The following is a 72,089-nucleotide window of genomic DNA, read 5'->3' on the forward strand; positions in this document are numbered from 1 at the left end:
AATGAGCTTCCAGCAATTACTTCTGTTTGCAGTAAGTAAGTCATAATTAGGCTACATTATGACTGAAATAAAATGAGGGATAATTTCATTTCTTTTGCAATATAACTGTAACTGTTTCAGTGACTTGTATAGTTATAAAATGATTAATTTCACTGTTTTAGTGTGGTGTGTTTGCTATAGGACTGTGGCTTGGAGCATTCGGATTTTAAGTAGCTAAAACGTAATTAGTTATTTTTGAGAAATGGGAAGTTCACATTTTTTTTCAAAAAATATTGCAATTGTTAACTATTGTTTGGGCCTTGGCCTATTTTTTTTTTAAATCCACATTTCCAAGGTTTGGAAATAATTGTGTCTAGGACATAAGGATGATAAATCTTTGGTTATCTCAACCTCGCATGAAAAGACAAATAATTGTTGCACTACTGCCATCACCATCACCGCACACACACTGCAGAAGAAAATAAATGCTTTTGTACAATATTGCTCCATATTCATGTGTCCTGAAGTGGGAGATTTTTCCATACAGGAAAAAACATTTGGGCTCGTACATTTTAAAAAAACAAACACTGTCTTACTGCACAGAAAAGACATTTTCCCTATGGGAAATGGTTTTGGGATGTGTTTCACTGCACAGAAAAATCACTCAGACTACTTCAGGATCCTCAAATGCAGGGAGAAAACTGCTCAAAAGTCTTGCAGCAATATTTTTCTTCCCCTTGGGTTTTCCCACTGTTGAGAAACAAATAATTCAACTGAGAAACAAATAAAAGAGAATATCCATACCTCATAGGAAGGAAGATATAAATGTTCAAGGGGATGAAAGAGTATACAACTTCAGGATCTGAGCCCTAAATATTCTTAAAGGGTCAGATTTGAAGATCTTTTTGCAAGAAAACAAGTGCCATGTTTTCAATTTAAGCCAACCTGCAGAAATACTTCTGTAACTGTTGTGTTGCAATAGTTGTCTCACTGCTAGTGGTAATACACAGAGGGAGAACACAACCTGGCTTTCTGAAAACCACTGCAAGAGCTCAAAATTGACTAAAGATGTTCATCTGACTAAAGCTCTCTCACACACATTTTATGCTCTCTCACATCAACCCTTCAAAATGCACATAAACAAACACTACAGTAAAACAGAGAAAAACTCACAGCTACTAACGTTTCTATTTCTAATGTCCCCCCCCCCCCACCTTCCAATATCGCTAGTGCTACAGGATTAATTGCTAGCTTCTGTTTGAAAAGGGAGAAAACAGGTAGCTGGATGCCAAAATTTCCCCTAAACCAGAACACTTCTCTCTCATTTTTTTGTCCACTCTCAATGGGCCATAAGCAAGACAAGAGTAGCTTTTACTGTGCCAAGAAAGGTAAACAAAAATAGCAATGCACACAGAATTGTGAGACAGATTAACTATGGCAGGTAGGGTTTGGCAGTCTGGTTCTGATTTTCAAACAAGGGATCAGAGCCAAAACCAAAGCATTGCCACAGTAAATTAGCCATATTCCAACAGTTACGTGGCTCATTTCTTTTCACTTCTACTTTCATTTTACATTAGCAACGTTTGGCACTTCTGATTTAAAAGGCAGTGTTATTTCTATTTCAAAGGCAACTCAGAGCCAGATTTTTATTCTATATACTACAGCCGTCTTGGCTTCACTTTCTGGGGACAGAACCAGTAATGGACATGAGGTATCATATTAGCTATGCAGGACATGCAGATTTTCTACTCACTTGGTATTCTTCATCATGCAAACAAGAGCATACATAAAAGGACAGACCATGGCCTAATTCCCTCTGCCAGTAGCAGTCCAGAAAGGAACTTTTTCAAGCTCTGCAAAGGGATTATAGGCTTCCATATATCAGGCCAACAAAAGTAGCCCCCATCCCCAGTTGAGCTTGCTTGCATGGGATATTTAAAGCAAATGGCTAGATTCATTCAATTTCTCCAGGTGTGTATTTTTCAATGGGGTGAGAAGCAATGTCCGCAGAGAAATAACTCCTTTTGGCACATGTAGGAGTCCACTGCAAGGGTCTTCCATATAGATATCAAAATCTTGGTATGTTTCCAGCACAAAGACAAAAGATGGGATTAAGGCCTGAACAGACAGGCCAAAATAAAGCAGGTCACTTTGGAAATGTGCTGTTTAAATGACGCATGCAACTTAAGAGGGCAGAAGCTGTGCCAAAGCCATGCTCCAGTCCTAAGGACTGGAACACAGCTTTGGCACAGCTTCTGGCCTCTTAAGATGCATGTGTCATTTAAACAGCATACCTAAATGGACTGAAATGCATTCTAGCACTGCATCGACACTGCAGAATTAATGGAGTTTGACACTGCTTTAACTGCCCTGGCAGAATGCTATGGAATTCTGGGGTTTGTAGTTTTGTGAGATATTTAGTCTTCCTTGTTAGAGAGCTCTGGTGCCCCAACAAACTGCAAATCCCAGGATTCCACAGAATGGAGCTACGACAGCTAAAGCAATGTAAAACTGCATTAATTCTGCAGTGTGGCAGTAGCCTTCAACTCCCAGAACATCCCAGAGAACATGGACAGTAGCTGGGCTGGCTAACCAGGTAGGGATGGGACGTTTGCAGCCGGTGGCACAAAAAGCCAAATATAGCCACACGTACGATCCTCAGTGTTCACAAATGTCCTGAGCTACCCACCCTATCAGGAGAGATAAATGTCCAAAATGAAGTCAAACCCCTGAAGCATCTAGAGAGTCCAAATCTCCACTTTAAGCTATAACTCGAGACCTGAAATAGCCTTTTTTTTTTCAAAAGCAGAAATGGCCAAGTGGTCGTTTCCAGTTTCATTAAAACGTGTGTGTTACACAGGGGTCCAAGAGTCTGAAGTGGAATGGGTGTGATCCCAGAGTCTACATGGTTGCCTATTCCTGTGTTAGAGGAATATTAGCCTACAAGCATAATAAATAAACATTGCTTCAAGAAACACTGTTTCTTTGGTAGGATTGCTGGACAAAGATTACTTGAAGAAGAAGTATACTGTGCTCAGTCCTGACTTTCCCTGCATTAGCAAGCCAAGCCAGCTGAAATTAGAAACTCCTTTTCTAGGCCTGAATTTACAGCAGTAATTAACACATTGCATACAAATTTATGTCCCGTATAATATGGTTAAAACAGGTTCCAAAAATGAAATCATTTATATTGAAAGGCTATGGTTTTATGGAAGTTTGAATCCCAGTTATTAACAGCCATTGATCAAGAAACTAATAATGATAATGATAATACCGGATGTATTTTAAGCTGGAATAAATCAGCAGAGCAATGTGGATGCCATTATATGCTTAAAAATAAAGCCCACCTATTCCAGTCATAGCTTCAACTATAAAATATAAAGATCTGAAAGAGTTAGCAAGCTTCAATAGCTCTTTTAGATGAGGTTATTTTTGTGGCAACAGTGAATTCTCTTCACCTGTAATTTGGTTTTTTAAAAAAAGAAAAGAAAAGAAAAGAATTAATGGCCTAAATTTAAGTTCTGTCTGGAGTCTGGAAAGTTTATTTTGTGAGGGCAGCATAACTGTGCCATTTAAAGGTAAAGGGGGGGGGGGGGGCATTTCCTGAAGACCATTTTGACTGAGCATTGCTGAATTTGTATCCTTGAAATAAGCCTTTAGGGAGCTGAATGAAGGTTTTAAATCTCCATAAAGGAATTTGGTCTTATCCATATGATCTGTCAAATAATACTCAAAGAGCATTTTAGGCTTCAGTCTTATGCGCACTTCCCTAAGCCATATTGAGCTCAGTGGACCACACTTCTGAGAAGACATGTGAAGGGCTGAACTGTCAGCACCAATTATGCTCTAAGACATGCCTATATATTATGAAAGGGTTTATCCATACCTGTTTGTTTATATCTTTTCATATAATCAGACAAATGAAGAAATCCAAAATACTAGACACCAGGAGCCTTGGTGGCGCAGTGGTTAAATGCCTGTACTGCAGCCATTCACTCAAAACCACAAGGTTGCAAGTTCAAGACCAGCAAAAGGGCCCAAGCTCGACTCAGGCTTGCATCCTTCCGAGGTCGCTAAAATGAGTACCCAGACTGTTGGGGGCAAATTAGCTGACTTGCTAATTAGCTTACTTGCTGTTCACCGCTATGATCTTTGGAATAGCGGTATATAAATAAAAAAACAAACAATTATTAAATTGCATAAATATAAAATTTGAAAAACAAGTCAACAATTTTAAAAGTTAAAACAATTATGCATTATGATTTAAAATGTATACAAACCTTAAAATCTGAATTGCACAGCATTTAAAGCCCAATCCTTTTCAGTTTGAAAAGGCCTGATGGCACAAGAATGTTTTTATCTGTCACCGAAAGGAGAGCAGGGATGAGGTCAAACTGGCCTCTCTAGGGAGGGAGATCCAGAGCCTGGGACCAGCCATAAAGAAGAACCTCTGTCTTGTTCTCATCAAACAAGCCTGAGAGGGTAGTGGGACAGAGACAAGGGCCTCTCTGGATGATCTCCACACTCTATTGGGCTTAGAAAGGGAGATATGGGCGGGATACAGACGGGCAAAAAGGGGTGTATTCATGACGTCATGAAGGTAGAGCCTTCAGATGGGCCTTACCTGAATGCCGCCATGAACACGCCCCTCGCACGCCCCAAGCGGGAAGAAGCGGCATTAAAAAGGTGCTGCTTTTCTCCGCTTCTTTTCCGTTTGATGCGCAGCTGCGCAGCTCCGTCTGTAAGCTGCTGCACCGGTACGCCAGAATTACTACGCCGCTAATTTAAGTTGCCCATTTAAAAGCTCCGAGTCTGCTGCATTGCATAATGAGTCGGGGTCCTGGAACATGCGTAGTTTGCAGTCAGGCTTTAATTGCAGCGTCAGCTGCCATGCAGGTGTGGAAGCTGCAGCACAGCTGCAGCGCATTTTAAGACTCGTAACCCTAACCCTAACCCTAGAGCAACATGTACGCATGCGCTGCTTGGAAAGTTTGGACTTTAAAGTGAACCCCTACACACATTCCTGTGCCATTTTCACCTAACAATAAAAAACGCTAAAACTGTAAATATTTACATATATACAAGGGAGGTGATGGGGGATGGCAGGGGGACAGCGGTGGCAGCGGCGACAGCTGTGGCTGTGCATTGCAGATTCACCAAGAGCGCGGGGACCAAAGGAGAGGAGGCATCTATGATGCTGGTGACACTGGCAAAGTGCAAGCGGACAAGGATGCCAACACCAGCTGATCACCAGCTGGCAGGAGACCACCATTGTTCTTGGGCAGAGCGGGGGAAAAAGTTTTACAGGGGCTTGGGCACTTTAAATGTGCCCATAGGCTTTCTGCCGCCGCTGCTTAGCGCTGCAGCTGCGCATCCGCCAGCCGGCAAAGGAAAAAAAAAAGCCCAGTTTTTGGCCGCCCATGAGGAAGCTGCCTCTCTCTTTGCAGCGTCCTCCGAGGCGGCGGTTTGGAAACTGCGGGTCCGAAACGGACCCAGGTGAGGCGTCTTCACTGCCCCCCGTGTGGAAGCCCCATCTCCTGAGCCACGCCCCCGGGCGGGCGGTCTGGAGGCTCCGTATTCAGCAGAATACACCTCCAAGACGTCTTCCCCTGCCCATCTGTATCCCGCCATGGTTTCTCAAATAGCCTGGACCCTAGCTGTATATTGATGAGCCCACTTAAGGCAGCTGTGATGAAAATAATTTGGAATGTACAACAATTAACCATGTAACATGAAATTGTAAAAGCAGGAGGAGTTCAAAATTAAAATGTAGACCAAGGCTGGGGATCATGTGACTCACAGGTTACATGAAGCATGAAGGTCTTTTTTGCAGCCTCTGGGCCTCTCCTAAACTACTGGAAAAAGGTCAGCAAAAAAGTAGAATAACTATTCCTTGGATCCTCCCAGAACAGCATTTTTTTTTCCCTTTAGAATCTTTAGAATAGGACATAAATGTCCTATGCCTTGTTTTACCTCAATCTACCAAAATTATTTTTCAGCTCCAATAGTGGATGTTGGTAGAATGCAGCCAAAAAAGCACACAGGCAACACTTTGATGGAACAGAAATTTGGCTACAATGGCTGTAAAATGCTTGGGATGGGATGGAGTAATTGGATCCAGGCACTGGATGGCCCAGCCGATCTAACCCAATTCCCCAAACCTGAATACTGGTATGAAATGATATTGGATCCCACCCGGGCATAAACTACTTTGTGGTTCCCTTGTCATCTAGGAGAGAAACAGGGCTGACTGTTTCTGAGTTCCATAAGTCTTCATTCCCAAGGCCTCCTTAAGGTGGGCCCTGAAAGGGATGATTTGTGTGCAGGCATACCTCTTCAAAACTGGATCCAGCCCCATGGCAAATAGCCACAAGAGATGGGGGAACTGCCCACCTCTCACCAGAGCTAATGGAGCTTGATTGTGGTGGTATGTCTTCAAGTCATTTCCAACTTATGGTGATCCTAACGCAAACCTATCAAAACTTTTTCTTGGCAAATTTTTTCAGAGGGGGTTTGCTACTGCTATCCTCTGAGTCTGAGAGAATGTGATTTGCCAAGGTCATCCAGTGGAGCTCCATGACTGAGCAGGGATTCAAAACCTATCCTCCAGAATCATAATCCAACACTCAAGTGACTACACCACACTGGTGCTGAATGTAGCTATTATTATTATTATTATTATTATTATTATTATTATTATTATTATTATTTCTTACCCACCTCTTTCCATGAATCAAGGCGGGGAACAACAACAGACCAGCAAATATGTGCCAAATAAAACACAGCTTTCATTAAAACATACAGTTAAAAAGAACAAACAAGCATTTTAAAACAATCTACACTTAAAATTCATTGTTTAAAATTGACATTTTTAAAAATCAAGGCCAAAGCTTGTGCCTAAGATCATATAGTCCCTGGTCCAAGAGATGAACCTTATTAGGCCAAATAAATGACTACTTAAGAAAGGAACTAATTAGATGCTTGACCAGCTGCCCTCCTCCAATTACAGTATTATGGTAGCCTGGACCTAGCTTGGGAGATTGGCCCAGGCACCTGGAAGCTGATGCCTACCCTTTCCCTCACTTGTCAGTTTTGTGCTGATGGATAAAAATATGCACTTTTGTAAAGATTGAGGGAGATATTCTTGATCCCTAAATCCGATTCTGAGTTGTCTATGCATGAGCCAGTGACCAATTTGACCACTTGTAATTTGCCAAAGAAGTGCAGCAAAGAAGCTTGGCTTCAAGGCCTTAGAAGCAGATCTTATGCTGCTGGTAAATAAGCTTGCTCAAGGTTCAGAAACAAATGTTTGTATGACTATCCTACACTACCCTCTGAGTGTCTCACAGGCTGCAAAGTGATAGGTTTTACTGGAAAAGATGTAGCCAAGAAGTGAATGACCACATGCTGTTCTGGGTTGTCGAAGGGCAAATCTACATGGTATTGGAGGACAGGGATTTCAGAGACTGGCAAATGCCAGTTCCCCGGATGGGGCAAATGAGTTGAGTACTCCCTGTTTGCATAATGGATCATTTCATGTACGGTGTGCCCCAGCAGAATTCAGATCTACTCCCCACCCCACCTCTGAATCCATTTCAGGGTGCACTCATTGGGCCCCCAAAACCACACACCCGTTGGAACCATAACACTGTGAAAATTCATCCACAAACCAGCAGATAAGCACTCTGAATCTTTTCCATGCATTGATGATGCATTAATGAACATCCAAAACATCTGTGTAGGGTTCATGTTACCTGTTGTCTTCTCAAATGGAGTACTTTTCATGAAGTGTTAGTTAATATCTTTGCAATCAAGGAATGACAAATCACAAATGCATGTGCATGTGCATATCCATCTTAAATTTAAATGAAATAATATTCACAGTGATCATTTTTGAGAACCCCTACACTAGATCTGACATCATTTTGTCTAAAATCATCAGCTGTGATGCACAATGTTCCACAGATGTGCAGAGACATATCTAGCCATACTCACATCTACCTTCTCCTGCAATCTCTCTCTTACAAAACAAAGGGATAGGTTAATGCTACTGCAGGCTTTGGTAAGGTGAAAGGTCCTTGTTCCCCTAGAGGATTGACACATTATAACAGCTTCATCTGATTAAAAGGGGATGTGGATCATTAGCTGACCCACGTTTTTTTTTCCTCCTCCCCCCTTCCCTCTCCTACTTTTGGCAATCATTCAAAGTGTTCCCAGATGCCCATGAGCCTGTTGGTTACCTAAAAATAAAACATATCTTTATAACAGGACATTAATGTTAATGAGTAATATCAAAATGTGCCATGTGCCATTCCCAGACCTTTTTTTTTTTCTTTTTTGAAGGGTGGGGTGGAGAGATTGGTTGGCATTTTGATGGATTGAATGATGGAAGGGAAACATATGCTTTCCAGATTGAACCCAAAGCATTTGTTAATTCAGAGTCCAGGTTCCTTCAAGCTGCAGCCAAACAAGAATGAATTGCATAGTATTTGTTACCCACTTGGGATTAATTATTGTGGTTTGGAGGTAAGTAGCTGTACCATTGAAGGTTCCCAGTTTTTTTCTCTCTTTAATGCACAGTTAAGAGCTCTTAGGGAGGGGTGAGGGTGGCCAAGAACAAATAACACAAATATTTCTGTTAGAGGAAGACTGGACAACAGTAAATGAGGTCAAATGTTCATCTGTGAAAATAATATACAAGTTGGCTCATTTACAGTACAGCATCTCAGGAATTAGATATACTCTCTTTAGATTACATTTAAAGGGCAATAGTTGATGTATTGTTGTTCTGTTAGGGCCACATTTGACCTGTAGCTGGTAGTGCTTTGGAAACAAATTGTATTGTTCCCTAAAGTACTCCTGTCAATCTTGTGCTTTAGAGAACTAAAAAAAGGACTTTTCCATCTGTCATAAAGGACAGAGTTATGAAAATCTCTATGTTATTTTGATTATGTAATGATGGTTTAAAGACACCAGCTCAAGACTGAGGTTTAACCCAAAAAAAGAAAGGTATTGAATCTGAATTTGAAAATTTGATCATATCGTATTTATTTCTCTAAGTTCCGTGAAAGTTTAGATGTGGAAAAAATGTTAACTAAATTCAGCATGGATACAGTCTATACATGTGTACACAGACTGTTGATCTATATACAGGTAGAGTTTTTCACAGTTAACCTTCAGCATATGTCCATTGTTGGACAGGTGTATAGAGTACACTGTACACTGGTACATCGATTCACATCTGATGAAATGTACCTATGTTCATTCATGGGTTTCTAGCTATAGAAGTAAGGAACGTTGGGATTGTATGTAAAGTGATTTTAAAAAAACATTATTCATACAAATACTGCTCTTATCCTACACAGTAATATATCTTAGGATGTTAGGTTGGATCAGTATAATATTGCACCATTTGTAACTTTGCCTAAATAATTATAATCAGTTGAAATGCATAGAGTTAATTTTTAAAAAATTATCCTCCCCCCCCCAAAAAAAAACTTATGAAAATTTGAACATGAAATAAGACAATTAACACAAGTGTTTTGGTTTTTTTAAATGTCAATTCCTGAAGAGGAAAAAGAGAAGAAAAGAATAGGAACAATGCAGAGAATAATTTCTTTCCCATGTGCGTTCTATATGGTAAATATGGTCTACATATAATAAAGAGTTTTAGCCCATGAGAGGCCTCTTTATGATCACGAAGTAATAAAAATTCAACTTCCATTTAATTTTCTGGTGGGGGGAGGCCCTTCTGTGCCTAGAATAGTCTGAGGAGCCCCAAAACACAATGAAATTACATGGGGCACAAGAGATATTTTTAGGGGGGAAATTAATGTTTTTAATGTATACTAGTTATATGTGGTATAATTCAAAGATACAGCCATGTTAATCTGCAGAATCAGTTCATAGAGAGATCTTGTAGCACCTTTGAGACTAACTGAAAGAAAGAAATTGGCAGCATGAGCTTTCGTAGGCTTCAGTCTACTTCCTCATTTGAGTTATATGTGTATCTGTTGTATACTTTAGAAATGTGTCACTTGATGTCACACAGTACTTGGCAAGAATTCCAATCACACAGAAATATGCCTGTGTAACTTTTATAATCTGGAATTAAATGGTCAGAATCTCTGCCTTAAGGCTTAGCGATATGATCCTTGACAGTCCAATCGGCTTCTGTAAATGGACAAGGGAAGTGGCACCATTTGGTTTTTCATTTGAAACAGCAAAATATCATAGGCTGACACTGTTCTCTCCTGACTGACAGAAAACCTAAGAGATCTTAATGCTGGATGAGCTTCTTATATCTGATCCATGGATGATTTGTTACAGATTGGTGCAATACCAGCAGCTGCTTGTACCTCAATGGTTGCCCTCTATCGAGGTGATTTGGCAATCAAGCCAAGATCCTGCATTGGGAAATGGACCATAAAGTTCCACCAAGGCAGAATGGTGGCATGTCTCCTCTCCTGCAGGACTCATCTTCCTCCTGCCCCCCAAGCATTCAGTAGCCAGTGAAGAGCAGTGGTCATCAGAGAAACATCTGCTTATGTCACTGTAGCCAGACACACACCTACAATGTCATCCTACAGGACCTCTGCTAAAGCCCTGGGAGCTCCTTGAAGATACTTTTAATTTTCAGCATCTGGCCTTGGCATATAGCCAGACACATCAACAAAACACACACACACACCATGTTCTCCACTGGCCACTAAAAGGCCACAGGGAGGGGAGATCCACAGGACAAAGATGAGTCTTGAAGAGGTTGGAGTCATTGGCCTGTTACAGACTGCCAAAATAAAGCTGCTTCGGGTCTCTTTGGAGGTATGCTGTTTAAATGATGCATGCATCCTAAGAATCTGGAAGCTGCACCAAAGCTGCACTCCGCTTAGGACTGGAGTGTGGCTTTGGCATGACCTCCGGACTCTTAGGACCCATGCATCATTTAAATAGCATACCTCCAAAGAGACCCGAAGCAGCTTTATTTTGGCAGTCTGTAACAGGCCATTGTGTGAAGGAGGTAGTGCAATCTTCTCTCCACTATAACCATAAAATGACAACTTAAGTAATAAATTAAATTTATGTCACTAACAAGATTCAGTATCCTGTGTCTAATTCAGTCAAGACACTCAGCATCTCTACTAAAAGGATATAAAAGTCTCTGCGAAATTCTAGTTTATTATTATGGCCTAGAGCACACTTTATAAGAAATCTACAAGGTTATATTCACGAAAGGAGGAAATATACCTTAATATATTGATGTAAGTTCAGGGATAATTTGAAAGAAAGCCATGTTTTATTCATTTTCTCATATACTTTTTCAAGATGGTCAAAGAATCCAACAACAATCCTGTTCCAGACCTTGAGGTTTGTTTCATTTTTTTTTTAAATTGCTTTGACATTCAGGCTAACCATTAGGTTCGTGACTTTGAAAAGTAGGCAGAATGATCTTACCAGTCAATGTTTGCTTCTGTTCAGTTATATTGCTCTTTTTTAAAAAAACAACAACAAGTTTTTATTAAAAGGAGGAAATAATCTAATTTAGGTATATTCGGAACTCATCTATATTCAAATGTCAACATGCACAAAGACAGTTTAAAACATAATAAAATAGAAATATAATTCATGTTATCCAAATGCATTATTCATGTAAGTGAACCACTAAGACCTTATGTATAAGTAGCCAGAATCTTTTGCAAATTCTATAAATCTACATATGTATTAATCTTTACCTGCTCTAACCCAACAACAGAATGCTTTTGAGCAACACACATAAGAAACCTAGGGAAGTTCTATGTCAATGGTTATAATCCTACTCCTGTGGCAACTCAGAAGAGGAAACAAAACGATAGAGACTGAAGGCATCCTGAAGCTTAACTCCTGTAGACAACTCTTTAGTAGAGTATAACAAGTAATGTGCAAACTTGCTCCCAATACCAAATGTCAACAAGGAACCTCCTGTGTCTGCAAGACAAAGTTGAATGAGAGGGAGGGAGTGTGCAAAAAGAGCAGGATTCAGTTTAGCACTAGGGAGTAATAATAATCATGCTCATGAAATGTTAAGCAAACATGCATAACCAAGTGATCTATGACTGACCTTGTGGAATGATTGCAAATTGTGGAGACTGTGCAGGTTCATAGTCTCTAAGAGATTACAGTTGCCTGACTCAGAAGCAAATATGAATCCTTCATTTTCTCCACCAAAGAATATTGTGACAGGACCATGGGAATCCACAATTTCAGCAACCACAGTTTGTTTCCTACCATAGGAGATTATTGCACCAGTTTTTATTTCCATGCTAGGCACTGGATGTAAATGCACAGGAACAAATTCTGTCACATAGCCCCATCCCCAGGCAGTACTCATCCTCTACCCAATCCAGGCTTCTCCCAGACCTTTTAAAGAATGAAATGAGTACTGCCTGGGGATGGAGTTGTATGATAAAACCCAACAACAATCCTGTTCCAGATATTAGGAGGTTTGTTTCATTAAAAAAAAATCGCTTTGACATTCAGGCTAACCATTAGGTTCATGACTTTGAAAAGTATGCAGGACGATCTTACCAGTCAATATTTGCTTCTGTTCAGTTATATTGCTCTTTTTATCTTTCCCTGTGCATTTACATTCCCAGCCTAGTATGGGAATAAAAACCATTGTGATAATCTCCTAAATCTTGTATGTTCCTGGCCACTGCAGAAGCCTAGGGACCCTATTCAAGTGTTAGCCCCTAAATATACCTAATCTGCTTACCTGAGTATTCAGGGGGAATTTATGCAGCTTGCCACAAATTTTAATGCCTTAAATGTATCCATATTTCTCCACTTGTGTATAAGCATTGTGCCACAGATATCAGTTTCTGCCTCCCCTTTCTCTACATTACCAAGACGCATGTGTAGGAGGATAAAAAGCAGCACTACACAACCATTCACACACACACATGAATGAAAATGTATCCGTATTCTCCGCTGCAATGCATTTTACCAGTACACATGAGTGCATGTGTGAATCTGTAAAACACCATAGAAATGCAACCCTTATGTAATCATGCAGAACATTACATCAAGTCTGATATATATACCTTCTGCAGCATTTCCTTTATTTGCTATTTGTTTTATCATGTTAACACAGAGTAACATGACCTGAAAGTGCTGAATGCTCTGCCAAAGTGTGGATGCTACTGTTCAGTAACTGTCTTTAGACATCCTCTTAGAGATGTGCTGAACACTACATTCAGCATGCAACCTGAAAGTACTTGTGCACTCTCCCTTCAACATCAACTGTTGAAAACAACATCAAGTTGGTTAGGTAGACTTATGGTAGGAGTTGGGGGAAATTATTCATAGAATCATATAATTGGAAGAGACTGCAAGGGCCATCCAGTTCAACCCTCTGCCATGCAGGAACTCACAATCAAAGCATCCCCGACATTCATACTGAAACAAGTTTTATAAGGTTATTTGGGTGGACAGAGGTTACATACACTAACTGCTTTACTCTGACCTAGCTCACCACTGACAGAAAATTCAACAAACATTGAGCTACCAAACTGAGCTTGGCACCACCCTGGGCAAATACTCTGCTTGCCCACCCCTAAGGCTAGCTCTGCATTAATTTTGGATTACAAAAGTTACTTTGTGGAATGCCAGCTGGATGATTCTGGTATGCAACCTATACATCACCTATACTAACTATACAACAGTTTACAATATCCCCTAGCCAAGTCAGGGTGCATAAAGCCAAAAGGTAGCCATAATATTTTTGCCCACTGCTCAACCTACATTTTACTCCACCAGAATGTAAAACTATAATCATGAATTAAACATCTAATCATTGGCTGCCTTTTCATGACTTGCAAAATCTGTTGCCTGAGGCAGTTGCCTCACTCTGTCTAATGGTAAGGTCCATGATAGCTGTGCTCCTTGTCCAATCAGCTTGTCCTACCAACAACAGGCATGGTGAACTTTTGTTCCCTCTTTTCTGTCTGGCATCCTCTTCAGTATTTAAACTCTGTCTGCTTTCCCAGTGATGCTGGCAAGAGGGTATTAGTTTCCATTATGTAGCCCAGAACTGAATCCCTGCCTCATGAAAGTATTGGCTATTTGTTTGGCTGTAAATGATCATTTAATGATGAAATATGGTGTTTCACATTTAACTAACTATAAACAGCAGCCTGCCAGTAACCTAAGACTTTCAAAAGGACGAAACTGGGAAAGGGTGGGGTGGGATGGGGGAACAGTCCTTGCAAAGTATTTCCTGTGTACCTTCAGAGAGTCTTATCAGACCTGCATCTTTCACTTGTATTTACTTTTTGTCTTCTTTAAGAACACTTGTGGTACTGACAAAGTCATCAATAAGGGCACACATGAAAGGAGGGATGAAAAATAAGCTGTCCAAAGAGCACTACCCGGCAGGAAACTTATTAGCATTTATTGCATGGTTTCAGGTTACAAGTGGCTACTTTGAAAGAACAGGATTTATTTGAGTGGTATATATCAGAGTGCTGCAGAAGGTATGTTCAAGCAGTTGAGGCATATCACATTGGGAATATTCAGTGCAAGTGTTTTCCAGATAGATAGCAAAGCCATTCAATTAGGTTGTTCATTTTTTAAAAAAAGAGTTGGGTTGGATCACAAAAAGTAGTTTTCTTTAATGCTTAGGTGCAGGGAAACACCATGAAGTTAGTGCAGTTTGCAAGGAGAGAAAATCACAGCTGTTGCCGGCAATGGGTCTGACACTGTGGCTTCTTGTGAACACGACACAGAACCCTCCTAGATTTGACAAAGAGGGCTACAGCTTTCCAGAGCTGGGTACATCTGGAAGAGCTCTACACTGTGTTCATTCATGGCCAAGTCACAAACCTCACTCCCACATCAATAGAGCTGGATTGCTACTGATCTGAAGCTGAAGAGGAAATGCTCAGAAACCATTTTCCCCTGCCCTCCCCAACATGCATTTATTGACTACTGGCACATGAAGCTTGCAGAAGCACACAGTCAAATAAGGATGAGTTTTAGACCTTTAGCTCTCTTTCAGTGAAAACATGGGTGAGCAAAATGAGGTCCTGGGACTATACATAGGCCTCCAAAGATGTTTTCGTAGCTCTGGGGCCACCCTTTCTTGGGAAGTTGTCAGGAGTATAATTCAGTAGTAATTCACCATCTATATAGGTTGTCAATCCCCAGCAGTGTTTAACATTTAAAAACATCTTTTTTTTTTCCAAACTAGAAGTGGACTTCTTGCCACTTCCAATTTTATCTCCCATTTTGAGGCATGTTTCACAGTCTGTGAAATCCTCATAAGGCCCCAGGGCAGAATATTGGCCTGTGGACCAACCACAGTTGCCTTTTATTGTTGTTGTGTGCCTTCAAGTTATTTCCAACTTATGGCAACCCTAAGGTGAACCTATAGTGGGACTTTCTAGGCAAGATTTGTTCAGAGGAGGTTTGCCCTTGTTTTCCCTGAAGCTGAGAGAACATGTGACTTGTTCAATGTCACCCAGTGGATTTCATGGCTGAGCTGGAAATCAAATTCTAGTCACCAATGTTGTAGTCCAACACTCAAACCATTATGCTGCACTGGCTCTCACCAAAGTTGCCTACCCCTGAATTAACTGCAAACCTGTCATCTCAGAACTTCAATGGAATTCCACGCAGCTACAGACTAACCCATTTTTAAAAACATGTAATGCTCCCATAATCCCCTGGAGTCCAGCTCTCTGGTGACTGACAGATGTATATCACAGAAGGTTCTATGATGGGTAGAAGAGTTATTTTCCAAAGCCAATGCAATACTTTCTGCCAATTTGCCTAATTAAGTATTCCAGCATTTTAACTTACAAACCCAATGATTATTTTTACAGGTGCCATTTTAAATAGAATATGAAATTTTGTGACATTACCTCAGCCAAACCCACAAGACCCAGCTGCACTTGGCCTCGCACATGTGATGCACATGGCTGAAATCTTGTACTGTGACATCATAGGCTACAAAAGCACATATAATATAAAAAGACGATGTAACAGTTGAGAAAGTGCAGCAAAAAAAATGGCTTCTCCTTAAAAACAGCCCATGAAAGACTTAACTTGAATGTGGAAGTGTAATCTCTGCAAAGAGTTCATATGGAGAATCCAAAGAAAGGTCAGTGAGAATAGCAAGTGGAGGTCATATGAGCAGTGCTACATTGCCCTCCAGTGGGCAGTGATTGTCTGTATGACTAGTTATCAAAGCAAAACAGTTGCAAAGTTAAACTACTCTGACAGCTGCAGAGAGGGAAAGGGAGATAAAAAGAAAAATTGCTCACATTGACAAATTTGCAGATAAATGATGTTCTTAATTACTTATGGAATATCTCCCTAAGTATTTGACTGGCTTTCTTTCCCTTTGGAAGCAGCATAGCATCAGAGAATTTTTTTTTTTTTAAAGAGATGTTTTGAGTAGTTTTTAAAACATCGTATTACTTTCTCATTCCGTTACTTGTTTCCTGTGGATTTTAAGCAAACAGCAGCTGTAGAAAGAAAATATTCTCATTAGTCCAATATTTGGCAGACATTTAAACTAAAAATCTTTGGGTCAGTAATGCATGCCTAAATCACCAGACTTTTTTGGCATTTGCAATATAACTTTTTTTTTCCTTCTGATATTTAACACACATATGTATGTCCAAAATCTAGATTCTGGAAGAAGACGAAATGTCAAGAAACATGGAGATCCAAACTGTCAAGGATTGTTACATTCAAAACTATTCATTCTTCTAATATGGAACTTTTTAATAGTTCCAACCATCCTTTGTCTGGAATGGAAGACTCCAAATGAAGGTGCCTCCAATGCATAATGTTAGAAATTTCAGCAATACATTAAACAAAACACATAAGCATGTGGTTAACCCACCAGCTGTCTATTTTGATTCTTGTAGTTTGTGGGCAGACATCAGAAGAGCTGGAGCAGCAAAGAGTGTTTTTAAAAGTGTCCCCATGTTCCAGCTTCAGAAGTCCAAAGTTCCTTTCCAGTTATATCTGTTGACTCCTCTTTCTCTCATTCAGTTCAGTGACGTTGTTGTTGTTGTTGTTGTTGTCATGTGCCTTTCAAGTCGTTTCCAACTGATGATAACTCTAAGTTGAACCTATCATGGAGTCTTCTCGGACTGAGAATGTGTGACTTGCCCAAAGTTACCCTACACTACACAGGCTCTCAGCTACATAGCCTTGTCTAAAACTCTTGATAGCACTTAATGTACAGGACCAACTAAATATTACTGACAAACACAGATGTCTTGCCAACTGCATCTAAACCACTTGAACAGAAATAAACATGCTTAAAATATCAAAGAAGTAGTGGCAGAAAACAGAGACATGCGCCCAGTTGCATCTCCGCCAGTTGAACAGAAATAAATTTGTTTAAATAAGTAAAGAATTTTGAACAGAAAACAGAGGAATCTTCCCAACTGCATCCCAACCAGTGAAACAGAATTAAACTCACAGCCATCCATCCTGGATAGGGATAGATTGCTTCTCTGTGCATCAAAGAATTCATGATAAGTATCAACAACTCATTCTTTGGATGCTGCAGAGGAATAGTCCGCCATCACATGGGACATACCCAAGCCCTTAGATTCTGGGCAGGGGCAGTTACATTACTGTCTAAAGTATCTTGCATCTAAATATCATGCATTTACAAGCACACACATGTGCGTACACACCATGTCAAGGTACACCGTATATCCAAGGCCATTGAATTATTTTGATACTTGAATCCTCACCAGTACCTATTTTTCCCATGAAGTGAAAATATAACATACATACATACATACATACATACATACATAGCTGTTCCCCTGTCGTAAGACACAAACTCTGCCACCTGAGTCAGCTGGGTCACTCTCTTATTGGGAAGCCAGCCCCACATTACCCATTACTGTACATAAAAGTTAATCTTTGCTTGTTGTGTCCTCTTTAACCCTTGGTTTTTGCCCTGTGAAAAATATTGTTCCTATAGCAAAACACACATGTGTGCGCACCAATAGCCACCCTGACATCCCACTAAATTTGTCTGAAGTCAAAATATAATATTATGTTCTGGCTAGTGTTGAAAGGTAGAAATATTTCCATTTCCTACACTAAGACTTCTTTTACTGCTTCATCATGATATCATCATCCTCATTAACATAACTTTGGAGAAAACCATTGTTAAAAGTTGCAGACAGAGGTGAAGTTAGAACTGTGATATTAATATTCAGACGTGGTGTTGTCTTTGCTCCAGTTTCTGAGGTATCATGTCCATTGCCTGAGTCTTGTTCAAATTTCAGTTTTCCATACTGCAGAGCCTCCCTCTCTTCATACTGCATTTCTTAAACATTGTACAAAAGACAAAAACAAGGAGAGGGGACCCAGAAGAAATAAAAGCAGCAAACATTATACTGAAGGGGCCCTTCATTTCACGCACCTGTGTCATATGTGATGGTGTCCCCAGACTGGTTTTGCTACCAACCTAAATACTGATTATTTGCTCAGGCTGGTATAACATAGGATCATCTTCAGTACAAAAATTTTTTTTTTGAACCAATATAAATTTGGTATTCAAGGCAGCTTCTACCAGTTGAAACAAACACAGTTTTAAAAACCCACTTATACAAAGTTAAAAAGTTGTCAAACTACTTTTTTAAAATTAAAATTAATACCAGTTAAAACAAACAGTTTAAAAAGTCCAGCTCATAAGACCCATTTCCCGTTTTAAAAAATCAGTTGTCAAAGGCCTGCTGGAATTTTTTTTCAAAAAGTCTTCATTAGGGTGCAAAAAATAATAAGGAAGGTGCCAATCTAACCTTACAGAAGTAACCTTGGGTTCTGGTGTGGAAGGTGTCCTTAAATCAGGACGGGGTTCTTCTTGAAATCCATTGTTGCAGGGGAGAATGATTAATTAATTTATTTTTCTCCCCGTGGAACAATGTCTGAAAACTCTGCAGTTGCTCACCATGGGAGCGAATCAAACCCCTCTGAGATTCACTGATTTTATCCAAAGGTCCCACTATAAAGCAACTAGCTTGATATAGCCAGAAAATCCTTCCCTGCCCTATACTTCACTAGCTATTGTTAGCACACCCTGCATACCCCACACTCTATTTGGGGTCTTCATGTTTTCACATTTCATATTTAGAAGTACACATACAGTTAGTCCCCTATTTGCATTCCCTGTTTTAGTAGCAGTGCCCTCTGACTCCAGTGTGAGCCACTACCATTTTCTGTGGTCAACTTTTCGAACAGGCAAACATCACTATCCAGTTTCCATATTTCCATTTTGGTTAGCCCTAAATATTGTGTCTGTTTGAATTGCTATTTTGTGTGTGTGATTGCACTGTGCATTTTTCTATATAAAACCATCTTAATTCACCTAAACCTGGAGTCCTCCTCAATTATTATTGGTATACACAGGTGCCAATAGTCCTAAAGATTACCCAGCCTCGTGCAAAGGTCAGTTCCTCCAATATTTAAAGTTAAGTTGACAGTTGGTAGGGAATCATAGTCCCCTCCTGACCTTTCTTTGGTTAACACTACTGCATGGCCATGTTGAATGTGGAACAAAATGGAGCATCAGAGGTGGGACTATTTGGAGACTTTGGGGTGAGAAAGAGATTTTTTAAAAATCTTCTTCTCAGGGTCTGAGCTTTCACCGGGATTCACCATGACTCAAAAGTTCCTTTTTCATATTTTCCTCTGAAAGCTACACCAGTGGAGTACAAGCTCTGTCAGGATTTCCCAGCTAATGAAGTATTTGGTGTATGGTTCCAATAGTGGACTGTAGGGCTGCGAGCCAAACATCTGATTTGGAAGTACCATAAAATTGCCACCAGAAGAATGTCCACCAAGTAAAAACATTGGCCAAAGCAACTATGGACACAACAGTGGTGTGGAAAAATTGTGTTCTCTACCTGTGAGTGAGTGAGACACGTTGATATGGATCTTTAAGGTATTCAAGGAATATGAATATTTTTGTACAAATATTTGTATACAAAATACCCAACCTAGATTCTATTCAGCTTCTGTTAAAGTTTTGAATCTCAAAGGAAGTGTTATTTCTTATTTTAAAACCAACACTTACCTAATATATTTTTCAGCCTCAAGCAATTCCATTACATAGCCCAAGAGCTGTGTCCCAGAATACTTTGCAACGTTGTTCTTTACTATCTATCTTAACTCTTGTACTAGTTCATTAGTAGCCCTAAACATATGGACCTTTTAGCAGACTTCTTGGGATACTTACATAGTCCAGTGGGCTGAGCCGATAACAGAACATGTTGAAAGGCTGCTGTTTGTACAAGATTTCACACTGGAGATTTTTTTTAAATAACTTCAGATCAGAAAAATCAAAGCATTAACAACAACAACAAAAAATTCAGGGGATGTGACCCCATTGTGGCCTGAAACCAAACCAAATGTTTGCAGAAACTCCTGAGAAATGAAACTGCTGAGCTCACAACATTCTAATTATAACATTTGATTTTTTTTCTTTAAAAAAAAAAGGTTCATAAAGGGGTAGAACTTGAGGAAGTGAAAACACACAAAGGCTTTGCCTTAGGAAAGCTGACTGAGAAAGGAATGCCGAATGCCCCAAGGAATTTGGACTAGAATTCTACAATGCAAAAGAAATCTATTGGAGGGGGGTGGGATGGATTGGGGGCTACTTAAAAGCCAGATGGGAGAGACCATTCCTTCTGGTTAAATATAAACAAGAGGAGAGGGCAACAGAGGCTGGCGTGGTCACACAGGGATATAAAAACCTCATATATACCGTATGCAATAAGCCTAACGGAGAGCTTTTAAAATATAACTAGGACTGGGAATCATAATTTTAAAAAATAGGCAGTAGCTAGTTAAAGTGAGTAATTAGAGGGGCAAAAGGATGTAATGAACATTAAACTGCTAAGGGTACGTCAGTTGACTGTAAAGTGGCGACAGGGCTATATGGAGGAAAGCAGTTCCAAGAAAACAAAAAGGCTAATAGGGTTGTGGAGCCAGCCAAAGTAGCGTAAATCTGGTCTCATACACATGAGCGACGATATCCCTCATCTAGCACTCGTCCAGCCAAACGCAGGCCAACAAAATGTTGACAACCTGGTGCCTGCCAGATAGTATGAACTATATCTTCAAGCAGCCTCAGCAAATGTGGCCACTGGTATGGAACTGTGGGGCCAATAGCCCAAATTATCTGAAGAGTAGTGGTTACCTGCCTTGATTTAGCTCATATAACTATTTTGCTATAAATCACTAGTAAAAGTATCTTTGTCTGGGTTAAAAACCCATTAGTCACACACTCACCTCAGTGCATTCACAAGGTTATTCTATCCCTAATTTCAAATACCTTTTTTCCTTTTATGCTAGTCTTCTTCCTTTTCCACCCCACCATTCATCCATCTTGTAGCTTGTAATTCTGACACATACATGTACATATACACCTACATATACAAGTGTGTATATATACATACATACACCTGGAGTGAAGAACATGCAAGTTTCACCTGGTAGCTTGGTTATGTTAGTGCGGTGTCTGTGCTGCTATAGTGTTCTAGTAGTAATGAGGGAAGATGAAAATGGGCATGCTATGTTTGAGTAGCCTGGTCCTGGCATCACACAAACCCAGCAACAAGTATTTGATCATTATCTCAAGGAGATCCCTACTCGTCAGAAGATCTGTTACTTTTGAATAGTCTGATGTCTACCACATAGTGGCAGAATCAACATGATATGTAGCATATAGGGTTGCCATAATTGTCCACTAAAACCCTAGTAACATACAGACATTTTTAATCAATTGAAATGAATCAACCCATGGTTAAAACAGAGCAACATAATGATGAACACCCTTATGAATCCCTTAGTACCCATGAAAGGTCTCATGTTTCTAGATTTCATAGCTCGCTCTCTCATGCACATACATGTACACACGTTGATTATTATAGGTAACCATTTTTAAAACTCAGAAACATTTCATTACTTAGCAAACATGACAACCAGTCCTTCAGAGAACCAAAAGGGTATTTGTTTTGCTAAGTACACTCCTGAATTACAAGAAGACAAAATAGTGATGTCACGGAGAGTTGTATTTTAATGGTTGGAAATATGAATCTCAACTGCTTGTGATGCTTGCCTCAGATATGAGAAAATCATTGCAACCCTTGGACTCTTCTTCAGCTCAGATTTTACTCTAAGCCAGAAAAATGATTACTCTCCAGTCAGATTTAGTCACAAACACACATTGCTGCACTCAGTGCTTATTGGGAAGTGATACTATTTCCCTCTCATTTGTAGTGCTTGAAATATGTGTTACACAGTACACAAGGGTAAATGTAATCCCTGGGAAATGTAGTTTCATTGGGGCTCTACAGTCTGGGCTGTTGTAGCATGAGCTGGAAGAATTTATCTTCCATTCAAATATCTTCACTTGCAGGAATGCTTCAGGTTCTGAAGGATGAAGAAAAATTTCATACTATTAATTAAAACATATCAAATGATTAAAGAACCTTAAGATTCTTTTGCTAAAGTTCCAAGCTGTACCTCAGTTATCCACAAATAACTCAAATGGCCAAACTGACTACACCACATAGTGTGGCATTTGACCTGAATTTAAAAGGATTCTAATCTCTGGTTGTGTTATTGTTATGTGTCTTCAAGTTGAATCGGATTTATGGAGAGCCTATTCTAGGGTTTTCTTGGCCAGATTTATTCATTGCCATTGTTTTCCTCTAAGATTGAGAGAATCTGACTACGCCAAGGTCATCCAGTGAATTTTCATGAGTGAATAGAGATTCGGACCCTGGTCTCCTGAAGTCTTAATCTAACACTCAGACCACAATACTACACTGGCTCTACTTAGTAATACACTGGAATGAATAGATACAGACAGATTTGCAAAGTCAAACCGTAAAAGCATACATATAGTGCAAACACAGGACACGCTTCCATGGTCAAGCAGGGATCTGAACTCTGGCCTTGTAGTATCCTAGTTCAGCACTCAAACCACTGCACAACACTGGATCTCCTATCAATAGTAATCTTACCTATTTGTAAATAATCTGCAACAAGATACACGTGAAGAGTTTAACCTCTGAACATCCCAAATAGTGGGAACCACACTATACAGTGGTGCTGGGTAATCATGACTTACTAATTCATGATGTCATTCTGTCTAGAATTTCAGGATCTTTTACCGAGTACCCAAAAGTAACATACAAGTAGTGCCAAGATGACTGAAGCTGTCAAAAACTATAATTAGTTCAGTCATAATTTCAACTGAATATATTCATCATTCTCAAATGAATATTTTTGCAATGCCAGCCAAGATAAATGATATAATTTATACTTTTCTGCATCTGTCCCAACTCCACATGTTTGAAATGAGAAAACATCTGCCATCTTTGGACATGCTTAGGTGTTCACCATTGTTACTTTTTTCTTTTGCAAAGGAAATGGAACAGTCCAGTATGCAGTGCATATACATGAGCTTATTTTATTTCTGTCCTTGAACCGGACTGGCAGCCAAGTTCTCCTTCTTGACAGTGTCAGCAACAATAAGAATTTTCATTGCTGCTTCTGCTTGGGCTTCTACTTCCACAGCTGTTGCCTTCAGATTTAGTTCTACATTAGCAACTATGGAATGGGAAAATTTCTGGTAAGATCACATAGAAGTTTATCGCATGGGGGTTAAACCGCTCCCCAGCGCGTTCTAACGGGGGCGAGCGGGGGCGCGCACGGAATGCGATGGACACCGGATGGGGCCCGAAACGCAACTTTATCGCACGGGGGGACGACGACGACGACGACGACGCGTGTTCCCATCGCGTCCCAATTCGGTTCCAGAGGGCTCCATTTCTGGGGACGCTTTGAAACAGTTCCCAGAAATGGCGCCCTCTGGAACCGAATTGGGACGCGATGGGAACGCGCGGCGGCGGCGGCCCCTCGTGCGATAAAGTCGCGTTTTGGGCCCCATCTGGTGCCCATTGCGTTCCGTGCGCGCCCCCGCTCGCCCCCGTTAGAACGCGCTGGGGAGCAGTTTAACCCCCACGCGATAAACTCTATTGTCTTTGTTGGGGCAGGCAGGCCAAGGGTGGGTGCAGCTTCCATTTTCATTTTCATCTTTTCCCAGTTTCAGAAATTTTTCCCTCCCCTTACAGCCTACTAGGGATAGCAGAAGGCAAAAAATAAAGATTTGGCACCCAAAAAGTGAGAAAAAGCAAAGAGAAGCTGGAAGCCCCACCCATCCAGAAGTCCAGGCTGAGTACTTGCAGATAACTTTCTAATGAAGGCCAGGCACTATATGTTGCCAAACTTTGTATTGGTTATTTATTTATTATCCCATCTTTCTCCTAATATAGAACTCAAAGCAGCTCCGTGCCATCCATTTTTGTCCTGTGTCTGTACTGCAGCACAGACATGCAGTAAAAAAAGAAGCCGCCAGCTTCTTTTTTGCGATGCTGGAAGCAGGAAAGGGCACCGCCATGATACCACCTCCTGCCAGTGACATCTGGTCACTGTATGATGGTGGTGGCATCATGGCAGCCCCCATATGGATGGGAAGCCACCATGATGCTGGTGTCCATACATATTAGGGTTTGGGAGCATGCAGTTGCTGCATGCTCCCAAACCCTAAAATCACCACCGCCACACCACAGAGCACCTGTGTGTACCAGGCAATAGTTACCAAAAAAAAAAAAAAAATAGCTAAAGCTACATATCACTGAATACTCAAATTAGGATTGGCCATACCATCATATTTCCCATTTCTATATATGGCTTTAAAAGCTGTACAGTGACGAAAGCTGATAGGAAGAAAATCAATTCATTTGAAAGAGTGATGCTGGAAAAATGTTCTAATGATACCATGGACTGTTGAAAAGACAAATTGTCCCAGTTCAAGCTTATCTCCTGCAAGAGACTGTCCTAGAGCAAATGAAGTCTAAACTCTCCCAAGAAGCCAAGATAATTAAGCTGGGGCATGTACTTTGGCCATACTATGAGAAGACATGACTCCCCTAAAAAGATAATAATGCTTGGTAAGGTAGAAGGGGGTAGAAAAAGGGGAAGGCCACATTAGAAAAGGAAAGACCCAATCAAAGAAGCCACAGAGTTGTGTCTGCAAGACCTGAACAGGGCTGTTGATGCCAGAGTGATTTGGTAGTCTCTCATTCATAGGGTCATGATATGGTGAAGTTGCCTTGACAGCAGTTAATAACAAATATGTGGTACAAAAATTTAAAAGAAATAAACAATAAATCAAACTGAAACTTTACAAACAATTTAATCACTTTAAGCACATATTACATATTTTAAAATAATGAGCTATTGTACACAAATCATATGTGATATCATCATCATCATCATCATCATCATCATCATCATCAGATATTTTTCCTGATGCATGATGTAGGGTTGGAAAGATTATGCGTCATTATTCACTTCCAGGAACAATAGACTAGTGCAAGTCTGGGGGAATTTTCTCCTAATATTCAACATCCCAAAATGTTGTGAAAGGATTATTCTAAAGAGAAAAACATGACTTTCTGTGCAAAAAGGTCCATTTTTTGTGTAAAGAAATGAATTTCCTCCCTTTCTAGTGCAGGAAACCTGTTTTCTATAGAAAAAACAAAGTTTTTTTGCACTAAAAACACACTTTTTTCGAAGAATAATTGCTATGCAAAACGTTGGAACATTTAAATGTGGTAAGAACACTGTGGAGGAATATTCATTTTCTCTCACAGTAGGACAAAAGCTTATGTAATTATTCATCCTGACACTAAGGATGAATAATTTCATTTCATGTGAGCATGAAAAAGTTTTGATGAAAAAGATGGAAGAGTTGAGAATTTTATCCCTAGCTTGATGTGACACGTGGGAGAGAAAATGACACACTATTGAAAATACCATATTCCAAAGATGCAAAAATGTGATGATATTTCAAAATCTCATACCACACCACCTTTCCTTAATACATTGGATATGTAAATGATTGAGCAAAATTACAAATTATTAAAGGGTCAGTTTGCCTGTCACTGTACTATTAACTGTTTTCATCACACTTGAATCTTGCCTTTAAAAAACTCAAGAACTAGCTTTTTAAATGGATTTGTTGTGTTTAGCTTTCACTGCTTTTGTCAAAGACCACACTTTTGTCCCAGTTCAAGCTTATCTCCTGCAAGAGACTGTAATGAGGTACAATAGTGTGGTCATGGGTGTATTCTAGCTTTTGCTGAATTCCAGTTTCCAATTCTAGACAGCATGAACAGTAGTGAGTAGCAGTTCAAGAACTTCAGGAGGGCCAAAGCATTTAACAAATAAGGACCAACAACAAAGCTTCCTGGCAGCACAAGTTCTAAAATGACTGAGTTGCTTGACTACAAATAATCTGACATAACTGAGATCTCATACCTAAATCCACTTTTTCAGCATGCTGGACTTGACCTACAATAGTCCAAGTTGTCACGTGTTAATAAAACAGGAGTTAGACTTATATGAGCTGGAGGAAAGAGAGAATGACGTTTTAAAAGTGTTCCACACATGGACAATTTTTTTAAATAGTTTTAAATACTCATTAATCACAGCCATGGCTAAATGTTTATGTATGTGTATATATATATCAGGCATGGAATATCACTTAATAAGCCTGCAATTAGCAGATTAACAATTCTGTTGGTTTTGAACATTTTCCCATTCTATGATCTAAGAAAGTATCAATGCACTCTTAAAACACACACCCAGTGTCTGCTCTTGAACAAAGAGAATCAGGGAAAAGTCACAGTGAATTTCAGAGTGCAGAGTGTCTAAATGAATTGGATGTTCCATCTCTATCAAGTTTAGAAGGCATGTCACATCAAGTGCTCTCTATTGATGAAGATAGCATCTGTGAAGGAAACAGCTTAGGAAAATTCTGTTGTTCACAGTGTATCATACATAAGGAGCTCTGCTGCTGTCTCGGTATGAAGGAAAAAGGAATATGCCAGACTTTGGAGCTATGAGGCTTCTCCACCTCCTTGAAGACAAGAGTAAACCCAGTGGAATGTACAGGTGCCATTGTCTGACCAGTTCCAAAAACATTTCAAGACCTACATTTTTTATTCTTCATAACTTTTTCTCTCTCTTGCATCCCCCCTCAACAGAAAATGAAAGGGAAGTGTGATTAGCCAAAATAAAAAGTTGGGCAAAAATGAGCAAAGGTCAAATGCAATATATTGGTCACTTGTCTCCTTCAATCACAGTCACAAAGTGAGCAGTGCTTCTTCTCAGTCCAATTTTTACTTGTCATAGAAAGGACAACAGATGAGTATTGAAAGAATAATGAAAAAAAATTGTTCAGCTATTGTCTTCATCCTTTCCAATGGAAATGGAAATTGTCCATAAAATTATTTGCTCGCTTTAGCCAAAAAGCTGACTTGATGGTCTAGGCATCATGTCTGACTATCTTTTATAGCTGTAATGTAACCTCCCCTCAGAAAGCAGCTTTCCTAGAACTCGTTCTTTGCAAAACATTACTTTTTGAAAAAGATAAATAAATAAGGATCTGTGCATGTTATGTTTTGAAATCCAAATTTGTAATCTCAGAATCCTGAATTTAAATTAATTGGACACAACCAGTACAAGAAAAGGGGGGAAAGAAATAGCCCACAATGTCAGTGAGTTTATTTTGGCTATGATAAATACAAATAGGGAAAAAAGTCAAGGGAAATGAGTTTCCATCTCAGTAACTCTCAGATGGGAACATCTACTGAGCAGGGCTTAACAATACTAATCTTGAAGGAAAGGATTCTGTGTTAGAGTTAGCAACCTTTGAATGCCAATACTCACACCTTTCTTCTATGTAGACCTCCCATTTGTTTGCTTTTCCACGCTCACTATTTTCTTGCATTACTCTAGTCTAACCTGTAGCCATCTTCCTCTTACCCCTTTCTCCCCTCAAACAGAGCACACATTTGATTATTCAAAGGTACTTCTGATCAAGCCAAAGGACACACCTCAGCACTGAATGGGAATGGCTTGGTGCCGGGCAACGGAATGGAGCCATTTTGAGGACATGTTGGGTTGTGATAAAATGTGTTTTTTTCCTCACACTTGCAAGCGGCCCCTTCCTGTGCCCATAACAGGGAAAAATGTGTCCAATAAGGTCCCCACTCACACCATCTCTGGCATTTCAAAGGAACACAAGAGCATGCTACAGCCCATTTCTGCCAAAAGGCAGATGTTTCGAGAACAGTGGTGTCAGCCTCCCTTAGGGTGTCACCTGGTGTAACCCACACACCCCTAATGCCACCCCTGTGGTGATCCCATGAATTTCACAGTATTTTCTTAGACAAATAATACTCAGACGTGGTTTTGCCAGTTCCTTCCTCTCAGATATAGTCTACAGCACCTGGTATGCCTTGGTGGTCCCCATCCAAATTCTAGCCAGGCCTTGCTTTTTAAAAGTACCAAAAAGTGGGGGCTTATTAGATTTCTCCAGGGAAGGAACTGCATAATCAAGATGCAAAAGTCTTTGTGTCACTGGTACTCACCCAACACATCTGGTTTAAAGATAGTGGGGTAATGCTGACATATAACACTAGATGCCACTGTTTGCTCTTTGTTAAACACTTGGGCACTGGGAGTGGGAAACCAGTGTTTCTATGCCCATTTGACCATGGAAAGCCATTGGATGACCTTGAGCAAGTCACACTCTTTCAGTCTTAGAAGAAGGGAAGGGCGAGCCCACTTTGAACAAATTCTGCCAAATAAGCCCCATAATAGGTTCACTTTAGAGTTGCCATTGACCTGAAGGCACACAACAACAACAAAAGGCCTATTCCTTTAATAAGTTGCCTTTTTGGGATTAAAGTCCCCAGAATTACCCAGTTCTGATATGCTTCTATTTCTATTTGGAAAGATACTATAAGCTGTTATGAGAATTGCACAGCCACTCAGATGTTGTTGAACTGCAGTGCCCAGCATTCCTCATTGCTATGCTGGGTAGGGCTGCTGGGAGTTGCATTTCATAGCATTCTGGAGGGTTACGTGATTCCCACCCCTTGTATAAGCAATGAACATACTAGCTGATATAAACACTAGCATGGAAACCTCACTTTTATTATAATAAAACAGAACTGCAGTCCTGGAGTTGGTAAAAATATGACATTTCTTTGACACCTGTCAAGAAAGACATCTTCAATGAGTAGCAATTATTAATATATTGTTATATATAAATATATTGTTATTCACCTAAGCCTAACACGTTGATCTGAAGAAGAGGAACATGTGGCCCTCCAGATGTTGAACTGCAAATGCCATTATCCTTCACCATGCTGACCATGCTCTCTACAGCTGATGAGACTTGAAGGTGAGCAAGACTTAACTCACTTCTGCTTTACTGAATATATCCTAGGATGATTTCACATCCTAAATCAAATCGAAAGGCAGACATTCCAAACCAAAGTATAGTACTGTAACATTAAATTGGAAATGTGTGACTGAATCCTTTTCTTTCTTTCTTTTTTAAAGAATGCCCATCCCTATGTTAAGTATAAGATGGATATGAACTCACTCCTTCGGATGCAGATGTGTAAAGAATATTTACACAGTTGTGGGAATGGGATGGAGTGTAATAAAATCCAGAAAAATGCAAATCATGGCCCTTGCCCTAAATTTTCAAAGGGCTGTGTAATGTGATACAGGTGTTTTGAATATATTTACACTGGTCAGTTACTGTAGATGTGAAAGCAATACATCTGCTTACCAAAAGGCAATTTTCCTGGGTTCAAACCTCTGAGAAGATTCCTTCTGTTATATGAACAGTAATGAGGACTCTTGTGTTAACGTATGCAGTGTGACATGAAACCATTGTCTTTGTTCATACCTCTGTTAATGTATTGGAATTTATGAATAAAATTCAATTCAATTCTCTTTTTACTCTTCCTTTGTAATTTCCTTGTTCAAGGACAACAATCTGTCAATCCCTTACTGTGTGTCCGGGAAGGTTAAAATGTTCTGCAACTGGTTTTTAGGTACTGCCATTTCTCACGTTAGATTTGTATCCATTAAACCTGCATAGAGACTGTCCTGTTTATCCAGTGTAGAGACATATTGCTGGCCTAGGACAGCATATATCACATTGGAGGGAGAGCTAGTACATGTACCCCGGATGTTGGGGGTGATTTTATTGTGGGTGGCCACTGCAGGTGTTCTGTCTACTATGGAGGAGGGAAATGGAACAACAGGGCTTGCAGCAGCAGTTCTTTGACTAAAATGGGCCTATTGCAGCAATGTGATCCAGTGTCATCTCTGAGTTTAAACTGGACACATCAATGTACTGATGCACTGTAAAAATGGTGCATCTCTAATCAGCTGGATTGGGGCTGTGACAACCACACACTGTGGCCCAGTTTAAGATAATTTATTTTTGCTTCAGATTTTCTAGGAAAATCTAGAGCATTCTGGAGCGACACTGGCCATCTGTTTACATAGTGGCTCAGTGCACTGCCTGGCAGCACTACTGCTGGTGCATGTCACTCCCTCTGTGGTCACAAGAAAAGGAGCTCAGTCATGAGATCGATGCTGTGAGCCTTGTTTTCGACCTCAGAGGGAGCGATTTTTGGCAGCAGTGGCAACCACTTGCTGTCATTCTAGAGAGCCCAGGTAAAGGCTTGAATCTGAGACAGATTCAAAGCTAGAATATCCCAGGAACAGCCTGGAGTATTCTAGCCAGTGCAGACACATCCTTCCTCCAAGTATGCTTTTTCAGTAATTTTTAGTTTTACTCTTAGTGGCAGGGCCAGCCCTGACTGTACTTAACAGTCAATTCTCCAATGTTTGTTTCATAAAAAGCCTTGCATGAGTTCCTCCTTTTCCTCACCCAAGACCGAAAAACAGGCCTCTCCCCATATGCAATGTATTAGAATCGTGTGTATGGAGCTCTATGGAATCTATAACCTCGTTGCTGTTTGAAATATATCTTCATGTATTCTTGCAAGGTAAATTATCTTGATCTGGATACTCTGCAAATTTAACTGATTACTGATTGGGAAGGAGTTGAAAATAAAACATAAGAGTTCAAGGTGAAGGTGAAATACTCCTTCTGGACATTTCCATTTGTCAAAGGAAATGTCTACTAGCAAAACCTAAACTCCAGAGACTGATTAGTATCTGTTTTACTAATTCATGCTGCAGTCATGTGCTGACGTCCTGTTATTCATGGCTGTTAAGGAAAAAAAAGGAGACCTATTTTATTGCAGCTGACCTCTGTATGCCTACCTTACATATATGTCAGCATGGATAATGTGTGGCCCTCCAGATGTTGTTAAAATGCAGCTCTCATCATTCCTCACTCTTTATTGTGTTGACTAGGGCCGATGGGAGTCACAGTCCAAAAACATCTGAACAGCAACCCCTTCCTCATATGTGATATGAGATTTATGGAAGTTTCAACTCTGATACTACTCATCCTAGATGTTTCCAAGCGACAGATTTCACCTTTAGGTCATTTTAGAAAATGGGTGCAGTGGAGGAAAGACAAACGTTAAACTTTTTGGAACAATACTTTTGGTAAAATAGATATACTTTTGAAATGCAATGCATTTCCAGGATTTGAAATTATTTGCATAAAATCTACCTTTTTGATACCTTGTTACACTCTGCCAGACAAATAAAAATTGTATGGCAAAATTCAAAGGTCAGTGTTGCAGGAGCCACAATCATGAATGTAGAGAACTTGGATGTACTAGCAATTCAGCTTTCTGAATTCCCATTTGTTTTTCCTGATGAAGCAAGCAAACAAATGCATAAACAAATAAATAGAGGTACTAAAGAGAGGGAGAGCCACTTCACTTACAGATAGAAACTTGCTGTAACCTACTAACTGGTTTACGGTTGTTAATTGCCTTTCAGTTAACTTCAGCCCCTGGCAACCCTATGTATGAGAGACCTCCAAGTCATCCTATGTTCAACCACCCTGCTCAGCTCCTACAGATTCATGGCCATGGCTTATCTGATTAACTCCAAGAGTTACTTGAGAGAACGCCTCTCCCTACACAATCCGCCCTGCACTCTCAGAACATCCGGGGGAAATTTATTAGAGCATGTAAAGACCAGGTTAACAGCAACTTTCCACAGAGCATTCACTGCAGTAGCCCCTAAATTGTGGAATGGCTTGCCAGAGGAGATCCATCTCATCACCACCTTAGATGCCTTTAAGATAGCACTTAAGATGGATCTCTTCCAGCAGGCCTATCCACCCAATCTGTTATAAGAGAGTCAAAAATGCTCCACCTCCGTTCGTAATGGTATGTATTTTAGATGATAATTTAGTCAATGTATTGTATTGTTAGTGGTGTTACTGTTTTATCGAGTATATTTTATATGATATTGTAGCTTTTATTGTTGTAATGTTGTTTTTATTGTTGTAATCCCGCCTCGATCCGCAGGGAGAGGCAGGAAATATAAATAACAATTATTATTATTATTATTATTATTATTATTATTATTATTATCATGATATGGTCAAAGTACAACAAACTCAGTTCAGTCATCTTTGCTTCTGGGGAGAGTTCGAGTTTGATATGCTCCCTAGGACATATCCATTGGTCATTTTAGCAGTTCATAACTCTTCTCCAGCAACACATCTGAACTGAGTTGATTTTTTTCCCTGTCAGCTTTCTTCACTGTCCAGTTTTCTTAACCATACCTAGAAAAGGAAATACAATGCCTTGACAAGCCTAACCTTGGTATTTAATGATATATCTTTACACTTCAAGATCTTCTCTAGTGCCTTGATAACTGCCTTCCAAGTCTTAGGATATTATCAGATAGGGGATGGGGGCAAAGCCTGTCATTATTTTGTCTGTGACAGTGATCACATGAAAGACACTATCACATGTCATGCTGATGCTGTCAGTGAAGTGAAATTGCATTAATGGGTTCTTCCATTAATACAAAATGAAGGGCAAGGACGGGACAATTCTACCTCACTGATGGGATAATGACAGGATCAGCGTGATGTCATGTGAAAGTCTTTCATACAATAACTGTCATTTGCACTCCCTGGATGGGACAATGTCCAGATCAATGTGGCATTGTTTGAAGTCCTTCCTGTGATTGCACAAGAAGGATGGGACAAGGACAGGAAAAGGACACCCCGTCCCCTGTCTGATAATCTCCCTAGTCTTCTCTGATTTCTTGACTGCAGTCTCCACTCTGATTGATGCTTCAGCCCAAGTATGGACAATCTTGAACTATTTCAATCTCCTCATTGTCTACTTTATAATTATGTAGATCGTCTGTGGTGATCATTTTTGTTTTCTTTATTTTCAGCTGTAAAACTGCCTTTGCACTTTCTGCTTTGACCTTCTTCAATAGTAAAGAATGAAGACTGGTAATAGACTGGAAAAGCTAAGCATTTAAGAACTCAGTATTACTAAGCATTACTGTACGAACCTGTCTATGTTTTTGGATTCTCAGGGGAGGGTTTTCTCTCAGTCTCACCAATTTCATAGGCTCATCTGGAGAGGACACAGGAGAGAGCCTTCTCAGTGGCTGCTCCAAGCCTATGGAAATCTCTCCCAAGGAAGGCTTGGTTATCCTGTTCTCTACTCCATTTTCTCTAGCAAGCAAAGGCCACAGATTTTTGGTTTTTAAATGAGTGAGGCAGAAGGATTTTTTTTTAAAAAAATTCTATACGATTTACTACGTTTTTAATTAGCTTATTTATTTAATGTTTTAAAGTTGTTTTATTTCTGTTTTGTTTTTACTTGTGTTGTAATCTGCTTTGGGTCCCATATCTGGAGAAAGGTGGGATATTAAATAAATAACTAATTTTAGAACATTAACTGAAATGACTAATAAAAGTCAATAATTATTGTTTTTTAATAAGTGCACCCAATCTGAAACTTTTCATTTTGTGTGGAACATGATTCCAGTTATGGCTGTTTCACTGACAATTTTTGTGGCTGAAATATCAACCAAAAAGATGGGACTTTTAATGCCCTAAGCATCCTGGTCAAACTACCATTGCATAATCTGGCCCAATAAAGGTATCATTGGCCTGGTACAGACCACCAAAAAAGGGCTACCGGCACCCTGGTTTGCTCTGAGAGGAAGCCACAGCGGACAAAGCATGTGGCTTCCTCGCGGAGCAAAAAGGACCTGTGAAAAGTGGTTTCTTTTTGTGGTGCCATAATGATGCCACAGTGTGCCAATGGCACACTCGCAACATCATTATGGTGCCGTGATGTGCAGACGCTAGGGGTCCATCGCGTCAAAATGGTGGCACCCATCTGTACAGGTCACCACCATTTTGACATACAGAAGACATGCTAGGGTTGCAGGGCGTCTGTAAGCGACACCCTGAGGCAACCCTAGCACGTCATCAAAACGTGCCACGAGGCCCGTCTGTACCAGGCCATTGTTTGGATGTTATTGGATTTGCTATGTGGCCAACATGGCTACCTCTAGATGTTTTCTGAATTTCAAGATACCCCATTTTAGCTGTTATAGGGACATCCTAATAAGAAAGCCAGTGCACTTGGCCCTTGCCTCCAACAAACGTAAAGCAATTTTACCTAATGTTGGGACTGAGTGGCATGTTTTACATCTACACCCCCTAAAGTTTCCCTGATGCAAAATATGAAGATATCTCAAGAAATTCAGTGTTCTCTACCTACATAGGAGCCTGTGGCTTCACAAAGAAAGGAGACATATGGGATTCCAAGGAAACAGCTTCATTGAATTGCAAATGGACATTAAACTTCCTTGAATTTGAAAATCTGCCAGTGACTGCATGGCCGAAGGGGGAGGTGCTAGCCTGCAGATAGCCCTCCCTACCATCTGGACTAAGACCAGAAACAGAAAATGCAGGCCTATGACTAACATCTTCAAAAAAATTTCTCCCGTTTGCCTGATGAAGAAGTCAATGTGACTTCGAAAGCTTGCAATGTGTAATTGTGCATTTTGGTTGGCCCAATAAAGGTATTATTGTTTGGATGGTATTGGATTTATCATTGCATAGTTATTGATCAAGGAAAGGCCATCCATCTACATTTCATTGCCCAGACGAAGAACATGTGTGTTCTACTGAATCTTCCTCTTGTATTGCTAGCAAGACTGTTTTCCCTGGCTTGTATCCATAAAAGAAAAATATAACAAAGGATGGAGTCAAGGATGAATAATAGCTATAAGGAGATATAATGACAAACACATTAGCATTTCCTTTTTATTTTACATTTCTGATTCTGCCCATTTCATCTCCACACTACAAGGAGACACATTTGATTTTATACGGCACAATAGCCAAAATGTATGACGTCTTCCCTCGACATCCTCCTTGAAAAGGTGCATCTTTTTCAACAAACAACCTCAGCTGACTTTTTGTTTGCAAATCTTCAAAGGAAATTTAACCTTAAAACAATCTTCTCTGACAACCTCTACTTTTTATTTCTTTTAAAAGCTCATTTGCTTTGGAAAATCAGTCAGCAATCAATGCTGTCTTATAGGGACCTGTAGATTTTCTTCTGGAAAGGGAAAATTTGATTGAGGAAACAGGGCAGAGGAGGTTTAAGAGCCTTCTCACTCATCCTTGACTGATTTGGGGTGGGGGCATTTAATGTCTGCTTTTAACATTGCTTTTAAAAAGTGGGAGATCTGATCACATATTCCCTGTATTGTCTAGTCTCATCTTTCGATTTGCTGATAAATGCGTGTAGCTTTCCTTAACTATGAACTACAAATCTGGTATTTGTTCCATGTGGAACAGGGAGGGCAAAGTGCAGCCTTTGGACTGCAACTTCCATCAGTCTCGCTAATGTTGAGGAATGCTGGTAACTGGAGGCCATATTTTGCCCACTGCTACTGTAAAATTACAGAAAGGGCAGAGAGTACAACAAAAAAATCCAAAAGGACTTTGAGTAAATTAAAGTTGTATTCTGTATTGTAGTTACAGATTTGCAACTGATTACCATAATAATTCATATCTTTCCTTGCCCAAAGCTATCTGAATCTCCAGGAAGCCACTCTGAGTGATGGAGGTCTGTTCTACTGTTGGTCAGGGCACAACAAGATGGCAATTCCAGCCCTTTCCCACTAGTGAGCTTGGCAATGACAATCACAAACAAGAGTCCTATTGCAACTCTTCATCCTACTGCAAAGCTCATGGAAAGGTGCTATAAACACCATCCTGCTGCACCATTATTACCAGCAGAACAGACTTCCATCACCCAGAGTGGCTGCTAACTGTTAAGGTGGGTTTGGGGTGGGGGTATCAGTCCAAGACACAATACTGTGACTTGAAACAGACGGGCCAAATAGAGCAGCTTCCAGACGCTTTGGGGGGGGGTGTTAGATGATGCATGCCCCTGAAGCAGCCAGAAGCCATTCCAAGGCCACCTAAAGCTGCCAGCAAAAGGAATAGATTTAATCTACTCCTGCTGGTGGCCTGTTCAGGAGCACAGCAGTAGCCCACTTCAGGAGGGGGCCATCCAGTTGCTGCAGTCCCAGAGTAATTGTGGCTGCAAATCACTTCTTCCAGGCCATCTGCTTTGGCCTTGTGTTAAGCATTAATAACTAAGGACTTCTTTGCACTGTTCCACTCCACAGCAGCGGTCACATACTGGGTGCCTAATTCTGACCTGAGAACAAGTGACCTGAGGCGGTAGTGGACATGCTGGGTGGCCCAGTGGGACACCCATGCAGACAACCACTATGGCACAGAAACAGAGGGCTCAGATCTTCCTAGAAGATCCAGTGTAATAGATACGTTTATAAAATTTTGTATTAACCTTGTTATTCCTTAGTTCTGGTGCAGGACATGCCGAGTGGCATCTGGACTGCGCACACCAGAACTGGAATTTCAGTTGTGCATTGTCTGAAGAGGATGACACTAGAACAGGACCTTTTGCTCATGGAGATACGGCCTACATCAGAGATGTAAGATCTCAGCCAAGATTTTAAAAATGAAAGTGGCATACAGGAATGAAGTTGCTTGATTCATGTAATGAGTAATTTTTCCTTGTTTCATTTTTAAAAGCTATGTTTACAGACATGTGTTTTCCAAGTGTTATGCTAGTCTCATGCTTTTGTTTAAAAAATTAAACCAAAGCAAACAAAAAGAAACTAAGAAGCAATGCAATAAGTTACTTTGAAAAAACTATTATTTACTTTCCAAATGCTTTAAACTCCACTAATTGGGATAAAACTTTTGATAGTAAATTCCAAAGCTCCAGCCTCAATCAGGTGTGTGTATTTGTGTGGAGAAAGGGTATTACCCCACTGCATATCTTACCCAAGCTGGGACAGATTAAAAGAAGCTTTCAATCAACTTCTGATTCCCAGGAGTTTATTAGTTTGAGGCCAAGGTGATGAGTGTTAAACAATCTCCTCTCCGATTAATTATTCTGCAATTTCCTATTTATATTCTTTCACATTCCTCTGAAACATACAAAGCCACCTATTCCCTCTGACATGACACTGTATTTGTGTATTTTAGAAAGGCTAAGTGGCTGAGGGGTTTTGCCACATTTGTGAACTGGTCTCAGACCCCTTTGCTTTCTAGGCTGCAATTTTTCTTTTGCTGAGATCACACTGAAAAGATCTTACATGGTTTCAACACTAGGAGATGATAACGTAAACCATTTCTACATACCATGTCTGGTAACACTTTAATATAATAGTGCAGTTAATTAATGATTAACTACAGAGAATGTTCTTATACAAGCAGATATGACAGTCCCATTAATGCCAAGTGAGTTCATCATGATTAGCGCTATTACAATAAACACTCAGAAAGGGGCTACCTGGGATCAAATAAACTCAGTGCTCCACAATTATATTCCCTTCTCTACTAAGAAATTTGATTCTATTCTGGAAATACTAATAGAAATTGAAAGATAGTGCCTAGTGAAGCAAAGTAAAATGTCTTTTCTTACTAGAACATTCAAATCTGGAACAGGCATATCTATTACTTATTATTATTATTATTATTATTATTATTATTATTTGGTATCAGTGTTTCTGATAAAAAAAAATAATTGGGATGAAATTATGGCCAAGGCCAGCCAAGAGCAGACTCTAATCTGCTATTTGTCATAAAGTGTGAGCTGTTTTTGGAACGTCACAGAGCATCCTGGTGCATAATCTTTGCATTTCATGATGGAGAGATGGCATCCTCTCCAAATATTAAAGGGGACAATGAACTGTACTCTGAGCTTTTTGTTCTATTGGGGGCTGCATCCATATTTGATAATGGAGCTTGAAAATAACTAAAGAAAAGAGTGATTAGTTCCTTTATTAATATGCTAATTATGATTGCAGTGTGACAGTGTCACTCCTTTTTTGGTCTAACTATACTCACCTTTAAAAAAAAACATTCGGGGTAGCCGTGTTCACCATATAGCAAATCAAAAATCCACTGAACAATGATACCTTCATTGGACCAACAAAAAAGCAAAATTACATGTTGCACATTTTTGACGCTCCACTGGCTTCTTCATCAGGCATGGTGTTAAAAACCATACAGGAGGGGGGAAATCAAAGATGTTAGTCATAGGTCTGCATTTTGCTAGTTTTTATTCTCAGTTCAGATGGTATGGAGGTGGAACCTCCTCCTTCTGGTCATGTGGTGACTGGGAGATTCTCAAAGTCCAGGAAATTTAACATCCATTTGCAATCCAACATGTCTCCATCCAGGGACTTAGCCAAGGGGGGGGGGGTTCTTGGAGTCCGGACCCCCCCTTCCATTAGAAAAATGAATGGTGTGTGCTGCTGCACTGCTGCGCCCAAGCCCCATTATAATGGTGGCACTTAGTCTGGATCCCCCCTTCCTAAAATCCTGGCTACGTCCCTGTTTCATCCTTTGTGAGGCCCAGACCCCTTTTGTTAGGGGGAGGACACTAGATTTTTCTATGTACAAGGGGATGTAGTTTCACTAAAAAGGTAAAGGTAGTTCCTTGACATGAATGTCTAGTTGTAGGGAGCAGTGTTCATCTCTGTTACTAAGCCAAAGAGCCAGCACTGTCCAGGGACTGCTCTGGAGGTCATGTGGCCAGCCTGACTACACTGAATGCTATTACCTTCCCACTAAGAAGTGGTACCTATTTATCTACTTGCATTTGCATGCTTTCGCTAGGTTGGGAGAAGCTGGCACCCCATCATGCAACACCTTGAATTGCCAACCTTCCAATCTTCCAGTCATCATAATTGACATCTTAACCACTTCACTACTTAGGTAAATGTTGTAGTTCATATTAGAAGTCTGTAGCATTTAGATACATCCCAGATGTTTCTTAACCTTTTAAAGAAAAATTCACCTTTGTTAAGAAACATATGTAGCAGATAAGACATTGTAGTTCCCCAGAGTCAGGTCTGGCTACAAAATTCACACAGAATCAGATCTACTATGCATTTTAAGATGTTGGGTTTCATCCCATTAGTGACATATGCAATTGAAAAGTATGTCTGTATATGCAACTTTTAGGCAAACTGAGAAATTCACTGGCTCCATGGATCTAGGATTAGGGAGGTACCATCCTTACTATATAATCAGTGTCAAAACTGAAATTCAGTAGTGGATAAATGACTCAACAGTTAATGTGTTTTGTTTTGTTTTTTGCATAATGTCAAAACTGGTAAAAATGTATTTCATTTAGCTATTATAGTAATAGTAATAAAATTTATTCGGTCTTTGACCAGTATAGATTTAGCTATTATATATGTGCATAATATGCAAATTAGGTGACTGAGATTTGGGGAACTGGCATATAGCAACCCTTATTTTTTTTAAAGGAAATGTCATTCTTGTACTTGAAGTAGATGGACTTCTTCTATGAAATGCACTTGACCTTCAAGCATATTGCAGTTTGCCTAATAACTGCCAAATATGTGTTAGAAAAATGTGTATATCTAGGGTTTATAAGGTTTTATAAGTATGGATTCTCTAAGACTGATGTTCTGTGAACTCATCCTTCCATTAGCCTCCAGTTCTTATGTATGACATTGAACTGGAGCCTATGCCTACACTACAGGAACCCCTCTTTAAACCTCTGCACGAAGTCCATTAAAACCAACATGGACTTATTGGCAGCATGTTGTAGATGACATCCTTGCCAATTTATCCCTACAAAGTTCAGAGCATGCCTGAATATTGTTTCAGGCAAAATTCACAGGCCAAGCTATTTTTCTGGCCTTCATACATCTATTGTTTCATTACACATATTTCAATACTAACATTGTACATCTATACACCCCATTTTTCCAACTTTATCTTAGCCAATTTATAAAATCATATCCAAGAGAAAAATGGCCTGGAGTTCAACTGGAGTAAGTTTAAATAAATAAATAAATAAATAAATAAATAAAGATTGTGGAAAGCAGGAATTAATCCTGACACATCCTATCAGCAATTTGTGTCATCATTTGTCTCTCATTCCCTGGACAATTGAAATCAACAAAAGATAATCACTTCTGAAACTAAAAAAAATTCAACTGGAAAGAATTTGCTTCGCTCCCCAAGCTTTTATTATTATTATTTTTTAAAATCGCAACATCTTTAATCTTTTCACTCGTCTCTGTAGTATGCAATACAGATGGGAAAGAAAAGAAAATTCTTGGCTACTTTCCACTTCTGATTCAAGAAATGAGAAACAAAAGAAAATTGAAAGCAAATCAACCAAACATGCAAGATTCAAATGAAAAGGAACATTTTTATTACATGGTGGTTGGCGTGTGCATTTGGTGTTGTTTGTAAAATGGTAAAGAGGGCGATAGGCCAGAACCTGTTAGGCATTAACCACAGATTTGAAAAAGAAAAGACCTGAAAACTGAACAAAGCAATGGCTATGAGGCACAATTAATTTAAACTGCCATGCTGTCCATAAACTGATTTTATCCCAACTAGAGGGATAAAATCTAGCCCCAAAATTAACCCGCTATTTCACATCAGTGCGTGAACACCAACCTTTTGCTATGTTGCTATGACATTAAAACCTGTTTAAGTATGTAGTATAGGTATGTCTTGGAAGTGGTGGGAAATTGTTCTGGTTAGATCTGCCACAAAAGTTAGATATGTTTCTGTTTGATATGTAATGATGCCATGAACAGGAAAATGAACTGTGGCCTAATTCAATAAACAAACACTTAATGAGCAAATGTAGGGAAAAACCACTCCAACTGGCAACTTCAGTGTTAATAGGGATACTCATAGCATTTGATTTCATTTCTCTGTGTTCTGGAACTAATATTTACAGGTGTCCTGTGGTCTTACATTTCTTAATGTACCTATTCAGGATTGTTTATAAGGTCAAAAGATTTCAGTTTGCATCCATGCTCCTATCCCTAATTTCAATTCATATGTCAAATAAAATTTAGAAGAAATTCCATGAGGGCTGAAAAAATCCAAAATCTAAATCTAGCCCCTTCCCCCCAAAAAAGCTTGGAGGAAGGAAGAAATAGTAAGGAAGGAATCTAGCAAATGACCATGAAGAAAGAGCATGTGGAACCTCAGTCTAAACTTCAGATCTAGGGATCATTCTCTTTCCCAGTACTCACTGCAAGCTACACACACACACATCTCTGCGCCACTGCCAAATTTCACAGGCAAAGCACACCATGTCCTTTAAAACAATCAGGAATGGTGCTCCTGAATTTCAGCAGCAAACTAGGGAAAGTCCTTCAAAACAAGCAGGAAATTTTTGGCAGCAGACAATGAAAAACCCTTGAACCAAGCATTCCCTGCTCATTTATAAGGGGGAGGGGGAGGGTTCTTCAACGTACCCCTGAAATTCAGCAGCATAGTCTTTGCAGGCATGAGGACCTGGAGACCAGAGGCTGCATGGAGTAGTGATTTGAATATTCAACTACCACTCTGGAGACTAGGGATCAAATGCCAACTTGGCCATAAAACTCAATAGGCGGCCTTGGGCAAGTCACACACTTTCAGCCTCAAAGAATGGCAATGTCAAAACCCCTCTGAAGAAACTTATCAAGAAAACCCATGATAGGTTCACTGCCTTAGAGTCACCATAAGCTGAAAATGACTTAAAGGTACACAAGAACAACAACTGGGAGACCACAGACATTGCCCTTGGGAGGCAATCTGTGGCTCACCGCAGTTTCAAACCAATTGCACAAGATGATGCGTAACTCTTCAGGACCAAAATAGACAAGGCACCATTCACAGAGTTAGCAACTACATCCGCTAGGGTTAGGGGCACAAGACCCCCGTGAATATGGAAAAAACGCAAATAACAAAAACACCATGTTTTTACCTGAGAGGATACCTCTCTAGGACTCTCTAGGTCTTCCAGTGCAACTCTGTGGTCAATGTCCAACCTACATTGACCACAGAATGGTGCTGGAGGAGCTAGATATAGAGTTGCACTGGAGGACCTAGATATTCCTAGAGAGAACATATTAATCAAATCCATGAATAATCAAATCTGTAAATATCAAAGCCGCAAATATGGAGGGATAACTGTATATGAATGGTGTGCTGCTATTGTTTCAAATATGAAATGGAGAGGGTAGGGAAATTGGGGCCCTAGTGGGGGCACTGAAAGACTTTAATATTCCTGGATTATTAAAAAGCCAGAGGGGGACTTACTGAGTGAGTAGAGCAATTGGTCAAACCTCACTAAAAGAAGGATAAGAGTGAACAAACTGAAACTTAATATGGATGAGACAGAGGTGCTCCTGGTCAATCAAAAGGCAGATCAGGGAATAGGGATTGAGGGGCTCAGCAGAGTGCCCCTAAGGGGTAGCCTCCAGCCAGCCCTTTCTTAGCTGGATCAGGGTCGTGGCAACCTCATTCTGCAGCCCTAATCCGGCCTTTCAAGAGCACAAAAAGGAGCCGCAAAAAGCAGCTCCTTTTTGTGCCCTCGAAAGGACACCATAGCTACACTGGTGTGGCTATATGGTGCTCCTTTGGTGCTAGATCATCTGGATGCAGCACTGGAGGTGCACCATGATGCCATGTGCTGTGTGGAGTGGTGCATGGCATCAGAGTGCCCTGGGGGGCAGAGTCAGATGTGCATCATGAAGACACTATGGCGGGTTATAGACCGCCGCTTTGAGGCGGTCTGCCGCCGCCGCCGTTTGCTCCGTGCGGGAGCCGCAGCAGCCACACCGCGCGCCTCCCGCACGGACCAAAAAAGAAGCTCCAAAATGGAGCTTCTTCTTGCGGCGCCTCTGTGACGTCGCGAGGCGCCAGGGGGGCATTCGCGACGTCACAGACAGCGTGACACATTCAGACGCATAGCGTCCGATATGTAAAGATGGCGCCGGCCGTGTGGAACAGCCGGCGCCATATTGTACGGACAGAGTCCGTATTAGAGCCAGGGGCGTCTAGAAGAGACGCCCGTTTTTTAAAATGGGACGTCCTGCGGACGTCCCAAGTGCCGGTCCCAAGTAACCGGCCTATGTCCTGACTCTGCCCCCATGCCAGCCTTTCAGGCTGGTCTGTGAAGGGCCTCAGTCTGTGCAGTACAAGCTTACACTGCCCTGAAAGTGCAGGTTCACAGCTTAACTGTACTGTTGGACTCAGTTTTTTGCCTTGAAGCCCAGGTTTTGGTGGTAACCAGGAGCACATTCACACAGTTAAGGCTTGTGTACTAGCTGTACACATTCTAATTACACCCTGTTTCATTTCCTTAGCATACTGTGGGGCTGCCTATGAAAAATGCTCAGAAACTTCAGCTCATCCAAATAGTTGCAGCCAGACTGTTAACTGGGGCTGGATACATGGAGCACACAACTGTCTTGTTGCAACAGCTCTGCTGGCTGCTGATTTATTTCCAGACCCAGTTCAAAGTGCTGGTTGTAAGCTACAAAACCCTATATGATTTCCCTATATGAATCTGCCCCTGTTTTGACATCTTCTCTCTGTTTCACCATCCTCACAGGTACATCTGGTGGAAAATAGAAGAGGGCCTTCTCAGTGGCTGCCCACGGACTCTGGAACTCCTTTGCTTAAGAGATTACACTGGCACCCTCCTTGCTATCCTTTATGAAGCAAATCAAGACCTTTTGGTTTCAGCAGGCTTTTGAAGTTTGGATGCTCAGGGGCAAAGGAACTTTTATGTGCTGTGTTGTTTAAATTCATTGTTCTGTATTTCTTTCATATCCATAGCTGGTCTATTACCAAGTGCTTTTAATTTTGCTGATAGTTTAAGTATATTTTATCTCCTTTACAAGGTAAAGTCTTAGCTGTATCTGCTTCAACTTTGGTGAGCTGTCTTTAGTTACAAAGTGGGTAAAAGGTGGAATGAATAAATAAATAAATAAATAAATAAATAATTCACACACACATACATACATACACACAAAACACATCTTCTGTTCAAATTGGAAGGAAAACTCCTATTTGCACTAATAAAAGCTTCCTTTCCAACGACAGTAGTGAAGGAGTGTGTGTGTAATCTAGACTGGGATCTCTATAAAGAACAAAGATTTAAAACTTCCTCTATACCTTCCAAGGTCTTAATACACATTTTCTTTTCATATATTTGAAAAAGCATTTAAGCAATGGTAAATGACATGATTGGTGCAAATATTTTGTAGAAACAGAGTAGGAACAAAAGGCCCACAACCTAGAATGTGGGTCATCTCTTCCTTTCACATATATTTCAGTTACAACATCATGGGGTGGGGAACCCTTGGCAACCTTATTTGTGGCATTTTAATAGCCAGGGAAGAATGATGTATGCTTATGTTAACTGATGTTTGGAAACTAAGGTTCTTTATATCAGCCTCAATATTAATATATTTAATCTGCTTCATATACTATGGTAACTTTTTTCAAAATTCCAAACAACGTCATATCATACTACCTCAAAACCTCAAACTGATGACAGATTCTGTTTCAAATATAATTTTTAAAGGGGGGAATATTGCATTATTTTTCTTAGATTTCATTTGTGCAGTGTGCTGATGTTTCCCTGAATTGTGCATAAGCAATTCATGTTTCCTTGAATTGTTAATTATTCATTCTTAAAGACACAGTAAAATCAACAAACATGGATTAATCGGCACATTAATTAATGCTCATAGCCCTAAAATATTCCTTGGCTTCTATGTTTGTGTTTGCATGCGTGGTATGATAAAACTATCCTGCTTTATTTATATTTTCCGTATTCATGCTATTAATACTATAGGGTTTGTGCATTGGACTAGGACTCTGGAAAAACAGGATTCACATTAGTCATCTGCCTATACTAGATAGTCTCTGTCTTCCTATGATCTTTTCTGAGGATCTCTTCCCTTTCTCAAACCAGAGCAGTTAGTCCCTGTTTATACTACAAGTCTATCTCTTGGGTTTATCAGACAAGGGAAATTGGAAGTATAATCCAATGGCAATCCGAATGCAATCATGGGGTTTAACGTCATTGCATGATAGACTACCACATGCAATGTTGGGCAATGGGAAGTCAGTCCAAATGCAATAATGGGGTTTCACGTTATTGTGTGAGAGGTGATCACACGCAATTTCGGGCAATGGCAAGCTATTTTCGGGCAATGGGAAGTCAGTTTGAATGCAATTTGAATTCCCGTAAATACACCGAACTAGCGAATTCACGTGAATGCGTTCTGGCCCCACTTTCTTTTCATTCAAAATTAAGAGAAATTTCTCCCGTGTGATAAACTCCTCTGTTTCTCCTTCTAAACCCCCAGAAGCCTCTCCTGGCTAACAGAACCCAAGTGGGAGTCAGGGCCAAACAGTACTCTCGACCTTCTCACCTTTCACTTTCTGGCTAACAGAACCAGTGAATGTCAGAGCCAATCAGGACTCTCCACTTCCACACCTCCCATTGACCAGCATGAACCATCTCCCCTGAGTTAACTTTTCCTATAACCTAGACCCAGATGTCTAGCTGGTCATTGCATAAGGTATGGGAATTCAAAGGCTTTGCAGTAGTCAATATAACACCTGTAGATTTTATTTTGTAATTCTCTGCCACACTCTATTATCCTCCCCCCTCATCTTTATTACATTCATAGACCAGCACACTCCATTAGCCATTGTATGTTTCAGTGTTGTCCCTAGTGCCTCTTCCTTTCCTTTTCTTATTAGTACTTCCTTTCTTTTTCTTATATACCTCAGTCTGTACCTGGTATTATATTTTCAACAAGAATGGAGCTTCTCCATCTTTTGTTTCCTATTTGATTTTTCTGTTGACCATCCAGTTATGTCCATGTGTACAATCTCCTCTCTGGTTGTATGAAGAAGAAGATAACTTATTCCCAAGTAAAGTTAATAGGATTTAATAATATTACAACTTTTTTTTTGGGGGGGGGGATAAAATAAAAATTTGGGGACATTACACAGCAACTGTCTTTGCATTTATGCAGTTTTGTACAGTGGATCCTTGTTATATGCTGGAGTCTGGTTCCAAGATCCCCCATGGATAACAAAATCCGTGTATGCTCAAGTCCCATTAAATATAATGACATAGCAAAATGGTGCCCCTTATAAAAATGGGAAACCAAGGTAAAATTATACTTTTTTCAACATTTTCAAACCATGGATGCTTGAATCCATGTATAAAAAAATCTGTGTATAAGAACGGCTGACTATATTACTTTCTGTACTTACTTGCAAAATCCACAGTATTTTGACTGGAATTATTATTGGTTAAGATGCCAGATCTGATGATTGTAAGACTGGAAGGTTGTCAGTTCAAGGCCCAAGTGCTGCATGATGGGGTGAGCTCCTGTCACTAGTCCCAGCTTCTGCCAACCTAGCAGTGTGAAAGCATGTAAATGCAAGTAGATAAATAGGTACCACTAAAGAGAGAAGGTAACAGCATTCAGTGGAGTCATGCTGTCCACATGACCACCAGAGGAGTCCTTGGACAAAGCTGGCTCTTCAGCATAGAAACAAAGATGAGCACCGCCCCCTTCAGTTAGTTACAACTAGACAGTCATGTCAAGGCACTACCTTTACCTCTTTTCAAATTATATTACAATCTAAAACAGGATTACTTGCAATAACTGGAGCTATCATCTTTACAAACATTCTCTTGTTTATTCTGTTTAGCACTAGCAATGTACTGCCAATGGGAGAGAATAAAGAACTGGACTTGTCTCCCCTTGAGCGAATATGGAGCTGGCTTGCATAACAACAATTAAGCAGAAGTTGGCCTATGCTGTTCAGTCCTATCCATGCATTGGTTAACAACCTTAGGCTGATATTTTCCACATGCTCAGTAGAGAAGAAGACCCAGGATAGCCCACTTTTGAGTAAACATGTTTCACTATTAATAAAGGAGAAACAAGCATAACAAAACTTGTGCTAAAACAAGACAACAGAGAACAGCCCACCCTAGTGAATCCTAAGCATTTTATGAAAGAAAATCTCAAGAGAAAAGCAAGAGAAAGTGGAAAGTAGTAACAACCATGGATGGATTGTTCTGTCTCAGCAGGTTGCTTGGAAGGATGACTACCACACGTATTAGGTTGAATCCAGATGTGTCCTTCCATAATGGAGAGAAGCCTACTGTTTTACAGAAAGGAGTGAAGTCTAGTGCAGGATATTTATTGAATATTCATTGATTTTCCCCTTTCCTTTGTAGTTCCCCTCCTCATCTCCTCATCTCCTATGCAGTTCTGGAGCTTTCACCAAACCTCCAGAAAAGCTCTTGGGGGGAGAGCGGGTGGTGAGCTGACATGGAAATAAAGTTCCTGAGAAAATCATAGCAATAGCAATAGCAAGTACATTTCTACACTGCTTATCAGTGCACTTAAGCACTCCCTAAGTGGTTTACAATGTGTAAACTATTTGCCCTCAACAAGCCAGGTACTCATCTTAGTGACCTGAAAGGATGCCAGACTGAGTCGACCCTGAGTCCCTGGCTGGTATTGAATTCACAACCTTGTGGTTTGTGAGTGAGTAGCTGCAGTACAGCCATTTAACCACTGCACCAGGGCTCCTTTTTGTATTCTATCCATTCTATGTGATTTCAGTTCTGCTCACACTAAGGATATTAACACCCACAGCTTTGTTGTTGTTATCTGCCTCTGAGATGACTTTAATTCATGGCACCATCCCTTTGTTAGTGCAAGTCTATGAGTGAGATATGAGTGAGATATGAGTTAGACATCTCCAAGTCCTCCTATCCTCAATTGCTCTGCTCGGGTCCAACAGGTTCAGGTCCATGACCCCCCTGATTGAGTCCAAAGAACTGACATCTGGTCTTCCTCTCTTTCTATTGCCATCCACCTTTCCTAGCATTATTGTCTTTTATAATTAGTCATGCTTTCTCATGAGGTGATGAAAATATGACAACCTCAACTTAGGGGCAAAAGGGATGGCCCCAGTGGGGCAGCTTGGAGATGGCCCATTTAGGCTAGATTGGGGCCGCAGCAAACAAACACACAGTCCCAATCCAGCCAGCTTCTGCCCCAAATAGATGGTCGTGCTTCCTTTGAAATAGGTCTGGATTTCTCTGAAGTTGGTTTTCTAAGGGCATAACTGTGGGGTATGAATGAGCACACTCCATAATCAGTTCTGACAGCAGCCTCTTGTCCCAAGTACAAGCTATACATCGGGATGATCAAATGTAGTGGCATTCCCATTTCTTTGAGAACAAGCCATAGCTTTTAAACCACCAAAGAAGTTTGATAATGGTGCCTTTGGTAATACCTTTCACACAATGCTGTCTCCCTCACATTACTGCTTTATCCTCCAGTTGTGATTAGCCCACACCTTGCCACTGACGGGGAAGACCAATCAATGAGCTCCCAATTGTGCTGGCAGAGCACTAGTCCACAGGTGTAGTAAATTATCCTGTGGTAGTTCCAACATTTGCAATCACATGGTATCAGTGTCCTTTCCCCGTCCCTTTTGCCATTACAGAACAGAAACTTTCTATTATTATTTCTATAAAACATTCTATTATTATTATTATTATTATTATTATTATTATTATTATTTAAACTGCATTAGCACAAGTCTGGAATTACATTTAAAAAAAGACAAAGACATGCACATGTACAGAAAATGAAAGCCACACTGGGTAGGGCACAGGGCAGGGAGTCTGGGTTAGGGATGAAGGTGGAAGAGAGAGAAAGGAACCAGCAATGGCCTGGTTATGCTAATGAAGGAATAGGAGATAGGAAGTGCTCCCAATTCAGTATGTATGCACTTCCTTTGATTAACACAATCATGGCAAGAAAGAGGGTCATGTGATACAGTTCTAAGTATGGATGCAAGCAACTCAAAGAAAATGCCAGATCAGCTGTCTGTGAAAACTGAAAAAGAAGGAAATTAGGATAAAGGTACAAAGGGTCCATAGAACCTAGCTTTGTGTGCAAATTACAGTCAGCCCTTCTTATCCACGGATTTTTTATCCACGGATTCAAGCAGTTAATCATTCACATCTGCAACATCATGATTAACAAAAATTATTATCTGAAATAGCAGTTAGATAGATGTTGTTCTGTTTTATGGTTTTTTAAATAATGAAAACAAGTGTTATTCACTGTTTTCATATTGTTAGGTTGGTGGGACCTTTTTGAGGAAAGGGGGGATAGAGTTACTAGTAAGTAAAAAAAAAAAAAACAGGGTAGATGGAAAACCTGGGCATCTATGATGGAAACTTATATTTGAAAATAACAACAAATATTTGTGGCCTGAGATTTGGCAGGGGGTGGGCAGGTGGCGCTAGAATAAAACCCAATACCCTCATTTATCTTTGCAACCCAGCATTTTAATGAATGTTTGCATTAAACAACAACAGAGCTCTGAACAACCGTGGAGACAGAAATTTAAGCTTCAAGGTAGATACACTTAAGAAGTTGTTTCTGGACTCCTGATTTAATCATGTTTGTTGTTTTAGAAGCTTGTTTGGTGAGAGGCAGAGGGACAGAGTGGAGCTGCCTCTGCATTTTTGACAGCCTCTTAATTTAAAAAGTCTGCAAAGTCTCCATCATTTCACAAGCTGGGGAGTAATTTCCATAATTACAATTGTATACAGGAACATACCTATAGACTTGGCAGCCCTCCCCTTAACAACCTACTCACACAGGCTCTACTTACATTGCCCAAGTCCCTTGCGGAGAACCCGATCAACAAGGGAGTGATGAGAAAAGGGATTTTGCTACCAAAGCTGATTATCTCAGCAGATAAAACTGCCAAACTTCCATCATTAGCAGTAGAAAAGGGTCATTTATTGGTATTTATATGGTTTCCAGAAGATATTATGCTCCCAAGCTTATTAATATTTTGCAGGGCTTTATATTATTCTCAACAGCAAGAGGTTGTGTGAACATTTTTTTAGCAGCCCCTGAAGTCCTATAGAGATTCCAGCATTCATACAAACTGTTATCCAACATTTTATCCCACTTCTTCTAGACAGCACAAATCTACCAATTTCTTTGGAATTCAAGTTCTCTGGAATTCCTTGCTGATTTACTGTAAAACTAGCCTTTAAAACTGAACTAAAATATTGCAATCCCTTCATCAAGAACAAACAAACAAAAGGTCTAGAACTTTGTCAAACAACCAAAATGTATACAGTCCTTACTCTTACTGGAGATCAGATATCCTAACCTAGGGACAGATTGGGGCCAGGCATTTGAAAGACTATGGAGATTGTTGCACACAAAATCCATGCTACATGCAAATTCTGTCAGTAACAGATCTTACTGCAATGCTCCATGCCCAGGCAATAGTCTTAGTTTTATTTTTGATTCTTTTCTGTCATGTATCCCCCAGGCATGTAGATTCTTTTTATGCAATATTGCCAAAATCCGACCATATCTCTCCGCCTCTACTGCCAAGATCCTGGTCCATGCTCTAGTGGTCTCGCGACTTGATTTCTGTAACCTCCTTCTGGTGAGGCTTCCTCTTTCTCACCTTCAACCTTTAATTTCTGTCCCACATTCAGCTGCACACATTATTACATCCGCCCACCGCTTCAACTGTATCTCTCCTTAATTGTCATCCCTTCACTTGCTCTCCCTATCTTTCCGTATTCAGTATAAGCTTCTGTTGTTGACTAAAGCCCTCCATGGGCTGGCCCCTCCTTATTCATCAGAGCTTCTTTCTCTTCACCTTCCCACCCGTGCCCTCCGTTCAAGTAGTCAAGGTCTTCTGTCTCAGCCTAGGATTTTTACTGCTCCATGCCAGATTCACCCCTTTTCAATTGCTGCCCCTCACTCCTCCTTCCCCCACGAACACGGCTCATCACTTCTTTAACCAGTTTCAAAATGGAGTTAAAGACCATCCTGTTCAGGGAAGCATTTCCAGGCATTGCATGACTATTACTATTTGTTATATGATGTTTTTAATTTGTTGCCTGCCTTATTTTATTATACCTCTTTCTGTATTGTTATGTATTATTTATAGGTATTATGCTATTATGTCTTAGAATGTACGCCATGGGCAGGTATACTTTTATATATTTTATTGGTTGTATGTATAGCGCTGTGTAAATCTACAGCACTATATAAATAAAGCATAAGAATAAGAATAAGAAGAACTAATTTATTTTACCCATCTGTAATGTCAGTGTGATAGTTTCTATTGCTCTTTATTGGCTGTTGTTGTTTGAGAGTTGAAACAGACAGGACATTCTATCCAACTTGGGGCTGGCTTGGGGGCATGGCATTTAGACATGCCACCTCCCCAAGACAGACCGAAGCTGGACTAGCAGTTATATGCCAGTCTGTTTCTCTCTTACTTGGGGGCATGGTGTTTATACACCACTTCCTTCAGATCCAGCTCTGCTGGGAGAAAAGCCAGATTTTTTGGAGAAGGGGCAGCTTTTTTCCACCCCAAAATGGAGCAGGTCTTCTTTTTGGGGAACAATCTGGCTGTATTGGGGCAGGGCATCTGTTTGCCCCAGCTGATCATTACTGTTGTTGTTGTTGTTTCTTTCTAGGCAATAGCCTTCTAGGCAATAGCTGTGTTTATTACCAATCATCAACATAAATCAATATAAATAAAAATAGTAAGAAATAACTCACTTGTCAAATACTCAAAAATGGGAAGCAAAAAGAAGTTGTATTCTCACTCTTTTCCTCCCCATTCTCTTTTAATGTTCTGTTTCCCCCAATATTTCCATTATTATTATCATTTCTATGTTATCTACAACACATATATTTCAACTATATGTATCACCAATATAAATGTTTCCAGAGAGTAAGCAATACCAAACTTATCAGAAATTGTAAAAGAAAAAAAAACCAATTACAGTTGCCCCCCCTTATCCACGAATAAGATTTTTTTATCCACGGATTCAAGCATCCACGGCTTGAAAATATTCAGAAAAAGCATAAATTCCAAATAGCAAACCTTGATTTTCCATTTTATATAAGAGACACCATTTTGTTATGCCATTGGATTGAATGGGACTTGAACATCCACGGATTTTGTTTATCCATGGGGGATCCTGGAACCAAACCCCAGCAGATAACAAGGATCCCCTGTATATTATCCCTTCTTCCCACAAATTATTTCCCAATTTCTCTTTTTCTCTCTCTCTCTTTTCACCAGACATCACCTGTATTTCTCACTGTTAATATAATTCCTTTATTATATATTATTTTATTTACTGTCTTGATTATACTGTCTTATTTATTGTCTTAACTGTGATATTTGCACTTTATCCAGTTATTCCTTTAATAAAATCAAACATATACATGTAACTCATATATATAAATAATTCACCATATAGTTATATAATTCAGAGGACAAGTTCTAACCCTCAAGTGATTTTCTGGTAGAAGTTTTTCACCATGGACAGGTGGTGCCTCTCCAAGAGCCTCTCAAAGAATGACCCACTGAGCTGCCACTCCCAACTGGAAGCCTATACCAATGTGACATTAGATGGGAGAAAGCTTTAGGTCAGATTAAAATGGGTGCATGTGACTTTAAAAGTCAGAATACTGCATGCTGGAGCTGTGTTATAGTCCTCATACAGATTCAGCATGAGTCACCAACTGAATGGTAAGTTTACATGTACTTAAACCTCATTGATGCAGTAAGTCTACTCTCATTGAATCTGGTGGTTGGATTTATGCCTTTATTTCCTCTGAATGAGGCAGTCATCTCTGTCCCAAGAGGGAATGTTGCCAATCTGGTCTGACATTTCATATCTAAATGAGAAACCATCCCTTTCTCTTTTCTGGATTGTGTCACACACTTTGCAACAAATGCAATAACACTGTGGTGTTCGGGTAAGTATGGAGCTACAACAGTTCCAGATGACATTTTTTTCACATTGTTCTGCATCATTCACTGAATTTACAGGGGCATGATATGATGTTACTAGTTTGTAGCCTTTCCTTGCTTTCCCACTGCTTCATCCATCTTTTTTCTTATTGTGTAAAACCTACTAGGAAAAAAAAACACAACTACTGTACAGTGCCATCTAACTATGAGCATAATGAGCCCTCTACATTACCAAGTGCTATAAGATAGTGATGGCACTGAACAATGACTTAAACCAAGGCAAGGAGTGTATGTTGCATCTCACAGTCTACTATGATGATAAAAGCTGGAAGCAATTGGCCCTATATTGGATCATCTCAGTTCTGTTTCTTTGGGATCCAGCATTACCTGAATGCATGAGGTTCACCAAACCAATATGCAGAATGAGATCTTCTTTAGTTTTCTTTATGGTTACCCAATCAAAGTCTGCATCTGAAAAGAAACAGTAACATGATAAAGTCAGATCTGACTCTAGAACTGACAAGAATTTTGGAATGCAAAGAGAACTAGACTTGCCATAATCATAATTTCTTTGCATTGATATGGATTTATGATGGCTTACAGAATTAATATTTTCCAAATCCATTCTGAAATCTGTTTCTAGTAAAGTCAAATGCGTCTTACTGCATGAAAAGGTCTTTCTAAAAACATAATAATCATGAAAACAGAACTCATTGCAATGCATTGTTGGCTGACCTTTATATCCTTCTTCTATTTTTTGCCCCAAAAGGCACTATATGCATGTAATTTCCAATATGGGAACAATTTGGGTTGTAATTAGGCAAATCTCAGATGGTTCCGCCACTGATTTGTTCTTTCTTTCACTATTATTCTATGGGACACACCAAAAACATTAGGTTAGGTTCAAGAAAGGGACAATTAGGAAAACTTTAATCTCTTACAAAGGGTATGTAAACACATCATCACTTCATAATGGTTTCATGCACTAGGCATATGAATCATAAATTTACCCTGGCATCAAATACAGTGGAGCCACTAGGCTGACAGATCAATATGATGGCACGCTCCTCAGAATAAGTAAAGACCCTGCATGGCCAAATCTAACCAGGAACTATGATGTTTAGCACTCCATTTCTAAAAGCAGCCAAAGGCAAAATGGTTGCAAAGCCTTAAAAACAGCAGAACTTGCCTTAGACTGGACAAGATTTTTTGTCCATTCAGCCCACTATGGTCCATTGAAATTAGAAGCAGCTTTGCAGGGTCTCAGATGAAGTTGTTTCCTATCACTTATTACTTCATCCTTTTAGTTAGATAATCTAGGGACCAAGTTTGAACTGTGCTGTCCATCCTTCCACCCAAAATCCCAATTGAATGATACCCTAGGCCAGTCAGGTTGTTTTAATACCCTTCCTTCACAGAGAGAGGGGAAGAGGGGGAGAGAGATCACAAGCACCTCTCTATCTCCTAAGAGCAAATATAAAATAAAAATAAATAGTATTTTGCTGCCCTTTCATGAAACCAAGAGCCTGAATAGATAGGCCCAAATAAAGCTGCTTTGGATCACTTTGGAGATATGCTGTTTAAATGATGCATGCATCCTAAGATGCCAGAAGCTATACCAAAGCCCTGCTCCAGTCCTAAGGACTGGAGCACAGCTTTGGCACAGCTTATGGTCTCTTAAAATGCATGTGTCATTTAAACAGCATACCTCCAAAGTGACCTGAAGCAGCTTTATTTTGACCTGTCTGTTCAGGCCCTAAGAATCCATTTCCCCTTTTAACATTAAGACCAAGCCCTCCCCACAGAAAGTATACAAAGTTGGCCCTCCATATCCACGGATTGTTTATATTCAAAATATATACATTTCAAAAAGCAAACCTTGGTTTTGCCATTTTAAATAAGACACCATTTTACTCCCCAATGTATTTAATAGGACTTGAACATCCACGGATGTTTGTATCCACAGGGGAACCAAGCCCCAGTGGTTACCAAAGATCCCACTGTAATGTCTGACACTGGGACAAAGCAAATGAGACCACACAATCCCTATAAATTAATTTCTCAACAAGGATTTTTGAGCACTAATCAAGCAGACGCTAATCCTCTTTTGCAGACCCTCCCACCCTGAGGCCTGCCATTAGTAACAAAACAATACACATGCAAATCACTCCTGCCTTCCCAGGTCACACAATATATATTTATACTCAACTCCTTTCCAGGCAAGCATTCTCTGAAGATGCCAGCCAGAGAGGTTGGCGATACGTCAGGAAGAAACTCTTCTAGAACATGGCCACATAGCCCGAAAAACCTACAAAAAACTATAAATCAAAAATATTCACAGTGTCTTGTCCTAAGTAAGAAATGGTGTCTGAGCATACCCTCCCAGTCAAAATACCATGAGATTTTTCACTCCAACACAGAAGCAAAGAGATCAATGCTCTTCCCCCACATCATCAGCAGCAATAGCAAAAAAAATCTGCATTTTATGTACAAAAATGTTTTAGTTGGCACAAAACATCATTGCAAAATAAAAGTCTCAAATGTAAAGAATCACTGAAAAAATATGCAAAACCCCCTCTCACAATCTTTGCTAGTGGGGAAAAATCTTTTGAATTTTTATTTTATTTTATTTTATTTTTTGTTCTCACATGTGGGAGCAAAATAAGAGAAGATTCACCTCCCTACCTCCAATAAAGTGGTTTTGGGAACCAGTCTCAATCTAAGATTTCAGTTAAGTAGAAGAGGGATAGATAATGTAGATGTTTTGGACTCCAGCTCCATCAAGCACCAGACAGTGAGCTGGGCCAAGCAAGGGTCAGTAATTATTGGAGTTATCATCCACAACAAAAGGAAGGAAGGCAGTTATCATATAGAACTATTATTTGTCAGCTATATATATGCAGAGAGAGAGAGAAAGAGATTGATAACGTTTTACATAAAATAGAAGGGAAATTTTGAAAGGAGAAATAAACGTATTAAGCAAAGATATCTGTGCCTCTAGCAGGTGGCTTAAAGAAAACAAACCACTTCTGCTGTAACCAAGCAGAACCCTTCACAAAAGTGTGAAGTCAGCTGTTTAAAACTTCACTTGGTTTTGCAGCTGGGTTATTCTCAGGGCCATGAACGAGATGCTCAGATCCTGCAACCTGAGTCAGTATGTAATGTTGAGAATATAAAAACAGAGAGAGGGAAAGAAAGCATTTTCCTACCAGCCATCAGTGAAATCTGCATTAAGCCAATTCTGGGGTCACCATATTTATTTTCCTCTCTTTTCACTACTTAAATGCTAATGTGGTCCAACTGTCATGCACAATTACTCTCTACAGAAGCCTGACTGTGCCTTATGTTCAGGCATAAAAAGAACTGTGCATGTAAAAAAAGGTCACCAAAATAGCTGTCCAGCCTCTGCACCAGACATGTGGCTTTGCACATTCTCCCTTTCATGTGGCTGTGGCACATGCCCCACCTCCTACCCCTTGCCATGTTTTGACCTAGTAACAAATAGCCATGTAGGCACCTTATGCACACTGGCCATTAGAGAGGATAAAAATGTAAATAACAGATAAAAAATACAATGGAATTGCAGAACGACTCATTTCTGGTGCTCAGTGGTCAGACAGAGGCGATGCCACTTCTAGGGTGCTATCAAGAGAAGACACATCAAAGTACTTGAATCTGCCATCATGTGACTTCCTCTCTTTCTTGTTCAAGTCCTTGGTCGCCTTCTGATTTTTTAAATAAAATATACTGAGGTAGGGAAACAGTTGCAAAAGAGATCAGGAGGCAGAAGAGTAGGGGGAAGAAAGATCAAGCATCAGGGGGTGGGGGGGGGAAGAGAGGAAGTATGGCATGGGCGACAAACTATCCCAGCTGTCAACACCTTTCCAAAAACAGCTGTTGTGTGAATGTGTACCTTGCAGGCAGTTTTGAGAAGGTTCTGGCAGCCACAATCACTGTGAAAGGTAGAGAGAGAGAAGCAGACCCATGCCTATTCGCACCACCCAAGAAGTAGGATTGCATTGGAAGGGATCTATCGTACCAAGACAGAAATGGTACAGTAGCAAGATTGAGAGCCTATTGATGGGTTTTACCCTTCAATGAAAAAGTGTGCAACATTTACGAACTGAATGCAAAGCAGCAGCAGGACAGACGCAATGTCATTCAATAAGTACTGGCCAAAAGCACTTTTATTCTGTTTAAATTATGATTTTTAGCCTCACGTGATAATCTCCTAAAACACTAAGTGAGGCATTTCATTCCTTGCTCTCCATCCCTCTGCAACTGAAAACATTATTGTGCCACAAGGCTTTCAGAAACTAAACGGGGTTTTAGAAACTGAACAGGATGGGCTTTAATTATGTGCCATGTTGTTCTATGGTTTGGATAGACATTTTAATTAATTTTAATATTTTTAATGTTTAAACCTTATAAATCGTTCAATGGCTTTTAAAATAGATTTATAGTTTCATCAAAGTTTTTTTATAATATTTTTCCACCTATATTGTTTTAAAACATGCTGTCAGCTCTCTTGAGTCCCATTATTGGGATAAAAGTGAGATATGACTGAATACACTAAATAAATAAATATGTTTTCTGCATTTTGTGCAAAATGTCTCTGCACAAAAGTAATGCCTTTTCCCTTTTTGAAGTTCAGTAAACACACACACAGGAACAGGCTGATAAACCACAAAGGGGCCATCTAATGCTGCTACTCTTACTAAATGGCAACAAAACATTAACAAGACACCACTGTTTTCCATTTTGACCATTTAATAAAGATACGCAAAAACTGATCTCAAAAATATCCAAAATTTCATATAGACCAACTCCAAAAAAACATCCTGCCGTCAGTTAATTAGACAGCAAACGTTGATTTGGATATAATTATTCTAGCCTGCTAGTAGAGATGTAAATACTGATTTGGTTCATTCTTGTGAAATAATTAGACAAAGCCAAAAAGAAAAATTTCCTCAAAAATTGTTTGTTCTTTTGTTTGTTTGTTTAATTTATATCTACTGTAACTTTGGGCTCATGTTGGGAGAAAGGCTGGCTATAAACTAAATAAATAAATGTCAAGGAAATTTTTGTCTTGGCATTGTATCATTCATTGCACAAGAATGAACCAAGTTGGGATTGACATCCCTATTTCAGGGGGAATACAGGTAAATCCAGAGCATTCTTCCCCACCTATTGTAAGCGCTTTCATCTTCTCTGGAAAAATCTTTAGTTTGCTGATCTATAGCCAGTATTTCATTGCAATCTTATTCAGAAATTCTGCACCTTTCTTAGGTCTATTTGGAAAAGAGAAAGAGAGTTGCTACCCTTTCAATTATAGCACAATGATTCCTCACTGAAGGCCTTCTCCAAGTTCTTTCGGAACTTATGGAAACAGCTTCTAGTTATTATAAACCCTGTAATAGGTACTGCTGTCCTGATACACATGATTATTGGTTTGATTAGCAACTTAAAAGGGATATAATGTACATCACAATTATTTGAAACATGAAAGACCTCAGTTCCACTATCAGTCAGAGCTAAATGTAATTAGGCTAGAAAATCCAGCAGTTTGGGGAGATTCCATTTTTGCTGTTTCTATACAATATTATTTCTCTTCCAAATGGAGATATCCAGAATCTGAAGCTATTGTTGTGCTTTGATACTGTTCTGTATCACAATGCAGCATATGTCTTCATGGAACCCTTCCAGTAATTAACATGATACAAAGGGGACATAGATGAAAATTAATGCTGCAACAAAACCATTAATCATTGCTTTCCATGAGCCAAATTAACTACAAAGGTTAGTGCTGATAACATGATATAAATTAAATACAAAAACCTGTTAGAAATATGTCAATAAATCCTTTGCCTTTGGAGCTTTTGTGTTTATAAAATAATAAGCTTTAGATTTATTTTTTTTGTTAAAGTCCACAATGGCCTCACTTATGGAAAACAAATTGTCAGCTTTTAATGCATGGAGTATTAAAAACAGAACACTAACAAGACAGGGACTGGACCTAATTGAGAATGGACTGCATTTGTTTTCTCCTTCCTAAGTTCCAGCTAGGATAGAATCTGTGAAGAAAAGAAATATTTTCATTTCTGATAGAACTCTGATGGCTTCAGATGAAAACATACACATACACATAAACTTTTGTTTCTTGTTCCTGATAGACAAAATTTAATAAGAAACACTTTCAGATGGAACCCATCCATTCAGCTCTCATCTTTAAACAGTGCTGTCAGACATAACATCTGATGATGGCTTACCTCATCTAAAAGGACAGGCTCTACATTGTGGAAGGGCTCAGGTTCAGTCTCAAATTGTGCTTTTGTGTCTCAAGAATGATGCAGGGCAGGGTTTATTGCAAAAAAATAAAATAAAATAAAACAAAGCAGAGGGGTTACTGGAGTCTGAGAAAGGCTTTCCATTTTGGCAATACTGTCTAGAATGTGATCAGCCAACAGGCTGGAAACACATGTAAGAATGAGATAAACTAAAATTGCAAACACGTCCTGAATTGAGAAACAGCTTTCTCATGAACATGTAAGGATTAGGGACACTGTACATAGGACACACATAAGAGGTCAAATAGTGATCTAGTTATCTGAAAGGGTAGAGTTCATTGTGTCAAACAAAGATATCCTTGTGGCTCGCTCACAACTGGCCAAAGGACAACAGGATCTTCATAATCAAGTGGTACATTTCATGTGCTGGCACTCTCATGAAAAAAGCATGTTTTGCAAAGCTGACCTGTGCCTGAGAACTTGGGCCCTGCCTCTTCCTCTGTGCTCTGCCTAGGCTGTTTAGAATAAAAAGTATTGCAGTATTCAATGATTCACATGACTGTTCAGTTTTCATTTTACACTAGGTTGGAAGATGCACAGAAATGATAAGGCAGCTGAAGATGGCTATTCCACAATGGCAGATGATACCTACAGGTTGTATTCTATGGGTGCTACTGTGCTTATGGAAGTACTACTATCCAGTAGAGCCTTCTGTTAGTGGAATGAGGAAGACACTGGTTTGTTTGGGGTTTTTTTACAACTTAAGCCCCAAAGGATTGGGAGATTCTTTGGGGGGAGGGGGAAACAGTATGGAAGGCATAACAAGGGAGACATTCCTGTCAACACCCCATTTTAGACACAACCTGCTAAAAGGACACTGATGAGAACCTTGACAGTTCTTTCTGCTCTTCTGAACAAATACAGTGGAACCTTGCCTTACGTGGGGGATCTGTTCCGGACACACACACACACACACATACACACACCCTGCATAAGGCAAATTCCGCCTATGCTTGAGCCCCATTATACTGAATGGGGCTCATGCATGTGACGGCCGTGCACACCATTCAAACTATTACAGCACGGCTTCCGCATAAACCGGATGCCATGTATGGCAATCACATGTAAGGAGTGGGTTGCTGTATCAGATAGTAAAGCATAAATACTTTTTAATGAAGTGTTGCCACAAGGACGAGCTTCTCCATGGTATTTTATGATGGTGGCTGTCACAACTGAAATCAGCTTCCAGTCAAACTGTATACATGCCATCTTATAACTATCTACAATAATTTCTTATTTGTTTTTTCATGACTCATTAGAAAAGACAATAATGCTAGCAAAGGTGGCGGGCAGTAGAAAGAAAGGAAGTCTGCACATTAGATGGATAGATTCAATAAGGGAGGTCATGGGCCTGACTTTGCAGGATCTAAGCAGAGCAGTGGAGGACAGGTGGTCTTGGAGATGTTTCATCCAAAGGGTCACCATGAACCAAGAGCAATTAACAACAACAAAAACCACATGTCCAGGGTGATGTACCAAACACAACAAAACAAATCCACAACTAAACTGATAAAAATCTAAAGGCTTTACAAAGGAAAAGAGTCTGATTGGAAACATTGTTGTTCTTTGTATTTTGGAATATACATCATTTCATGTGAGTGATCTTAAAAGTATTACCATTCCCTATAACAAGCAATTCTAGGATCACAGCCAAAGGTCACTGTTTCTCCAAACTAATTTCTTCCCGTGTTGTTCTCTTTAATGTATTGGACTACTCTAGGAAAACCTATCTCAGCTGCAAATCCTGGATTGAAAGCTATGGACCGAACTGGAGTATAGCTAATGCCATAAAGTATTGTTTGTGCCAAGTTTGCTTTAATATGGGCTGGTTATCCATTTGCTTTAAACCATTAAAGCTCTTAGCTGTTGTCAATTAGCATTACATCAGTGGTTCTCCCTCTTCCCCCACCTCCCAGCCACACTGCATTATAATAGCACCCACAATATGAAATATTTTTACTAAGACCATATTGCAAAAACTCTTTTGTTCAGTAAGTCAAGCTGTCATTAAAATGACACAGGCACAAAAATGAAATAAGGGAATGTTCCCATTCTCTCCAGCACATTCAAATGGAGGGGGTCCAGTTGGCTAGGCATCCATTTTCAAAGACAATGTCTATTACACACTCCACTCAGTTCCAAGGTAAGCATCCCTGTTCATTGCAAGAGTGGAGACAAGCTTTTATTTTGTTGGAATGAAACCCATTCTAACATGATGAAGGGACCTTTATTAACTCTGGCCAGCATTTTACAGAGTGACAATACTGGCATATTCCAACACTGCCCGTGATTATTACAGATTGCTGCAGTTTACAACTGAATCTCCACATGATCAAAACAGAGACAATGGAACCAGAGGGGTGACATGAAATAAATGATAGTGCTAAACCTCCAGTATGCTTCCATTCCCATTGCCCAAAGCAGCCACATTTTTCCAATTGTTCCTGAGCTGGATGTCAAACTGGACACCGCTCCATTGGAAACAGCTGCTGTTGGTGGACACGTAATAGACTAGAAAGCTATTGCATAGAGCATAAACAGAGAAACTGAACAGAGGTCAGTTCATCTGCAAACCCACCACAAGGCAACTTGGTTGCCATAGACCTTCTATAATGGTCTATAGTAAAAAGTAGTAAGCTTATTGCAATTATAACCTTAGAATAGTGACAGTATAAAAATGAATATATACATACATAATCTATGAAATATAATATCTAACAAAAACCTTTGAGACTACTGTGTAAAAGAAGTTGTAGCATAGGCTTTCATAGACTTGATCTACTTCAGATGCATGGAATGAGCTGATGCTCAGGAAGGACCTTCATAATCCAACTGCATGAACAGCCATAGAAATGCAAAACTTGTAGGTATGGTGATGAGGTGACAAGTGAGGTTTAATAGTGGTTGATAAGGGACAAAGGAGGAAAGATGTTGCCTATGGCCATGCTGGGTGGGTGGCCATATGAATGTGGGGGGAGTTTTGAAAGGTGGTGTACAGGATGGGAACCAGAAAGGAGATATGTTAAACTGGCTAAAAGCATCCTCCTGAGGCTGGAGCATTAACCGCTGTTATACTATGTGTAGTGTGCCAGGAAACCACTGTTTCTCTTCAATCCACTGTTGATGGACTAAGGCTTGTGGATATATTCAAATTCTGCTGTTTTCCTTCCCAGTCTTTGTTTGTTTGTTCAAGGATCACTGTTTTAAAGTCTCAGATGGAATGCCTGGGAAGACTGGAGTGTTCTGCAACAGACTTTTGTTTACAGTTGGCCCTCCACATTTGTGGCTTTAACATTTATGGATTTGCTTATTCATGGATTTGATTAATGGGTTCTCTCTAGGAATTTCAAAGACCTGCAGAACAACTCTGCCAGAAATAAACCACAGAGTTGCACTGGAGAACCTAGAGATTCCTAGAGAAAATAGTTCTCTAGGCATTTATAGGTCCTATAAGTGTGATTTTGTGATCAACCTTTGGGGGATGTTGACCACTGAATTGCACTGGAGGACCTAGAGATTCCTAGAGAGATGTAATATCTGTTTGGAAAACATCTTACACTTCTGAGCAAACCTCATCAACAGAAGCTTGTCCTCCAACAGAAAACAGCCAGATTTAGCTTTATGAACAGAAGCTGAATGGAACAAGAATAATTTCCCCCACTCCAGTTACTGGTATTCCTAAAGGGCTAATTTCTTGAACAGAGAAAAGTAGTTTTCAGGTATGTTTCAAAGCAAGCTTGGTTCTATCCAGCTTTCTGGTAAGCCACCTGTATGACTGCTAATAGGTCTAAATACTTGCTTATAAACCAGGAGTGGTAAATAGTACAGCCCTTTAGAAGTTGATGCACTCCAGGAATAGCATATAGTGGTGAAAACTGAGAGTTGTCCTCCAGCAACCTCTGGAAGGATGCATTCTATCACTCTGTTTGTTCAACCTATATGCAGAAAATATCATATGAAGACTCACAAGAAGGAGGAGTGAAGATAGGAGGAAGGAACATAAACAATCTGATATTTGCAGATAACACCCTGACACTGGAATCAAAAACTACAGACAATGGCATCAGTAAGGAGTGTAGGAGGTTCAGACTGCACCAGGTGATGCCCAAAGGAAGGGTGACATCCGTCAGGCCCTCCTCCCTCCTCTTCTACACTGCCTGGCTGTTTCCCTGAGGAGGAAGCTGGGCAGCAGAGGGAGACGAGGTGGAAGTGTGCCCCTTTTGTCTCCTCCTGATGCTTCACTTGCCTGGCTGTCCCTTGGCTGCCCTAGGTAGGCAGCCAGGCAAAGGAGAGAAAGAAAGAATGAGGCAGTTGGTAGGGGAGAGATGCGGGGAATCTGCAGCAGCTGCTGCCTAACAGCCCTTACAAGGACTAGCCAGGCAATGGGTGGCCAGGGAGGGGGGACAGGTGAGTGAGGATCCAAGGTGGCAGACCACTGCTGCCTCTCCCCAGCAGCCCCTCTGTACTGGGTGACACCAAGGGTAGTGATGCCACTGATCACAGACTTGGAACAATTACTAAGGAACATTAAAAAGAAAGTGCAAAAGCAAGTTTACTGCAGAACGTAGTGAAAACAAAAATAATGACCACATAGGAACTACATAAATTCAATCTAGATAATGAAGAAATTGAAATAGTTAAAGAGTTCCTATATAATGGATCAAACACTGATCACAACGGAGACTGCAGTCAAGAAATCAGAAGAAGTCTAGGAATGGGAAAGGTAGCCATGAAGGAACTAGACAAGATTCTAAAGTGTACAGACATACAACTGAGCACTAAAGTAAGAATCATCCAAGCCATTGTATTCCCCCATCACCATGTAGTGATGTGAGAGCTGGAAAGTGAAGAAAGTGAAGATTTCTTGACAGATGAGAAGAAAATCAATTCATTTGAGATGTGATACTGGAGAAGAGTGCTGACTGTAAACAGCAAAAACACAAACAAAATGGGTGCTTAAACAGATCCAGCCTGAAATCTCCCTAGAAGGTAGAATGATCAAACTGTCATATTTTGACCACATCGCAAGAAGACACAACTCATTAGAAAAGACAATAGTGGTAGGAAAAGTAGAAAGTAGCAGAAAGAGAGGAAGATTGGATGTCAGATGGATAGACTTAATCAAGACACCATAGACTTGAGTTTGCAGGACCTAAAGAGAGCAGTGGAGAATAAGGTGTCTTGGAGATATCTAATCCGTAGGGTCACCATGCGTCGAGGTTGACACAAAGGCAGTTAACACAAAGACAGATTTAAACTAAAAAGTCAATAGTTTCTGGTTTACAGTTGAATATTGTACTTCTTTTCTTATAGGGCTAGTGCTGATGAAAAGAACCCACCCAGATGAGAAAACAATAGTGACAGTATTTTTCCCAAGTTAGAAATGATTTGATATGGAGTATTAGAAGTTAATCAGAATTAATCAGTGAACATGTCTTACAAACAAAGGGGAAAAAAAGTTCTGCAACATGCTATATATATATATATATATAAAACACCAGCATATAACCAAAGATCCTCTCCCCACTGAAACTCACTGAACCCATGTTACTGTCACTCCTATGGGTCTCAGTTGTAGCATGTCAACCTGCAATGACTAGAAAGGACAAGAAAATTACACTCTTCATTAAACAATTTGATTGGGTGCCAGTGAAGTTAATGGGGGTAGTGCTATTTGTCTGAATTTAGGCCACAGCTCTTCATGTCTTGCCTGATCTGGACTTGGTGTAATCTATGAGGATAGCTTGCACTTCAGAAGGGTATCAAGTACTTTCTTATGCCAACAGTCAACCTTCTGTTGCTAATTTTCCTGCTTGTGCTAATCTAAGTCAAAATCCTGCCTTCATTATTTTGGAGTCAGCTCCTCATAATCATGAATTGAACTTTTATTCTCCATAAACATGCGCAATATTTTTGACAGCAGCATTCACAATTAAAATTGTTCTGCTAATTCTTATAAAGGTCATTCTGGGTTGTTATGAAAAGATCTTGGAGTATTAGTAGGATGTCTCTAGGAGATAAGTTCCTATAAAAGTCAGTGTTTGATACAGCAGCAAGCCATCTTTTGCATAAACAGAACTAGAGGTACAAATATTCAGCTCTTTCTTCCTGATATGCAGCTAAATAATTTCTGCATTCTTCTTCCTGCTATAGGTGGAACTCAACATTTCTGTGCAGTTTTCACCCAGTATACACACATTCCAAAGTGTTTCAAGAAATTAATAAATAGAGACAAATAAGCATGGGGCTTTGTGTGAAAATTATCAGGGGTTTTGTTGGTGATGGAATCACTCACTTTTTGTGTGTGAAAAACACTGCTTATGAGGCCCTGACATGCCTGCTTTGGGAGGTTGTTCCGTGATTGTAGTGCCATCACCAAAAGACCCCTGAGGTGAGTACCATACAACATAAAAGCAGAAAAAAAGACAAGTATCCACACCAAATAAAATAAAATGCCAACTAAAAACATTGAACAGCAAATAGGGCAGAAGTCTCAGAGGTACATAGGATTCATGCCACATCTTCTCCATGCAGGTCCCCCGTTGCATAATGGAAGCAAAAAGGGGCAGAAACACAAGCCTGCAATGGGCACATTTACTCAACATTGTTCATGGTTCCCAAATGGCTATGACAACAAAGAAATGAGAGGGAAATGAGTGGAACAGTTGGTTCACCTTTCCACCTTAGCATTTATAGAAATGACCCTCATTCATTTTGAAATTCAAAATGTAAGACTGAAAAACAGATGTCAGAAACTGAATTTCCAGTGAAACTTTCTGGAAAGCAAGTTGCTGGTCAATTTGTTCTTGCCGATGTTTGATTAAAAGGTCCATGAAATATTTTCAAACTTAAATCACATCCAAACAAAGTGAATTGTTGATGAATGCTTATTAAGCATCTTGAGATGCTCAGATACTATGATAATGGGGGCCATGCAGAGATAAATAACTGCAGATATATGAGTCAGGTCCCCAGCTGGCCTGTGTAAAAATGAATGAAAACCATATGCAGTGACACTTGGAATAAAGCAGAGTTAAGAGGAAGCTCTCTCAGATCACATCTGATAAGACAGGTTTGTGTTGCACTTGGCTGACACAGAAAGCCACCAGTGTGTATCCCTCACATAGTGAAAAGGAAATTATGCCCATGCAAACCAAATGGATTTAATGAACAAACTTGAATCCTGTTTATCTTGTATGATTTATGAAAACCGGCATGCCAAGTAAGTCTGTGGAAAGATCATTTTCTATTTCTACCTGCATGCACAATTTCTGCAATTTAGGTTCTGCATGATGCAGAAGCTTTGCCCGTCAGACTGGGTCCATATTTAAAAGTGATCTTAAAAGCATCTCAGAAACGGAGGAGATAGCTTCCTCTCTGTCCACAACTTTATGGCCCTGTTTATGTGACATATATAAAAAAAGAAGTGGAATAGCCCTCAAAACATGGACGGTGGTAGGCAATCATCATGACTGAGAGCTAAGCCAACTTCTAATTTGTTGGTACACATGCCAGTCATGTCCACTGCACTGCAGCTAAGGCAAGTACTGTAGGTTCCATTTTCCTAGCATGTCTCCTCACCCTTTTTATTTTTCAGCAGAAATTCATGCTCAGATATAAGACATGAGCAATCATACAAGCTGTTGCTATGATTTCACAACAAAAGGCACACCTTTGACTATAACTAATTATTTGAGAAAGGCGTTACAATCGTTAGCAAAAAATGGAATACATTTTGAGAAACATGTTGCATTTCTATAGTTATTGGTGGGTTTTTCAGGCTATGTGGCCGTATTCTAGAAGAGATTATTCCTGACCAGAATGGCCAGGCCTTGGGGTGGGAGAAATATGCCATTCACCAACAGGCCAATACAGATTAACATGTAAATCACTTCCTCCCAACCAAGAGTCTCACAGTATATATACCCCAAACACCTCCATGTCACCATTCTCTGAAGGTGCCAGACACAGATGCAGGCAAAACGTTGGGAATAAACTTTTCCAGAACACTGCCACATAGTCTGAAAAACCCAGAGAAAACTATGGATGACAGCCATGAAAGCCTTCAACTTCACATTGGACATCTTTACAGGGTGAAATTATTCCAAAACACCCAGAGACTGGAAAAACTCTGGACCAGGAGAGCACATCTACTCTGCTCACTAACCTTTCTGCTATGCTAGAGAGACACAGATACCATACCATATTTTCTCACAGCAAAAAGGACCATAAAATCCTTAGAGGTCAACAGTATAAACAACCAAATGGAACATGCACTGTTATGTGAGAGAATACACACCAATCACAACAACTGGTGAACACAAACAAAGAGCTGCTATCACTCCACCTCAGCACCAGTCAAAAGATGAACACCCAAGACAGGAACAAAATTGACAGTCTCACCTACAGAAAAATGGGAAAAGATATGGCAGGCCACACTGAAAGACAAAAACAAAAATTCAACTAATGCCACAAACACCAGCTGAAACCCTCCCTGGACACAACGCAAACCATCATCAATCTGACAGAGCAGCACCTTTCAAAAGAAGAAACAACTATCCTGGCCAAAGAACACAACTTTGTGGTTACCACCACCAGAATCCCAATTGAAGATATCATTGTCCATGTTGAATTTGCCCTCCACCATCCCCCAGAGGAGGAAGCGGAAGAGATAAGAGGAGAAACAGCAAGGATTCTGCTCAAAGCAAAACCACCATCCAGAAACATGACCAAAAAACAAAGAAAAGCCATCAGGGATCTCAGTTCGGACCCCAAAATCATCATTCTGCCAGCAGACAAAGGCAATGCCATGGTAATCATGGAAACAGAACAATACAAAGAAAATTCAAGGAACTCCTGGATCCTGTAATATACAAAAAATGAAACAAGACCTGACCAACAAAATCACTAGGAAAACAAAGAACTCCTCAGTTCAGCCAACCATATGCCAAAGTTTATGCAAATCTGAGGCTCTCCCACCAAGACTGTATGGACGTCCCAAAATCCACAAGGATTCCATTCTACTCAAACTCATAATGAGCACAATTGGATCCCCCACATATGGGCCACACAATTACAAACCCATATAGGGCAAATCCCCACTACAACAAGGACTCAGTTCAGATCATAGAAAAAAATCAACAACCTTGAACTCAAACCTGGAAACATACTAATCAGCTTTGATGTGGTCTCCCTGTTCTCCAAAACCCCCATAATAGACACTGTGGCACTCTTCCGACAAATTTTTCTGGAACACATCACAGCCCTGTTCAAACATTACCTCACCCCAAGCTACTTCCAGTGGGACAATGGATTATATGAGCAAAGAGATAGGGTAACCATGGGAAGCACTCTGAGTCCTGCGATAGCAAACCTTTACATGGAACACTTTGAAAAGCAAGCCCAGGAAATAGCACCAAAAAAAGCCCACAACATGGTTCCGATATGTGGAAGACGCTTTCACCATTTTGAGCCATGGAGAAGAAGCTCTGACCATGTTCTTGAACCATCTGAACAACATTCACCCAAACATCCAGTTCATAACAGAAAAAGAAAAGGAAGAAACATTGTCATTCTTGGATGTCCTGGTCATCTGTAAACTGAACCAACAGTTGGGCCACACAGGACACAGAAAACTGACACACACTGACAGATACCTACACAAGAACTCCAACCATCACCCAGGGCAGAAGAGATTATCTTATGGCCACAGAAGTTTACCACATACTGTGCAGCAGCAGAAAAGTCTACATAGGAACCACCAAACACAGTATTCAAACATGAATCAAGGAACATGAGAGACATTCCAGACTGGATCAGCCAGAAAAATCAGCAGTAGCAGAACATGTTATAAACCATCCTGGGCATAAAATACTATTTGAAGGCACTGAAGTTTGGACCATGCCAACAACTATCAAGTCAGAATACACAGGGAGGCCTTGAAATCCACAAGCACCTGGACAACTTCAACAGGAAAGAAGAAACCCTTAAAGTAAACAAAGTTTGGCTATCAGTCCTGAAAAACACCAAAATCAAGACTCAGCACATGCAAAGGAACATTACCCAGGGTCAGGGGGTTTCCCAACAGACAATCACTAAATAAATAGACACAAAGCGTTCTCGTATATTCCTCCCAACCGCAGACCTGGCCGTTCACCAACAAACCAAAACAAATTAACAAGTAAATCACTTCCCCTTAACTGAGGGCCACACAATATATATATATATCCCACACACCTCCATGCCACCATTCTCTGAAGATGCTAGCCACAGATGCAGGCAAAATGCAAGGAATAAACTCTTCCAGAACATGGCCACATAGCCCAAACATCCCACAAAAAAATACTATGGATGCTGGCCATGAAAGCCTTCGACTTCACATTTCTGTTCAGGTTTCTTTTTTCAATATGGCTATTCCAGTACTACTTGGTCCTACTGCAATTATCCTACCCCCTCCAGTACCCATAAACAATGTACATTCAAATAGGAAAAAGAATATCATATTTTGAGAATTAAGAATGAATTAAGAATAAGAGCTTGCATGTGCTCAATAGGGTTACACCATCTTTAGCTCCTTAATGTCCCACATGACATTTTTTTTTTAAATTAAGTTCCCAGTGATTTACCCAAGACAGAATGCAATCTTTTGGAACACCATGTTTGCATATTTAGGCCAAAACAGAGCTTAAATTGCTCTCAAAAGTCTGTTTCAGTGCTAGAATGAAAGTCTCTTCACTTCAACCTGGTCTTTCATGAAGCATCCATTCACCAATGAAGCAAGAGGAAACCTAGCTGGTGAGTCATTAAGAATGAGGACCAGTCTGGACAAAACCCTGTTTGAACAGAGCCTGGGAGGGAATGTCTAAAATGAGTTAATCTTCTAACTCTTTTCCATCCACCCAAAAGTCCAGTGTCAATAAAGTCAGAGTTGGACAGAATTGGCTTTACCAGTGAGTATATTATAATTGGAAACGAGTCACAGCAACTCACACTGAAATCAAGAAAGTTCTTCCACTAATGACTCTAATTTAATGAGATCCAATCTTAGAAAGTCATAGAGAAAGTGTTTAAGCATTTAGTTCCTAATTCTATGATAAAACATAACTCTAGACTCAGCCAGAAACAGGGTCAAGCCATTAAGTCTAGACCTATTGTTTATCAGAGATTAAAGGTGTTTGGAACCAAGCTGCTAAGACTGAGGCCAACAACAAAGCTTGATTATAAAACATATGGGGTCAGCATGGTTATCCTTTTCCACAACCACATTCACATTTGGAATGATGTGGTGTATTGTTCCCTTAGGGGAAAGGAATTGGCTGCTATGAATGTATTTGAAAAATTGTTCTTTTTGTTCTGCATGATGTTCCTGAGAAGCTACGTGAATGCTGTAAAAGCATTCTGCCAATGCTGCCAGCAAAATGTAAGAAGAGACTTCAGAAATCAGAAAAATAAGTAAGCTGAGACCTCTTCCACAGCACCATTCCTCAACACAGAGCTGAGTCAATTTCCAAAAAGAGAAGAAAACAGCCAGCATCTTATAGCAGGTGCAATGGCTGGCCTATCTAGATTGGTATTCTCTATACCAGTGGTCGTCAAACTTTTTAGGGCTGCTGTCCCCCTTCCCCTTAAGCAACAACCCTAGTGCCCCCCAATTACCTATTTCTTGCTATTAGGTCTACTGTTCTACTGGAAATTTAAAACAACCAAGCTTGGTCATGCTTCAGTTTGCTCTCAGACATCTTGGAAGCAGCAACTGAGCAGCTGATTGAGCAGCGACCAGGAAGCCTTTTGTCAGCGCCAACCTTATGGAAAGGTCAGCACAGGCAAGAGGCTACTCTGTCACTGCTTGACCGGCTACTTGCTCGCTGCTCCCTTTGCACCCTGTCAATTTGGAAGCAACAACTGAGCAGCTGGCCAAGAAGCCTCTCACCCATTCCAGCCTTGTGGCAAAGGCCAATGTAGGCAAGAAGCTTCTCAGTCACTGCTCAACCAGCTGCTTGGTTGCTGCTCCCAAGATGACCAAATAAGAAGGGAGAAGCATTTCCTCCGCAAGGAAGAGCTCTCAATCCTTCTTTGTTGGTGTGGAGAGAAGCAAAGTTGGTGTATGTACAGGTGGTTTACAGAGACCACATGATCTGGACTGAAGACTGGCAAGGATGGGGAAAGAGGTAGTTCTTAATTCTAGGAGCTGCTTCAAGGTGAAGGACTTTTCCCAAGAATCAGTCACAATGCTCATTCCCTCATTCCCCACACAGCTTCAAGTCTCCCCTACCAATACACACAACCATTGGTTCTTCTGCTATCTCTTCTCTCAGCCTGAAAGAAAGCAGAAACAAGACAGCCCCAACCTGCCAATCAAGTCCTTGCAAAGCTCACAAATCTTAAGCAAGTTTCCAAATCTGAAAGCTTCTTTTTGCCGCCACTTCTGCCCTACTGCTGCTTGCTCTAACTCCAGGGCAGGTGTATCACCCACTTTGGGAATCACTGGTCTATAGTGACTGGAATTTTTACCATCGTGCATTTGATGTAATGTGCTCCAGTCCACAAAATTTTGTGCCAAATAAACCTTGCCGGTCTAAGATGCCACAAGACTCCTTGGGTATGTCTGCACA

Source organism: Sceloporus occidentalis, unplaced genomic scaffold, assembly GCF_023333645.1.
Source record: "Sceloporus occidentalis isolate IW3139 unplaced genomic scaffold, rSceOcc1.0.p SCAF_12, whole genome shotgun sequence".
Lineage (NCBI taxonomy): Eukaryota > Metazoa > Chordata > Lepidosauria > Squamata > Phrynosomatidae > Sceloporus > Sceloporus occidentalis.